The sequence below is a fragment of the Chelon labrosus genome (genome assembly GCF_963514085.1).
Source record: "Chelon labrosus genome assembly, chromosome: 12".
NCBI classification, from domain to species: Eukaryota; Metazoa; Chordata; class Actinopteri; order Mugiliformes; family Mugilidae; genus Chelon; species Chelon labrosus.
In genome coordinates, this window is record NC_140345.1 from 4,004,709 (window position 1) to 4,076,797 (window position 72,089).

The following is a 72,089-nucleotide window of genomic DNA, read 5'->3' on the forward strand; positions in this document are numbered from 1 at the left end:
ACCCGAGGCTCCGACACATGCGCCGTAGCTCATGAAGCAATTGTATCGAACCACTGTGCCGAGGCGTGGTTCGGTCACGTGACTAGTGACGTTTGAAGCACTTGAGTGACGTTCGAAGCAGTTCAAGTGCTTCGAAGTTCGAACGCTTCAGCGGCAAACGAATCACCTGAGGGGTTCGGTTTGTCATGTGAATCACCTGGTGGGATCGAGTGTGTTCAGGGATATCCCGGATATCCTATCCTTATTTAATGATGCTCATTTGAATGTTTCTTTGCATAATAGGTTGGTTTGTTGCTGTAGTTGGAGTTAGTTGCGTATTTTGTGGAGATAGATCGTAAGATTCAGATTGAAATAGATAAAATAGTTACACAGTTAGACAACACTAGATTTATAGATAGACATAGTTAGATAGTTCAAAATATCATTATAGATAAGATAGAGCGCGAGAGATACAGATAAGATATAGACATATAGTCAGAAGTGCGTGTATAGTTTTGGTTAGGACAAATCACGTGTTTTGTGACGTATGAACCATTTCACTGCTTCATTCAGAAACCCTGTCACTGGTTTGGTTGTCTCGGCTCTTCGGGAGAGATGAGATGAGTCTTCGAAGCAAATAATGACTGAGTCAAGAGAGATTTGGTTTGACACTGTTGCATTCACTACAAATATTCTCTAACACTACTAAACCATGATACCAAGAGCAAAAGAAAATAGCTGATGTAAGCGCTGAAACATAAACATTAGTGTAAGTTAGCAAAGGTCCATAGAGTGTAGCAGTGACGTAATCAAAATGGTCCACCGACAACGGCTCATCATTGGTGAGGTTCGTGGTACACTGTGAAATCACCGGTCTTTCGTTAGCGAAACAAGGGTTCGATTCCCATTTGTTCTTTATTATTTATTTTATTGTTATATGTATATAATTTTCTTCTAATAAACTTTAAACCACATATCCATGTAATGTAGTCGAATAGGAATGTGCATGGCAAATCAAGTCCCATAGAAGCATGAACCAGTATGACACGTCTCAATTGCACTACATTTTATTGTCCACTAGATGTCCTAATAGAGCACTGTGTCACTGAAGCTTCGAGTAATGAACCTTTTTTTGAATCACGTGTCGAGGCTTCAACAAAGCCTCGATTGCCCATCACTACAGTCAGCTCTATGAAATAAACTACTTTCTCTGGCTCAGACCACAACAGCAGATCTGGCCGTAGTCGAGTGCTAACTATCTCAGCTGGAATAACCAGTTGTCCATTTAAATCCGCTCTCATCTGCCAGGCTCCTCCTACTCTTAGCTGTCCCGTGTTATGCCTGATGCCTGCTGGTCTAGCCTTTTCTCCCTCCCGTACAAACTTAATACATCTATTCTCTCTGTTAACGGCTATGGAATTTAAATTCACCCGTTTTTCCTCAATTGCAGCTGCTAAACATTTCAGTACCTGGTTGTGACGCCAGGTATAACTTCCTTGGGAAAGACTAACCTTACAACCTGTCAGAATATGTCTAAGCGTGCAGACACAAGTGCACAGTGGACAGGCATTATCCTCACCTACCCACTGGTTTAGGTTCTGGGGAGTTGGCAGCACATCATAAGTAGCCCCTAACATAAATCTAATCCTGCTAGCCTCCATGCTCCAAAGCTCTCTCCACTTCAACTTCCTTTTCTCCACACTCTCCCAGTTCACCCACTGACCCTGCTTAGCCTGCGACACTGCCTTCGAGCATCTAACTGCTTCCTCTTGCTTCTGTACTTCTTCCACTACCATCTTTCTCCTTTCTACTGCTGATGCCTTGCTCCACAGAGGTTTCCCTGCACACAGCCCTAGGCCTCCACGCCCTTGCTGTACATGACCTATGATATCCCTATGTTTAAGAGCTGCCTGTGCTTGCTGCACAGCCTCTTTTGCCTTCCACTTCCTCCCTGTCTTAACAGTAGGCGCTACACTCCTAACCACTGGATCCTTTGACTGAGTAAGAGTCATTTCCAGTCTAACTTTAGCGCACTTAAACTCCTCTGTTAAGCTGGTAACTGGGAGCTCCAGAATGCCTTTCCCATACAAGGCTGTGTCACTTAAGCAGCGTGGGACACCAAGCCACTTTCTGATAAATGAATTAATCATTCTTTCTAACTTTTCTACCTTTGAAAGGGCAACCTCATACACCGTCAGCGGCCACATTAGCCGAGGCAGTAAACCAAATTGCCAACACCACAATTTTAACTTCCCTGGTAGCCCTGACCGGTCTATGCTTGAAATGCCTTGAATCATTTCCTGCCTCAACCCTTCAAACTGCGGCTTATCACTAAGACTTGCATCATACCATCTTCCCAAGCTCTTCACTGGCTTTTCCAGCACTGTGGGAACTACCTTATCATTTATAACAAACTTCTTATCTACTACCTTTCCTTTAACAATAGAGATACTCCTAGATTTAATAGGCTTCACTTTCATCCTAGCCCACTGCAGGTTACTATTTATCTTATCCAGCAATCTTCTGGTACAAGGAGCGGTTGACGTTGCTGTCGTCATGTCGTCCATGTAGGCCCTAATTGGGGGGAGGCGAAGCCCTCCTTGCAGCCTTTCTCCACCTACCACCCATTTGGAAGCCCTAATAATGACCTCCATTGCCATTGTAAAGGCTAGTGGAGAGATTGTACACCCTGCCATGATGCCTACCTCTAGCTGCTGCCATGCTGTGGAGTACTCTGCCGTGGTAAAGCAGAGTTGAATGTCTAAAAAGTAGGCTTTGACTAAGTTTTTTATACTACCTGGAACTCTAAAGTAGTCAAATGCTTCCCATAACAAACTATGTGGCACTGACCCAAAAGCATTAGCCAGGTCTAAGAATACAACATGCAGGTCTCTCTTCTCTTGCTTTGCTAACTGAATTTGGTGCCAAATCATACTGGTGTGCTCTAAGCATCCAGAGAAGCCGGGGATCCCAGCCTTTTGCACCGACGTATCAACGAGTCTGTTTTTCACCAAGTAACTGGACAACCTCTGTGCCACAACACTGAAGAAAATCTTCCCCTCAACATTAAGTAGACTAATTGGTCTAAACTGGCTTATTTCCAATGAGTCCCTCTCTTTGGGAATAAAAATCCCCCCTGCCCTGCGCCATGCCTTAGGAATAACCTGTTTCTTCCATACTACCTTCATCAATTTCCAAAGGAACCTCAACACATCTGGTGCACTCTTATACAGCCGGTAGGGGACCCCATTAGGTCCCGGGGCTGAAGAGGCTCTTGCACGTCTTACCACAGCTCTCAGCTCTCAGCTACTGTAGACGTCTGTCATCCAAGCTATTCCTGGTTTGTAAGCGTGGAGTAGCTCTTTTACTGCGCAGGTCGGCCGAAAAGTGAGGGAACACAGTTCTGTCTGAACAAGATAAAACTGAATCTTTCCAAAGTCTAAAGATCTGTGGTTAGCAACATTTAGTTTGCTAGCGTTGCTAGCTTAGTAGCCCACGCTACAACGGGCAGGAGACCGGCGACACCGCTCCACCTTACCGGACGCTGAATCACTGCAACAGGCCCAGTCTTTGGGCCTGTGTCGGTAAGTTTTTAAATCTGACAACCCTATTACCACTGGCTACGATCTAAGGCTGTTTTTACGTAGCGGGCTCCTGTAGAGGAGCCCTCTCGTGTAAGTCTCACTCCGTGCTGCTGTCCTCCTACAACTAGCACAACAATAACAACAGTAGCAACGCACTCTATTTCTCAAGACACCCTTACTGGCCACAGCTGTTTTTTCCTCCCCAGCATTCATCACCGCACAGAAATGGCTCCACTTACCTCTCCGTCCCAGCCTGGTTGTCTCAGCTGTGTCCGCCTCGCTGACAAGATATCCGAGCTGGAGAAAAGGATATCCACACTCTACCAGATCCAGGCAGCGGAAAATCTTATGGACACCATCACATACCTGTCAAGTATCCCGTTTTGGCCGGGAAAGTCCCGTATTTTACCCTTCTTTCCCGCCGTCCTCCCGTATTAGTATTTTCCCGTAAATCTCCCGTATTTTAACATGCGTTATTAAAAAATAATAATACCCCGGGCCCGGGCGGAGTAAAAAAAATAAAATAAAAATATTCCCAATCTGAGCTCTGTCACTAGCCTCGCGATAACTGCCACCTGCAGTAGCATACTACAGGTAGCCTACTGTAGATCACGTGCCATTGAATATTTTTTTTTTTTTTTTGATGTTAGTCTAAAACATGCATCCATTGCAACTCCAAAACAAACAGCAAGACAAAGCTTCATCTTTATTTTTACTTTATAGTTGCAACATGCCCTCAGTTCAGAGGCACACATCCACAGCCACGCAACAACTCCAGACTACCGTCTTTCTTAAAGAGACAGCGCTATTTTTCTAAAGGTGCAGTGCACCAATTTTTCTTGATAAAAATAAAAACAAAGATGGATAGAGCTTTTAACACTGTAACAACTATTAATATGACAATTAAAAAAAAAATGTGTATATATATATATATATACACATTTTATATGGGTAGATCACTTTGACTTGGTCATTGTAAAAGTAGCTCGCAAGCCAGAAAAATGTGGGCACCCCTGATATAAGGGATGCTGGAGCTTGGTTGGGGTGGTGGGACTGCTTGCGGCGGGCGCCGGAAAATTTCCCTTATTTTTAAATCCAAAACTTGACAGGTATGCACCATCATCTTCGGTCCTGCACAACCAGCTTCCCAGAGCCCCGAGATCATCACCCCCTGCTCCACCACCGATGAGGTCCGAACTACGTCGCTGGATGAGCCCGTGGACATCGGTCGTAATTTGGCTGCCGACGTCCCTCTGCCGGCGGCGGCTCCTGATGACACCTGGTCACGGCTTGGAGCGAAGCCTAAAGCCGCTACCAGCTCCACACCATCTCACCCGGAGCAATGGGTCCGAGTGGGCGCCAACAGTTGGAAAAACGCCCCCCCTGCAGCCCCCCACTTTAACATTCACCTCAACAATAAATATGACATTCTCAGCGTCAAGGATTTCCCGCCCTTTGATGATGGGTCTTGGGCCTCTCCACCTTCAGCACCTGGGCGCTCCTCTTACAGCGGCACTCGCAGGCAATCCCAGCCTGTGTTTACACCTGCTCCACGGAGACCCGTGGTTCATCGTCCCTCACCGCCCACCCGGCCGCCACCTCAGATGGCATTACAGGGGTCTTCACCATCGGATCCATCTCTCCAGATGCCTCCACGGAAATCAGACGTGCGCTCCCAGGTGCAGCGCCCCTCCTCTCTGCTTGTGATCGGCACATCGCTGGTCAGGCATGTATCGGTGCGCGATGGGAGGACATTCTGCCACCCGGGTGCCTCTGTTAACGTCATTTCATCGGCTGCACTGCACCTAAGTGACCAGCACAGATCGGCTTCCACCTTAGTCATCCAGGCAGGTGTTAACGACATAAAAAATCAACAGTCTGAGGTGCTCAAACAGGATTTTACTCGACTCATTGACACTCTGCTGAACACCGGGAAGCAGCTGGTGATTTCCGGCCCGCTGCCATCACCGTGTTTTGGCGATATTAAATTCAGCCGTCTCCGTCAGCTCCATACCTGGCTGAAGGGCTACTGTAGGCATAAAGGCATTCCCTTCGTGGACAACTTTGCTGCATTTCTCAATCGGCATCAGTTTTTCAAAAGAGACGGCTTACACCCAAACTCATATGGGTCACGCTTCCTAGCTTCCAACATCGAACTGACCCTCTGTTCCTGTGACTCCTGACTCGCATTGCCTCCGTATGGCTCCCCCTGTCGGCGCAGCGGTCTCACTGCACCGAAAAGCATCCCAGTAAATGTGACAAATAAACCATATAGATCACTTTATCTGTCTACTAGTTATGGGAACACTCTCTCCCTTCCCTCAGTGGTATTGCAGCAGACCACTTTTGTCACTCCCGTTCATTACATTTCCCACTTTTGGCGCCATCAGGCCACACCAACTCACCCACCCGGTCCCGCTGCCAAGCTCTGTTTTTCAAGCGCACCCCCAACGTCTACCCCAGTTAGAATAACCCAGAGGGTGGCTTGCTCTAATCATCAGCTAGACCTAAGACGGGCTGTAACAACATCAAACTTGAAAGTCATTCTACCTCAGCCCATCCCTGGAAATTACATACATTTTTCTTCCACTGCTCCCTCTATGCCAGCTCCTGATAGTCTTGAGTCATTTAAATCCAGAAAAGGTTTGGGAATAATTCATTGGAACATCCGCAGTCTCCTCAGCCGTCAGAAATTGGATCATGTATCATCCGCGAATAAGATCATCGGTGAAGTGTGTTCATGTGGGCGAGATGCTGAGGTAGTATTGCGAGACCCAAGCAGAGGTGAGATCGAACATGGCGGCGCACAGTTGCTGACAAACTTAACAGGACAAGCCTAACATTTTGAGAATTAAAACTTTTTTCCCGGACTAAAACAAATTATCACTGCATCGACTACCATATACTTTATACGATCCACAATTCAACTGCACCCTGGAGGATTTAACGGACTTGGAGACCTTTATCGACGTCTATTATCACCACCTGCATCCAACCATGGATAAAGCCGCCGACGCGCTCCAACCAGATTCCAAAAGAAGGAAGAGAGACTCCGCAACGGACACAGATGATCTGCACACCACCGAAGTCGAGGTTAGTGTGCTGGCAAGCATTAACAAAAAACTGGATATGCTGGTTACAATTCACGACGAGTTAAGCGATATGCGGAGAAGCCTCGAATTTGCTCACAATCAAATCGAAACCCTACAACAAACAAATCAGGAGCTTCAAACTTCAGTAACAACACTCAACCAGCAAATGCAAAATGTTACCGCAGAAAACAAACTGATGAAGGAAACAATTCTAGATATCCAAACACGCTCGATGCGTGATAACCTCATCTTCTCAGGCATCCCAGAAACATCACCCGATAATCCGGAGTTACAGCTTCAAAACTTCATGCACTCTCAACTCAAATTACCCGCTGACCTTGTTCAAAATATCACCTTCCACCGAGTTCATCGCCTCGGCAAACAACAGCAGGATAAAACTCGACCCATCATTGCAAAATTTGAACACTATAAACAAAAAGAACTGGTCAAAAGCAAAGGAAAACTACTCAAGGACACTCATTTTGGAATGAATGATCAATACCCACGGGAAATAAATGAACGAAGGAAAATTCTCTACCCCATATTAAAGGAAAATCGAAGAAACGACCTACGTGCAGTATTGGCAGTGGATAAACTCTATATAAATGGACAGTTATTCCGAAGCTCTGAAAAAACACCATGGCTTTTCTGAATAGATAGGCAATTATGCTATATGTATACATTTTCTTTTTCTCTCTCACACACACCTCTATTAGGCCTATCTCCACTCTCTAATTTTTTTTTCCTTTTTTTTTTCTTGGTTTATTGCTCTTTGTTATTTTCTTACTTAGCTCTCTCTCTCTCTCTCTCTCCCTCTTTCTCCTATCAATCTCAAATAAGGCATGTGCCTTTCTCTGCATAGGTCTATTGCTTATCCTTGTCTTGTTTCGTTGTCTGTTCTTGTCTATATGTGCAAAGTCCCCTTGTATTTACGTCTTGTCTCTCTGTTTGTCCTTGTCTATATGTGTAAATTCCCCTTGTCTAGTGTCTGTTTGTTAGTTTTGTATTCATGCTTAACACCACTCCTACCTCTTAGCTTTGCTCCAAGTAAAAAACGTTGGAAAACATGTTATACGAGATATGTCTCACATCCACCCAACACCGACAAGCAAAAACACTCACGCCATATTACTTTAACCGAACTGCTCTATCCCTCTCTCCCCTTCTTCACACTCGCTTTCTCCTCATCACCTCATACCTCTCCTAACTCACATATACTAGCCCACAACTCTGATATACCTGACATACACACATGCAACCACTTAACTTGATAACATGGAATGTACGCAGCTTCCGTAACCAAACCAAAAGACTTAAAGTAATTAATCATCTAATAAAATTGAAGGCTGATGTTTGCTTCCTTCAAGAAACACATTTAACAGATACAGAATTGCAACATCTTAACATTAAACAGTTTGACAAAATATACTCCTCAACATATAATAGCAAACAAAGAGGTGTTTCTATTTTGATAAATAAAGATATTCATATTTCATTAAACCAATCTATCATGGACCCAGACGGAAGATTCATAATCATTAATGCAACTCTAAACCATACAACATTCACACTGGCAAATATTTATGGCCCTAACAATGATGATCCATCTTTCTTCCACAATCTCTTCTCCATTCTATCAAATTTAAATTCAAACAACCTCATCAAAGCAGGAGACTTCAACACAGTCATCAATCCCACAATTGACCGCTCAAGCACCTCTGGTAATTTAAGAAACTGGCACTCCACTGATATAATAAAGCAATATATGGAGGACTATGGCCTTGGCGACAGCTGGAGAATGAGGAACCCTTCTTTAAGAGAATATTCATACTTTTCAACAGTTCATCAATGTTCATCTAGAATCGACCTATTTATCATCAGCAACTCGCTAATAACTAAGATATCGGATAACACAATCCACCCAATTTTGATTAGTGATCACGCTCCTGTCTCTCTGTCTATAAATACTCAAACATATACTAAAGCTTCAACTACATGGCGCTTCAACACCTCTCTTCTGGAAGACCTCAACTTTACAACCCTTATAAGGCGAGAATGGGCATCCTTTCTGGAGATGAACGACTCTCCAGAAACCTCACCTGCACTATTGTGGGAAACTGGGAAAGCCGTAATCAGAGGAAAAATCATATCATATTCTTCATATAGGAAAAAACAGCAACTACAATTGGAAAATACTTTAGAACAAAAAATTAAACACCTAACAAATGAAATTTCCCACCATCCCAGTGAACCAAAACAGAAGGAACTAAAGGAACTCAAAACACAAATTGATGATATCATACAGAAAAAAACACAATTTCAAATTCAGCAACTGAAATATAATGGTTTTCAATACAGTAATAAAGTAAACACTAAATACCTAGCAAATCTACTCCAACATAAGAAAGAGCAATCAATCATCCCAGCCATTTTGGACTCCACAGGAAACATTAATCAAAACCCACAGGATATAAATAACATATTTCGGAATTTCTACAGCAAACTCTATTCCCCAACCCAGCAACCCACCCAATCAGAAATCGACGCCTTCTTGAACGGTCTGGCATTGCCAAAATTAACTGCAGAACAAACCAACATTTTAGACGAACCCCTTAGCCTTAATGAACTTACCAAAGCACTCAATAAAATTCCTAGCAATAAATCTCCCGGACCAGATGGATTACCAGCCGAATTCTACCGACACTTTTGGGATATATTATCACCAGTATTCAACAGAGTAATTACAGACATTAAAACATCCTCCACCATACCCACACACATGAATACAGCAGCCATGACTTTACTACTAAAACCCAACAAAGACCCATCTCACCCTTCTAGCTACCGACCTCTCTCTCTGTTGAATACTGACTTGAAAATTATCACCAAAGCATTAGCAACCAGAATAGAAATAGTCACCCCCACACTCATTCATCCAGATCAGACCGGGTTCATAAAAAATAGACACGCCACAGATAATGTCCGCAGACTTTTTAACCTATTCAATATATCACAAGAAAGACAACAGAAAACCATTATCATTTCACTTGATGCAGAAAAAGCCTTCGATAAAGTAAACTGGTCATTCTTATTCAATACACTTCACAGATTTGGTTTTGGAGAGTCGTTCATCCACTGGATTAAAATACTGTACACATCACCCAGAGCCACCATCACCACTAACGGAATCACTTCACAGAGTTCACACTGCACCAGGGCACCAGGCAGGGATGCCCACTCTCGCCTTCCCTCTTTGCCATCTTCATTGAACCTCTTGCAGCAGCAATACGACAAAACACAATAATCAAAGGAATTCAGGTAGCCAACGTACAACACAAAATTAGTTTATACGCAGACGATCTTTTACTTTATTTACAAAACCCACAAGTATCACTTAAAGAAACGTTCAGCATTATCAGCAAATTCTCCCTTGTCTCACATTACACCATCAACTGGAACAAGTCAATTTTACTACCACTCTCAGTTGAGGCATGGGATTCTGGAGCTCAGGACACCTCCCTCCACTTTCACACAGGCAACATCAACTACCTAGGAATTCAGATTTCCCCCAGGCTGTCAGAGCTTTTCACCCTTAACTACACTCCCCTCCTTAGGAAAATTGAAGATGAATATAAACGCTGGTCTAAACATCCACTCACACTCATTGGAAGAATAGCTGCTGTCAAAATGAAAACCCTACCCCAAATTAACTACCTTTTCTCTATGATTCCCATCACTCCTACAGATAAATGGTTCAAAACTCTCAATTCATTAACAACACAATTTTATTGGAAAAACAAAAAACCCAGAATATCACTCTCAACGCTACAAAATAAAAAATCACATGGGGGGCTTGAGGCACCAAACTTCCATCACTACTTCCTGGCAAATCAATTACAATACCTAGTCAAATGGATCAATATACACAACCAGAATTACCCATGGCTGGAACTGGAACAAAACCAATGCACAAATATCTCAATTGCAGACCTCCCCTTCCATTTACAATCAATCAAGAAATACAACTTTGGCCAATGCATTACCATCCAGTCAACTCTGGCAGCCTGGTGGAAAACGATCCAAATCACAAAATCACCACTAGAATTAAACAAGTTCACCCCACTCTGGCACAACCCGGTATTTAGGATACAGAATAAAACTCTTTATTTCCCCACATGGGCACAAAAAGGAATCACACATCTTCACCACCTATTTGAGAACCACAATTTCATGTCATTTAACACGCTCATACAGAAATATGGGGTTGGGAGAGAACAATTCCTTCAATACCATCAAATTAAACTTCTAATTAAAGATAAGACGACACTTACCAACAACACATTACAACCTTCTCAGCTCATAGATGAACTTATGGAAATCAACAACTTTAAAAAATTAACCTCACAGCTATATACAATAATCTCCAACCTAAACACAACAATAACACTCCCAACAACAAAGTGGGAAAACGACTTGGCCATCTCTCCCAACCCTGAGTACTGGGAACAAATATGCAAGAATACATTTCTCATGACCAATAACACAAACCTGCAACTTATACAATATAAAGTCATTCATAGAACTCATATCACCCAAAGTAAAATGTTTAAAATGGGACTACACAACACCGATATCTGTTCACAATGCACTTTAGGTAGCACAGACAACTATTTGCACGCCATGTGGCACTGCCAACCGGTTCACTCCTTCTGGATCTCAGTCATGGAAACACTGTCCACAATCCTGAGCTACAGAATCCCAGCATCCCCAACACTCTGTCTCATTGGTGACCTCTCAGAAATCCATATCCAGGAAAAATACAGGAATCTGTTGCTCACTTCTCTAGCTGTCGCTAAGAAAGTAGTCCTCCAAAACTGGAAATCAAAGAAATCTTGCCATATCAATCACTGGATCAATTTAATCTCAGAACACATTTCAATAGAGAAACACAACGCACACACAAAGAAGCAAATATCAGCCTTTGAAGATGCCTGGTCTCCTTTTTCTGCAATCCTCAATTCCACAAAAACATAACTACAAGCCGCGTACATTACCAGACACATACCTCTCTCTTCCATCATGTATTAAGTTTATATCTTTTTTATTTTTTTTTTATTTTTTATTTATTTTTTTCCATCTAGACACCACTTTACACATACAGCCTACACACATACAGTACATACTCATACACACATGCACACACATACACGCATCACTCACATTCGAGTACAACTTCTTTCCATACCTCTCTCCCCTCACCCTCAAACCGTGACCAATGTGAACCTAAGATCAATAGCTAATATTCTGTCTTTGTGTTTGTCAACTGTCTTGTCCCTCTGTTGCCTGTCTGTTATCTTGTCATGTCTTATATGTTGTATATGTTGTTTTATGCGCTACATTGTATACTTGTCTTAGATGTATCTTATATGTGTTGCGTATTTTACACGTATCTCACTGTAAGTGGTGTTTTAATCTCCCCTCCCCTTATGTATCCTGGGTTCCACTAAAAGGGTTGTATGGTTACGGTAGGACAAAATAATGTACCTTTTCTTTTTCTGTTTGCTTTATTAAAAATAAAGTTGTCCTCCGAAGAGGGGGGGTGGTGGCGGAAAAAAAAAAAAAAAAAAAAAAGAAATTGGATCATGTAAACGTATTAATTGCCCAGTCCCAGCCTGATGTCTTAGTTCTCACTGAAACCTGGCTTAAAAAATCTGTCCCTGACTCTTCCATATCCATCAATGGTTTCAATGTTTTTAGAATTGATAGAGCTGGTCGTGGTGGTGGTGTCGCCATTCTCACCAGATCCTTTCTCTCTGTTTCTACTCTATGTGCCATAACCATACCCAAATCCCTTGAGTTTATTGCTTTAAAAATTCAACTTGGACCACATAATACTATCATTGTTGCTGGAGTGTATAGACCCCCTTCCGCAGATGCTGCCTCTTTTGATCATCTTGCAGAATTAATATCCCTCCACTGTACAACCGAATCCATTATTCTTGGTGATTTGAATTCAGACTGGCTAAATAGTTCATCTAATTATTTAAAGCAGATTTCTGCCAGCCTAAATTTCTCCCAGTTAATCAATGAACCGACACGTCCCAATCTAGACAACCCCCTCAAATCCACAGTCATCGATCTGATTTTCTCAAATCGTCCAGATCGAATCTCCTCAGCTAGTGTCTTTGATTTGGGAATCAGTGATCACTGCCCCATTGCCTGTGTCAGGTCATGTCATTTAAAAAGAACCTCTTGTAAAATTATTTTAAAAAGAAATTTTAGAAATTTTAACGAGCAAGCCTTCCGTGGTGATCTTTCCCACAGTGACATCCATCGCACCTCTGATATTCCTGATGTTGAATCAGCATTAGATTTTTTTACAAAATCGTTCCTCTCAATTATCAATAAACATGCTCCACTGAAAAAAGCCAGAGTAAAAGATAGATCCAGTCCCTGGTTCACTTCTGAGCTTTCAGACCTACTCATTAAGCGTAAAAAAGCCTGGTCCTTAGCCAGACGTACTAATTCACAGAGGTGTCAAAAGTATTCACATTCTGTACTTAAGTAAAAGTACGGATACTTGTGTAAAAAAATACTCTGGTAAAAGTAAAAGTACTGATTCAACTCCTTTACTCAAGTAAAAGTAAGAAAGTACAGGCTTTGAAATGTACTTAAGTAAAAAGTAAAAATGATTTTGCCATTAATGAAACAATTCATCCGTTAATTTTGCAAAATGAAAAAGTTCTAGCAGAATAATCTAGACTGAATTGACCAGATGTCCTGCATGAACATCTGAATAATTTTTAATAATAAATTGAGGGTTATTGGGTTGTTGTTTTTAAACCGCTAGCTAGTGTTAGCTATAAACTATCAAAAGGTGGGTTTCCATAGCATTGCTAATGTTGTAAACTAGCTTCCAAAAAATCCTCAAAAAGCTAATGATAGCAACAGAAACCACACCATACATGAATTTGTTTGTTTCACATTAGACCAGTAGTTCTCAAATAGTGGGGTCAGGTGGACTTTCAGTATTACTGTCTTTATTGATGCTTGAACGATAAACACGCCTCCAGTCACTAGGTGGTAGCAGAGCTCAAACTAACCAACAGGCTGCCTATTCAAAACAGTAGAAGAAGAACACAGGAAGCGCATCGTCGACTTCCCTTCTCCAGTCCGATGCAGGCGGCAACCTCCGGGTCTGAAAATTGAAGCCAATGCGGAAGTGCAAAAAACTGCAGTTCATCGAGTGACCGCTTGAGGCTGGCTCCAAAAGGGAGCAAATCCCCATAGACCCCCATGTTAAAATGCCCAACTTTACAGCAATATTAAACATGTTTACAGCCTGGTACAAAAAACGGTTTTAGTCTCAATGCCTTATTTCACTATTCGTGACAACTGTACGGGGGGTGAATTTTTTTCTAACGTGTTCGTTTATTTTTTATTAAGGTTTAAAATTCTGCATTATTAAGGGCGTTCCCGCCTTGAGTGACAGGTGACGTATGGGCCGGTCCCTTGGCGGTAGCTGCTAGCTTTGGTCTCTCCGCTAGTCCCCAGTTAGCTAATTAGTGTCACGACCATCCGGCCGTGCTTGTAGTCAGTTTTGGAAAATAGTACACACAAATACCACTGACAAATACCGAATAAACAATGGCTTGTTGTTCGGTTAATTGTTCTAACAGACCTTCAAAGAAATCTGCTCTTCAGTTTTTTCGGTGAGTGAAATTTATTCTAAATAAGTTCGCACTAATTAGCAAGCATTGGTGTTTGCGCTTAACAAAACAAGCGAGTTAGCTCAGCTTGTTAGCTAGCTCGTTAGCCAGCTAATGCGATGTTAACGGGAGCACATTGTTGGTTGTTACGGTTATTAAACCGACTTGTATAGAAATCAATACGTAATATAGAAGTGTTGGACTTTACGATGATGATACTTTTAAACCTCATGCCTCTGTATGACGTTGGTAAAAACAGTTCACCTCATAAATTAGCTAACATACATGTAATGTTAATTTTGAACTTGATTTTGGCAATATAACGAATATCTTAAAATCATTAAGAAGTGGCGACCTGTGTGCAATTACAATAAGATTTGTATAACCTAAAATGATTAATGACACCTGAACAGGCCTTTGTTGCTACAGATGTCATATACAGGTTCTCCAGTCTTGGATCTGTCATATTTATATTTCTTTATCTTTATGTCCTCGTGCTTTTTAGTGTCTTATATGTTTGTCCAATGTTCCTGGCCTGCACCAGACAGGTCATGGTATTTCTTTCTGCCACTGTTATTAACCAGTTACCTTTTTCTTCTATAGGACACTTTGGGAGAGAGAAATCTGGAACAAACAACACTAACAACAATAATAATAAAGAGGTTGAAAACGTTACTTATTTCACAGGACACAAGTATTTGTAATTACTGTTACATCTGTTCACATATTAAAGAACACTAAACAACTTGGAAATGTGTTGTCTATAATGTTGATGTTTCCCTGAATGCATTTGATCTTAACTTGTTAAACCACTGCTTGTATAACAGTAATTTTTTTGTTATTAAAATAGAAAAGACTAAATATAATTTAAATTAACAGCAAATGTTGGACTTGCTGACATTCATCAGTTTTCAATGTTAATATTGTGGTCATTTTAACACAGTTTTTGTTTGTTACCTTTCTACATAAACTACAATTCTGTATTCTATCTCATGTGTTGAACACCATTGCCTGTTATTTTTTAACTTTCAGATTAACAGTGACGTTTGTGAAAGATCTACAGGAAGCATGAAAGACAAAAGGAGTGCAAATACAAATAGGATTTTAATGTAATATGTAAAAATTTTTGCTATAGAAAAAAAAGGAGGAAGGCCTTTCCACTGTAGTCCACCAAGACAAACCAACAGATGAGGACATCCTGCAGACTGAGGTTGTTCCCATGGTGGTCACAGCTCTCTAGGCCCCACACCGTCACCAATTATCCACACTGTATGGAAGGGAAAAAAGTATAAGTTAACAAAATTATGTCACATTTGAAGGGTAAAAAAATTAATACCAGTACGTATATTAACTAGTTACTGAAAGAGAATCATCTTGTAATAAATATAAATGTGCCTGTCTTTTACAGATCATAATGTCATTTATGGTTAGAGCTTTAAACCAGACAGCAGCAGCTTTAAACAGCAGCCAGCACCAACATTGTTTATTAACGATAGTAAACATATTCAAGGAACATAATCCAATAAAGTTGTTCGAAATATTAATTATTTAATAAAAATATAACTTAAAAGTTTAACGGTGAAGTCATTTGATTCAGGTTCGTTGGTGTTTTGAGTAAATGTTTTATGACAACTTGACAAAGTTCTGCAACACTCGACAAAATCTACAGCTGTAATTTAACCAAGTTACTACCTTTATTTATTTTGTTGTGTATCACTAAAATTAAGACATAACTGATTATTTCGAGTGTTATATATCTTCTGGTGAACTTACCTCAAGCACGGTGAGCTGGGGTGCTGGGAGGACGGGTGAGGAAAAAGGGGGAGTTGGCCGCTTTGCCGTGTTAGCCGGCTGCTAGCACCGCGGATAGCGGTTAGCCTAGCTCGGTAGCCTGAGCTAACACGGTAGCGGAGAGTTGAGTGGGCGGGTTTCAGCGTCCAGGCTGCCTTAGGTCCGCCCCAACACGACACCCATGTCCATATTTGGAGTATCCGAGTGTGGGCGGAGTAAAGCAAATCCAACATGGCGACCGAAGTCTCCGCCCACTAGAGGCTTCATTTTTGAATTCAGAAACCAATGGGTGACGTCACGAAGGGTTTGTCCATAGTATATACAGTCAATGGTCCGATGCTCCAGTCATGTCCGATCATGTCACGTCTTTTACGTGGAGGTTAAAAAAGTAACGAGCTTGTTTTTCAAATGTAAGGAGTAGAAAGTACAGATATTTGTGTAGAAATGTAGGGAGTAAAAGTAAAAAGTCGTCCGAAAAAGAAATAGTCAAGTAAAGTACAGATACCTGAAAAATCTACTTAAGTACAGTAACGAATATTTGTACTTCGTTACTTGACACCTCTGCTAATTCATTGTGTGACTGGACCGCTTTCAGACAATTACGCAATAAATGTACTGCTTTAGTCCGCAATACTAAGTCTAATTACTACATTAACCTGATTTCCAGCTCTCGATCAGACCCCAAGAAATTTTGGAAAGCAGTAAAAAGCATTAATAATTCTACCACACCTGTACCTATGCAGCTTAAGCTTAATGACCTTATTCTTAAAGATCAACCTGATATCTGTGATGCATTTAACAGACATTTTTCTGCTGTTGGCAACCTCTCTGATAGTGAGACTGGGCCTTCTCCAGCTGTACCACCTCAATCTCTGGTTAATGAACCCTTTTTATCCCTACCTTCCTCCGATCGTCCTCAGTTCAATTTAAACCCTGTTGACATAAACTTTGTATTGAGGTCTCTTCTCACATTGGATACAAAGAAAGCTACTGGTGCTGATGAATTAGACCCCTTTTTTCTCTGTCTTTCAGCTAATTTGATTGCTAAGCCAATAACTTACATACTCAATCTCTCCATCTCATCAGGTTCCATTCCGAGTATCTGGAAAATAGCAAGCGTAGTCCCCCTTCACAAGGGTGGTGATTCCTGTAATCCAGATAACTACAGACCCATCTCTAAATTGTCTTGCTTGGCCAAACTACTAGAGTCCTCAATAAACCTTCAACTCAAAAAATTTCTATCTACTAATCTCATTTTGAATCCACACCAATCTGGCTTTAGGCCACAGCACAGTACTCTCACTGCCACCACTCTGGTCTTGAACGATATTATAACTGCCCTGGATAAAAAAAGTCATTGTGCTGCCATTTTCGTTGACCTCTCCAAAGCCTTCGACTCAGTCGATCACACTCTGCTCCTGGAAATATTAATTAAGACAGGCTTTGGCCCCGTGACTTGCACCTGGTTCAAAAATTATCTATCAGATCGACAACAGTTTGTTTCACTTGGCTCTACTCATTCCCACCTCTTACCCATTACTAAGGGTGTGCCGCAAGGATCAATTCTGGGCCCAGTCCTCTTCACATTATACATAAATAACATATCTTCATCATTATCAAACTGCTATACTCATTTATACGCAGATGATACAATCTTATACTGCATCGCAAACTCACCTGAAATAGCCATAAAAAATCTGCAAACTTCCTTCAATATTCTACAGACAGCATGTTTTAATCTTAAACTTACCCTGAATGCACAAAAAACTAAATGGATGTTGTTTTCAAATTCTAACAATACATGCTCTAATCTTCACATCCGCACTCAACATGGTTCCCATATAGAAAGAGTCTCTGTGTATAAATATCTTGGCATTTGGATTGATGATAAACTTACATTCAATTCTCATATCGATCATCTTGTAAAAAAACTAGGTCAAAAAATTGGTTTTCTTTATCGAAACAAATCTAATTTTCCATTGGCATGCAGAAAGAAATTAGTTGAAGCTGTTTTCATGTCCGTTTTAGACTATGGTGACATCATTTACATGCATGCCTCTGCCTCCACTCTTAAACCCCTAGATACCATTTACCATTCTGCCCTTAGATTCATTACTGGTGCCACCTACTCCACCCATCACTGTACTCTGTATGGCTTAGTAGGGTGGACCTCCCTAGCTCAAAGATGTGACTCCCACATGTTTCTATTCATTTATAAAGCCCTCATCGGCAAACTTCCCATCTACATCTCTTCATTACTTGTTGAGTCCACAATCACTTACAATACCCGCTCTAGCAACTGGTTGCAATTGTATATTCCCAAAATTCGGACTGAGCTGGGGAGGTCTGCCCTCTCAGCTTATGCCCCACACATCTGGAATCATCTACAGCTAACTCTTAAGTTAAACTCACTCGTCCCATTCAATCACTTCAAATCATTAATTACTAATTCCCCGTCCACCGTTTTCAATTGTTTCCTCTGATCCTTTTTTTTCATTCTGTTCTTTATGGTATTTTATTGTGAATATCTTTTGTGTATTTTGTCTGTTTTGCTCTGTACTCTCGTCTGCACTGTAAATGAGGCTCGCCTCAGTGTACTAACGAGTTTAAATAAAGGTAAAAGAAAAAAGAAGAAAGAAAGACTTCTTGAACCTCTTTCCACCTTAGTGGGCTGTCATCACACTGGCTAACTATTTCACCAATTGGTGGAATATCAGAGGGTAGTGCCAACTTTCTAAACCTGTCCGTATCTTTATGCACCTCCTCCAAGTACTCCTCAAGCTTCTCTTTTGGTACCGTGAGGTTACCATTCTTTTCCTTACTAAATAGTGACTTCACAAACCTAAATGGGTCCTTATAAAATGCTAATCTAGCTCGCTCTTTCCTTTTCCTATTTTTCCTAATGTTCTCCGCCCTTCTTAATGCTGCCAATCGCTTCCTAACATCTGCCTGTAAACAATCAATACCTTCCTTCTCTTCAACCGTAGCTTTCCTCCACTGCTTCTTAAGGAGTCTCCTCTCCTGTACGAGCCTATCGATCTCTTGCTGACGCCTCGATCTAACCACCTGTCCCTCTTGCTTCTTCTGTTTCTCAACCACACCAAATCTTTCCTTACCATAACCATAAATAAGATCTCCCATTTTCTCCAACTTACTCTCCGCCGTCCCTTTAAGTCTACCTAGTACACTAACCAAATCGCTATTGATGTCCTCCCACTGCCTAATATCTGATGCACCTGGCCATTTGATCCTTGCTTTCTGACCGCTAATTTTCTCCCTTTTTGGCTGGCTGGCCTCTCTGTCTGCCTCAGTGCTTGCACCTGCCTCAACATTAGGGGTGCTGATGTCCTGCGAACTGTGGGTTAACTCCTGTCGCTGGACTTCAACCGACTGACTTAATGCACTTCTTAGGAAGTAGCTATCAATGCGGGGTCCCTGTGTTCCCTCTGCCAAACACTTTTTCCTCCCTTGGTGGATTCTGAGGCCCTTTACTGTTGTTATCTTTTGCCAGCCACACACACAAACCTGCTGCTTCTTTCCATCTCCATCTGAACTAGTAGCTTCCAGTAACGTGCCTTGCCTACTCGGTGTCAAATTCATTCCTGGGTCAAAAGCCGTGTCAGTCCAAACTGAGTCATCTTCCGCCCCTGCTCTCGCTGACTCTAGGGGTATTTTTGAATTCAAATAAGGGGAAAGACAAGAAGATAGATTATTTGTCTTTAATTTAATCCACGTCATCAGTGACAGTTCTATTTCTTTCTATATGAACACACAGCATATATATATGAATAGTATATACAGTATTTCAAATACACAGACACTTGAAATACTATTGATTTGACCATCACCACTTGATTCACTTCATTCGATGTTACTTTTTAATTATTATTCTTTTGATTTTGCAACTGGTTGTTGTGGATATTATGTCATTTTACTTGTATAAAATTGTTGTAGCCCTGAGGTGCAAAACTTCCTTCACACAGTCAAATCAAGTAGAAAAAGAGGAGGAGGTGAGGAAGTGTCCGTTCACAGTAGAGACACACTGCAGAGACCACAGTAGAACACACTGACAGAGGTAAACACTAAATATTTAATACATCTGTTAAGAATGTAAGTTGAATCATGTCACTTGGTGTGGCTGATAGATAATCAGTGTGTTATATTTTATCTGTAAAAGACAGCAGCCAACTTTATCACTGAATGTGCAACATCTGTTAGTGAGCCTCGTCATGACCTGACTCAAATGGTCACAACAACCGAGAGACACACCAGTATTTAATGCAAACAATACTTTATTTATTCATTAAATCAGATTACATAATCAGCTGCCTGCAGGAGAGACAAACAGTGGTTACTCTCACAGATGACACCAGGGGTCATCATAGCCTCATGGTGTGGTTTATATCTTCCCCTTTATCAACTTGTAAGTCTGTGAAGATTAAATATGTATTACTACATCTGTGACAGTGTTCTCATGACATGCTTCCAAATTACACATCTTCATTTTCACCATAAATTTTTCATTAGCTGAACTCAAAGATCTAAAACAGGTGTTTGTGGCCTGTGGAATGTTGGTCCACTCCTCTTCAATGGCTGTGTGAAGTTGCTGGATATTGGCAGGAACTGGAACACGCTGTCGTATACGCCGATCCAGAGCATCCCAAACATGCTCAATGGGTGACATGTCCGGTGAGTATGCTGGCCATGCAAGAACTGGGATGTTTTCAGCTTCCAGGGATTGTGTACAGACCCTTGCAACATGGGGCCGTGCATTATCGTGCTGCAACATGAGGTGATGGTCGTGGATGAATGGCACAACAATGGGCCTCAGGATCTCGTCACGGTAGCTCTGTATATTCACAATGCCATCAACAAAATGCACCTGTGTTTGTCGTCCATAACATACGCCTGCCCATACCCTACCTGTGATTCCTCTTACATTTTCAAACTGTCATGTAACATCATCAGTTTGTATCATAAGATTCCACATGTACGCTTTAGTCAGATATGTGTATCTATGACAGATGTATGTTTATCTTGCTGTTCTCTTCTCGTCTCTCTTTCTTCTGTCTGTACCCGGCTGGCCTTAGGCAGATGGGTCCCTCCATATGAGCTGGGTTCTGCTCAAGGTTTCTTCCTGTTAAAAGGGAGTTTTTCCTTGCCACCGTCGCCTCCAGGCTTGCTCTGGGGGTTTCAGGCCGGGTTTTTGTAAAGCGTCTTGAGACGATTTGTATTGTTATTGACGCTATATAAATAAAATTGAATTGAATTGAACCCCACCGCCACCATGGGCCACTTGATCCACAACATTGACATCAGAAAACCGCTCACCCACACAATGCCACACACGCTGTCTGCCATCTGCCCTGAACAGTGAAAACCGGGATTCATCCGTGAAGAGAACACCTCTCCAACGTGCCAGACGCCATTGAATGTGAGCATTTGCCCACTCAAGTCGGTTACGACGACAAACTGGAGTCAGGTCGAGACCCCAATGAGGACAACGAGCATGCAGATGAGCTTCCCTGAGACGGTTTCTGACAGTTCGTGCAGAAACTCTTTGGTTATGCAAACCGATTGTTGCAGCAGCTGCCCGAGTGGCTGGTCTTAGACGATCTTGGAGGTGAACATGCTGGATGTGGTTACACGTGGTCTGCGGTTGTGAGGCCGGTTGGATGTACTGCCAAAGAAATGAACATTCAATTCACGGGCAACAGCTCTGGTGGACATTCCTGCTGTCAGCATGCCAATTGCACGCTCCCTCAAAACTTGCGACATCTGTGGCATTGTGCTGTGTGATAAAACTGAACATTTCAGAGTGGCCTTTCATTGTGGCCAGGCACACCTGTGTAATAATCATGCTGTCTAATCAGCATCTTGATATGCCACACCTGTGAGGTGGGATGGATTATCACGGCAAAGGAGAAGTGCTCACTATCACAGATTTAGACAGATTTGTGAACAATATTTGAGAGAAATGGTTATTTTGTGTATATAGAAAATGTTTTAGATCTTTGAGTTCATCTCATGAAAAACAAAAGTGTTGTTCACCATGATTGTATTTTTATTTTCAACATTTTATTGTTCACCACATTCATTATGGGTTATAAATACATCACATGTGATGTGTAGATTGATGAGACACTTCCTGTTGTCATTAGAGGAGCTGCTTTAGTCATTTATTACATAACATGGTTCTCTCAAAAATCTGTCCTTGTTTCATTCTTTTGTCAGGTCATTCACATTTACAGCTTTTGGTGCATAAGACAAATGTCACTGTTACCATCATTTCTGAATACTGTCACTGAAAGATGAATGTAATCTTTGGTAGGAATCATTTCAGAGTAACACTGGGAGTTTGTAGCTAATGCAGCATGCAGCATGATCTAAGACTTAAACAGTTAAACAGTTTACCATCACTTCTCTTAGTGTCAGGTCAGTACAGAGCCAGTGTCTTCTTCCCTGGGCTGTTGCTGGTGTATCCCTCACTGTCAATATCTTCTACACAGTGATGTTCCTTTGGTAAGTTACTGCATCTGCACTTACATCTTGAAGGTTCTGCTAATGCTTAAGACACTCACCAATCACCCTTTGTTCTCAGAAGGAAAGCAAAAAGAAAGGGGGCACCAAATCAAGAGGACTGAACCTACACCTACACTAAGCACTGAGAATGATTGTCACAGTTTGTTGTTGAGACTCTGGTAACATCATTCAGTTTGTTTGCTTGTTCACATATGAGCTTTTAAAGACAGGATTTCCATACCCTGTGAGTGCACATTCAAGTGATCAAACATGTTATATTTTATAAATAGAATATTTCTATGGTGGTTAAAACCTTTCTTTAAATGATCATTTTTGTTTTGCATTGTAAAGTACGCTACTTTTCTTTACATATAATAAACTGTAAATCTACGTGGTTTCATTTCAGACAAATCTATGCCCAGATGTAAACTGTCTATGTCAAGTGAACATGTAGCAAATCACACGTCGGTCTCTGTTCAGCTTTGAATTGTACGTCTGTGTCTTTGTCTTTGTCATTTGACAGTGTCTGATGCCTCATCTGACATCCAAACATCAGTTATCTTGACGAGGACTTTGCCATCCAGATGTGACCAGGACAACAATTCTAGCAACACAGTCAGCTGACTCAGGATGACATGCAGAATGACAGTGAACTGAGAGGGAGCGCAACAAGAAGACAGAAGTGCAGTTCAGAGTTGAATAGAAAGACTTCAGTCACATTTCCAGTCATCACTGACATGTACACATCTTTTAGCTCTGTATTCATCCAACAAACACCTTGGCATCTCAGAGTCAGTTTTTCAGTACATTTATTGCTGACTGCTGTTGGATATAGATTTCTGAATCTCCTATTCTGCCAACATGCCGTGTCCCACTCGCTTGTAATACGACAACTCTCATCACTGATGGTTTTCTACATCTGTGTCCCTGTTTATTCTTATAACAATATATTATGAACACATTGTCTACCCATTATTCACCCTCTATCCATCCTTTTTATCCACCAGTCTCCCATGTATCATATATCACCTAGTAGTATCATGTAATCTAGTTGGTATCATGTTTATATGCTGCATGTATCATTTTATGTATCTATGGATTTAAATGTTTGCTTCTAACTCTCCTCCTCTCCTCCATTCTCTTCTGAAACCACCTCCCACTTTTTTGTGTCTATCTAACTTCGGGTTAAAATGAAATAGTCACCGTAGTGTTTGTTCTGGTGGTTTCAGGCTCAGCTAAAGTGTCTTGAGACCATTTGGATGAATATAGATGCTATATAAATAAAATAAAGTTAAACTGATATGAATATAACAATGATATCTCACAAAACCCTCTTAACCTGAAACTCTGCTATGTTAACTGTTAACTCATACCAGGCTGGTCATCACAGGTACTGTGAATGTTTGGTACAAGTCACTGATCATATAATGGAGTACATAAAGTGGAGAGTTGCCTTATTCTGCATATTATCTGCGCCACACTGTGATGACAGTTTTAACCTTCAGACAGAGTTACTAATAGAAAACCATGTCTGAGTGATGTAAAAGGAAGCCACTGAAAAAGTTTTATAAAATAATAAACCTTCAAAGCAAACACATATTTAAACATATTTAAAACATCTTCATGAGAAGAAAGTGGATAATAAACTGTTTGATTTGGTTTTACAGATGTTACACATTTATGGATACATTTTATTTCTGAATTTACCACAGATATTTACTTCATTTATTGTTCATTTTTTTAATTGTTTCCTAGTGCACACAAAAGCTTGACTGGAGCTTTGCAGAGACTAGTCAATTTATTAATTAGTTGACCAACAGAAAATGAAACCATTGCTCTTAATTAGACAAATAAATAACAGTTTAAAGCATTTTAATGTAAAACATCAGACTGGTGCATGCTGGTTCTAACAAACACAGTAAATGGTTATGACCAAACTGTTTCCAGTTTCTTTGCTAAAATAGTCACAGTTTAACACCTCAGTTACAAATGGGAGGTTTTCAGAGATACTGTCAATAGCAGTGAGTTTTTAGGCGGTGTCTCAACAAGCTGGCACTATATTTACATTGCTGAGAAACTTAGCAACAGAACGTTCACAACAGAGATCAGAAAACACACAAATATGCAGAAGTGTTTTTAAAGAAACTAATGCAGCTGAAATAGGGAAATGCTGTTTCTATTTCGATCTGCTCTTCATCTGTCGAAAGGGGTCTTTTTTAATCCATGGCTATTTGCTATTTAGATTTATGGAAATATTAGCATCACAGGTCATTAGTAATGTTGAAGCAATGTTATATGAGTTGACAAATGTTGAAGAGATTAAAATAAGATACCTATCACACAGTCTCTTAAGTAACTACATGAGAAGAAGTGGTGTGCTGGTTTTGAAGAAAAAATATCACACACTGACAGTAATTCCTTTTAAGGAAATCAGTCAGTCAGTCATGAGAGTAGAAAAGCTGGTTGGTCGTTGTGGTGGAGGAATACTCCTCAGTGGTGCATCAAGAAACTTCCTGTAAAATTATTGCTGCTTAAAAAGAAAGAAACTGAAAAGAGAGGAAGATCACTTCAGAGCAGAAAGTCAGCAGAGATCACTGTGACAAGAAGAGAGAACAGGAACAAGACAAAAGAGGTAAAACAACATTTAATATGGGTTTAAAATGTCTTTTTAAAAGAGTTAACTGTGTTGAACAAAGAGGACTGAGTGGACTGAAGATAGTCTGAACTAGTCACAGTTGTTGTGTTCATTAAATGATTCAGGTGGTCGACAACTGGACAATATGGATGAGATTTGAGATATTTATTGGATTTCTGTTGTTATTGAGTTGTTGTTAATATTACATTCTAGTAAAGTTTAACTTTCAAGAACAGATAAAACAAAGAGCCTTGCCATAAAAAAATTGCATGGTCATGTGACTGACTAAAATGTGTTAGAACAACTGAATAACAAAAAGTGCAACATCCTTCATGGTATGTGTGATATCAACTGTGGACTTTCCTTTGGTTCTATTTCTCCATGTTTACTACATTTGCTGCATTAAAGTTTGTCCTGTGGAGGAAGAGACTGAACGTGTCAAGCATCAACTCAGGATGTTTGTTCTCTTCTGGGTGACTCTGCTTTTCTCTGTGAGAGGCAGCAGTGCTGACACAGGTATGTATCTTCTCCTTGGTCATCTTGTAATGCTGCTAAGATTAAACATTTGATTTGACAGAGTTTTCTTTTGAATCACAAGTATGTTTTTGTCACCATCAACCTACCAGCATTTAGCTGCAGTACTGTCATCTGTTGTCATTTTGTTTCTCATGTGTATTATGGCTTAAGAAACTGTGATGGTGTGATATGTGTTTAACACCAATAAGCAGCTTCTATCATTTCCATCACTTATCAGATAACATGGTTATTAGCAATAACTAAATATTGTCTGTCCTTGTGTTTGTCTTCTCATTTGTATTAACAGACTCGTCAACTGGATTAAAACAACACTGCCCAATAGATGACTACTGTGTTAGTCTCAGTGAGGGAACCATAACAGCAGAGGCTGGACTCTGTGTTGTGATACCATGTTCTTTCACTACTGCTAGTGGCTTTACACCATCCTCTATAGTGTGGTACAAATGTGATGCATCAAAAGTCAAATGTGGTGATTCTGACATCATATTCGACTCCAGTAAACCAAACAGTTACGATGAGTCAAAAGTTCAGTCTGGATTTAAAGGACGAGTGTCATCTTTAGAGCCTGATGTGAGTCAGAGAAACTGCAGCATCATGATTAATGATCTCAATGAGTCTGATTCTGGATCATATCAGTTCAGAGTTAATGGATACCTCAACAAGCAGACAAGTGGATTTACATACCTCACAAAATCAACTGTCTCTGTTAAAGGTATTAAAAGCTACAGCAACAACAATCATGTAGTGTATAGACGGTGTTTTCTTGTCTCCTTGAAGCATGAAGTGTGTCTAGCTGATTCAATTAGTACACTGTATTTCCACTAGGTCTCAGTCAGAAGCCCACAGTGATGATTCCTCCACTGACAGAGGGACAGCAGACCACACTGACCTGCACTGCTCCTGGTCTCTGCTCTGGATCTGTTCCTACGATCACCTGGATGTGGAGAGGAGCAGCAGAGGATGACTCTCTCCTCAGAGGAAACATCACTGCTTACCAGACTGAGAATGTGACTGCTGTCACACAGAGACACAGCTCAACTTTGACCTTTAACTCTTCAGCTGAACACCACGGCACCAGTATCACCTGTAAGGTCAGCTTCACAGGTGGAGCAACTACAGAGGAGACTTTGACTTTGACTGTGAACTGTGAGTACTTTTTATCCACTCTGCTGTATTTTACAGTATCAGCTGTCTTCTTGTATGCCACTAATACATTTTGGGAAGGTCTATGAACAAGTTATATGTTGTTTTGTTTCATAGATGTGAAGGAAATTCAAGTAACAGGAGACAGAAGTGTGAAGGAGGGAGAGACTCTGAATGTGACCTGCAGTGTTGATAGTTTCCCTCCATCATTTATCACATGGACTAAATATTCTGAACCATCCATTCAAACTGTAACAGGAACTAATCTGCAGAACAACAATGAAACGGACACTTTGTTCATCTCTAATGTGACAATAGAAGATTCTGGACAGTACATCTGCACAGCAAAACACCTGAACAACACCCTGATGGAGAAAGTCAATGTGAACGTGATATGTAAGTACTTAAAAAAGAGAAAAAGAAAAAAAGACACTGTTAAAACAGGAACATACCACTATAGACTGCTCACCATAGTGTTGTTAGTTCCTGTTTTAACTAGACATTGGTCACTGTACAGACAAGAAGAAAAGAGACAGTTTTTTGCATTTTGAGTATTTTATACTATATATTTAGATATAGTATAAAATAGATTGATGAAGTACTGATCAGTCAAATAAAAATATATACATGTACTATTTGTACAATATTAGAAATGAAATAAGAGAAATATAAATGTAGTGTTTTTAAATTTTGAATTCTTTTCTTTTTACATATCTGGTTCTCAACTGATCTGGCAGTGAGATGGAGACAGTTCTGTAGTGTTGGAGCTAAAGCAGTAGAAGCATGGGCCTACTAATTGTTCATCTGTCATTAGTCAGACTGAGTAATCTTGGTGAGTTTTCAGTTATAAGGTCAGAGAGCTAAGGTGATGCTATAAAGGGATCTGAATGTAACTGGAGGGATTTTAAACTGAATTCTGAAACACACAGTAAGCACCAATGTAATGTACTCTGTTAAGTGTTTGTAACCTGGCTGCTGAACCTACTGAGAAGTTGTAGTCTCACAGGAAAACAGTCTTGAACAAGATGGCTTGGTCTTCAGTGTTATCAGGCAACACTGAGCTGATTCATGAGTTCTTTGATTGGTTTTCTCCTCTCTGATCTTAACACACTTTTCTTCACAGATATAAGGAAACCTCATATCTCTGGAAATACAGCTGTTCACGAAGAAGAGACTCTGAATGTGACCTGCAGTGTTGATAGTTTCCCTCCATCATTTATCACATGGACTAAATATTCTGAACCATCCGTTCAAAATGTAACAGGAACTAATCTGCAGAACAACAATGAAACGGACACTTTGTTCATCTCTAATGTGACAAGAGAAGATTCTGGACAGTACATCTGCACAGCAAAACACCTGAACAACACCCTGATGGAGAAAGTCAATGTGGACGTGATATGTAAGTACTCAAAAAAGAGAAAAAGAAAAAAGGATGCTGTTAAAACAGGAACATACCACTGTAGACTGCTCACCATAGTGTTGTTAGTTCCTGTTTTAACTAGACGTTGGTCAATGTACAGACAAGAAGAAAAGAGACAAATTGTTGCATTGTGTGTATTTTATGTGCCGCTTTTATGTGTTGCACTTTTTATTTAAAATAAGTTCTATGCATAGATATCTGAAATACAACAAGTGTGGGAAGGAGTAGGAGTTTGCAATGTTAAATAAGGAGGGGTCGACAGTGTCATCTGGGAACACCCCAGCATGTAAAAAGCAGAAAACTAAAGTAGTGTGATCCAAAGAATAAAGACAGGTTTGTGACTGATGAGGCAGAGAGAGTAGATAAAGCAAATATTTTTATTGAAAGCACAAAATTAAGTTGTGCAAACAAAAAAAAAAAAAAAAAAAAAAAATGACTGAGGACAGGGTCACTACTACGAAAGAATATTTTATTTTCTCATGGTCTAAAATGTATGTGGAGTGGATGCAGAGTAGGATATTAATTCACTCACAACATAGGCTCCAGAGACATTCGTGTCTGTGATTAATGGTCTAAAATATTTTAAAATATGGTAATTTTTTCCGTCTTTAGACTGGCTATAGGCGGCAACAGATTACGAGCGTTTGTGTTTTCTCTGAGATGAGAATGATGCCTGAGTCGGTTAAGTTTAGTTTCTCTGCCGACCGAAAGAATGGCTGTTGACTCCCTGCTCTCGGTTAAGCAGGGACTCATGAGTAGCGGATCCGCAGCGGACTCATGAGTAGCAAATCAGACTCATGAATTGTGAATCTGCTACAGATTCACTACTCGTGAATCTCTGCAGGCTGAGTGCAGTTTGCGCTGCTTGCTAGTGGTCATGTCGGGTAGTAGATTTTGCTTCTCTGCCTCGTGAGATAAGATTGTGGCGGCACTAGAGGGAGGGGGGAATTTCAGAGTTAAATTAAACTCCGTCGCCAATTTTTGACCACACCGACAACGCCACCTTAGGAATTGCACCCAAGGAAATTATTTACAAGTTTTTGATCTCAATCCAAAGCACACAGGTAAGTGGTATAAAGGGAGCTGGAGACGTGTTCCAAAATAGTCAAAAAGATTTTTATTATAGTAATCAATTAAAATTGTTTTGTTTTTTTAAGAACAATATCAGACACACTAGGGGAAACTGAATCTAATCATACGGGGGCCGATCAGTGCTGTGGCTTACCAGTGGGGCGCAGGGTACGGAGAGTGAAGGAATCCCAAAATCAAATAAGGCACCCCAAAACAACACCAAGCACACACACTGTGGAAACTCAAAATGGGGGCTACATTCGCACACACAAAAAACAGGGGGACCACCACCAGGGCACCAGGACCACCACCTTGAGCTCACAGCAACTGAAAGGAAAAGAAAATAAAATTAACAGGGCTTGCACAACAAAATCAAAGTTAAACAAGATCATAAACCATACTCAAATAATCTTTTGAATAAAGAAAAAAAAGAAAAAATCCCAACAGAAAGAAACAAATTAAATTCACAACATAAAAAGTAAATTTCCACAAAATGCCACAAATGAATCAAAAATAGTAGCTCCCTAAACAGATTTACCAAAAAATGTATAACATTAAATGAGGCGTCATGGAGCTACATCAAACTAAACAGAAACAACCTAACATAAATCAAGAAAACAAAATTACTGAAAATAGCAGTCAATAAAGAACAAAAAACAACAACAACATCTGAAACTAAAGACTAACTCTAAACCATCATAGGAGAAAGAAACCAAATAATTCAAAATAAGTCTCTTTCACCCATTAAGAACGTCCCATAAAGGATTAGCCCTACAGGCAACACACGCAGCAACCAGCCGACCAGCGCAGCGCACCAGCGCGGGGAAGCGAGCGGTTAGCCCGAATGAGGGCAGAAAATCAAACTTTAAGCCAGGACAAAGCAGAAGGGTCTCTGAGGCGCTGACACAGCTCTACTTGTTGGCTCGCATCAACCCTATCGCATACATAAAGGTAAATTTAATATATCGCTAAGATGACTGAAGAGCAGACTAATGCGTGGATTATGCTTCCGTGTAGTGATCACGCAATGGTCACGCAATGGCCACGCAGTTGCTTGGACGCAGTCGTGAGACCGTGATGGTTCTGCGTGGGGTTTACGTGTCGAAATGCAATTCAATGCCACACCGGTAGAGGGCGCTATGATTTTCTGTGACCGACCGACGAGACTCTTGTGACGTATCTCGCTTCGTATAGAGCATATGGTAAACAAGAGGGAATTTCTTCCCCCCTGCATCGCCGCTGCATGCCGACATTGATTTTCGGACACGAACGAACCGGTCCCTCACATTCTTCCACTTCAGTTTACATTCCTGCACCGACAACCCGAGGTTTTGAGAGATCTGCTCCCAGGAGTTGACGGACATCTGGTGGTCCTTGTAATTTCGAGAAGACACCTCGTACAGGTTCGAGTGCTTGCGAACCTCCTCCGCCAGACGCTCTTCCATGTTGTCCATTCTCAAAGACCAACCAAACTGAAGACTTTTTAAAAATGGCGGTGTTTATGAGTGGAAACCGGAAAAGCGGTCTCCAGCGGATGTAATTAGCGGACCAATCACAGCCAATGCTGCTGCGTTGCTGTTGCGTTGCTGTTGCGTCGCCTCGACGCGCATTGAGGATTTTTGGGAGGTGCACGTCTGGCCCTTGCGTAGGACGTACGGGGGTCCGCAAGGACATAATAGGTCCGTACGCCCCCTCGCGCTGTCTCAAAGCGGAAACATAACTTGGGCTTAAGTGGGGCTGCCATCCGGCATACATACCGATCAGAAGCGACCAAACAACCCAGCGGGAGAAGCAAGGTGAGTGAAGGTAGAACCCAGCAGAGCTCGGCAGACCACGGCAGTGGCGACAGACAGCGATCACCTGGTGGCGATCAACCAACAGTGGCGGGGCGACTACATCCTGCACGGCTACAACACAAAGACACCTGTATAGTGCGCATGATGGATAAAATTGTGATATACGCAACAGTGGCTGCGCTGATGTACCGGAGTGAGGAGCTGAGCGGACAACTGGCAACGAGCCGGAAGAGGGCGGGCCGGAAGCCAAGAGACGAAAGACCAATTAGGGGGTTGCAACCTCCCCTTATACTGTAGCCGCAGGCCCTGATTGGCTAAAATAAAACACCAGGTGAGGGCCAAGCGGCAGCAGCCTGTATTCAGAAGCAGACACACACATTGTACTGCTACAATCTGATAAGATTAAATGCTGTCGTTTATTGATTATATATCAATCAAATGTGGTAGGACTCAACTGAGCCGGTTCAATAGAAGTCTAGATTCATGATTCTTGAGTCTTCTTTGGTGGCCGGTTCAGTGAGCTGGATCCCGAATCTTTTTTCCACCGCTAATCTCCACATACGGTTCTCTTACTGATTTTATTTATCCTGGTGGTAAGCAAACTATCCAGTCTGATCCCAATTTTGTGAAAGACACAGAGTTATAATGTCAAGCACTTTCAAGCACTTAAACTAAAATTCAAGCACTTTTCAGACCTTGAAAACACAACATTGAAATTCAAGCATTTTCAAGGATTTCAAGCACCCATGCGAACCCTGAAAATCAGTGGGCTGGGGCCTCAGTGGGAGCCAGACCACTGGTTTTGTGCGTCTTCCCACTGGTCTGGGGTACAACACTAAAACAATCACTACAAAACATGCACTAAAAGTGCCTCAGTGCCCAGTGCCTACTTGCATGCAACGGGAGTGAGGTCCTCACCACGGTGCCTAGCCTCCCACCTGACGACACCTAGACCACACTGAAAATCCAAAGGAGGAACAAAAACCTCCCTGAAGCACAAAGAGCAAAAAAAAGTTACACAAACAAACAAAAGCCCACAACCCAATGGATGATTAAACAATATCTCTAAACATACAACTCAAGACCAGGAATCAAACAAAAGGGTACTTTAACTAAACAAACTTAATGAACCTGGTCCAAAGGAGCAAATGAAAACCACAGGAACTAAGCAAAAAAGGCCCAAACTAAAGCCTGGTCCAAAGAGAAAAGCAAACCTAACAAAAAACAGCACATGAAAGGACAGAACAGCACAGAACAAGGCAAGAAAGAACAGCAGCAGGTGAGCCACCCTCAGAGACCACCACCACCAGGGACCAGCAAGAGGCTGAACTGAGCCACATGAAGCCTTTTATAATGCACCTGGGCAGAAGGAGGAGCTAAGGGAGACTACCCTGGGTTGCATTCATAACCCTTCACTGAAATTCACTACACAAAGAAAGTCAATTGAATATATTTGGATGGCAATTTTCAGAAAGTCATGTCCAAATTGCTTTATATTGAAAAGAGCATGATCATAGTTAAATACCACTGTGTCAAATCACACAGTCAACAGCACGGTCACTCTAACTGCACAAAAATATATGTGTACTACTTGAACAGTATTATAAAGTAAATAAAAGAGAAACACAAATGTAGTGTTTCTAAATTTTGAATTCTTTTCTTTTTACATATCTGGTTCTCAACTGATCTGACAGTGAGATGGAGACAGTTCTGTAGTGTTGGAGCTAAAGCAGTAGAAGCATGGGCCTACTAATTGTTCATCTGTCATTAGTCAGACTGCGTAACCTTGGTGAGTTTTCAGTTATAAGGTCAGAGAGCTAAGATGATGCCATAAAGGGATCTGAATGTAACTGGAGGGATTTTAAACTGAATTCTGAAACACACAGTAAGCACCAATGTAATGTACTCTGTTAAGTGTTTGTAACCTGGCTGCTGAACCTACTGAGAAGTTGTAGCCTCACAGGAAAACAGTCTTGAACAAGATGGCTTGGTCTTCAGTGTTATCAGGCAACACTGAGCTGATTCATGAGTTCTTTGATTGGTTTTCTCCTCTCTGATCTTAACACACTTTTCTTCACAGATATAAGGAAACCTCATATCTCTGGAAATACAGCTGTAAACGAGGGAGAGACTCTGAATGTGACCTGCAGTGTTGATAGTTTCCCTCCATCATTTATCACATGGACTAAATATTCTGAACCATCCATTCAAACTGTAACAGGAACTAATCTGCAGAACAATAATGAAACGGACACTTTGTTCATCTCTAATGTGACAAGAGAAGATTCTGGACAGTACATCTGCACAGCAAAACACCTGAACAACACCCTGATGGAGAAAGTCAATGTGAACGTGATATGTAAGTACTCAAAAAAGAGAAAAAGAAAAAAGATGCTGTTAAAACAGGAACATACCACTGTAGACTGCTCACCATAGTGTTGTTAGTTCCTGTTTTAACTAGACGTTGGTCACTGTACAGACAAGAAGAAAAGAGACAGATTGTTCTATTGTGTGTATCTTATATGTAGCTCTTATGCATTCTACATTTTTATAATGTATATGTACAGATATTCTAAGTGTTGCACGATAATATGAATTGTCTCTAAGTCAGTTTCATTTGTATCACATCACATGTGATACAAATGAATAAAAACCTATAGATTTACTAAACAATATTAGAAATTAAATAAATATAAATAAAATCAGTAGGTAGGGATTTTTGTTGTTGTTTTTAATCTGGTTCCAACTCAGCTGACCTGACAGTGAGATGGCAGCAGTTCTGTTGTGTTGGAGCTAAAACAGTCAAAGCTTGGTCCTCTTTTATTTCTGGTAAAAGATATAAGATGATGCCATGAAGGGTCTTAAATGTGATGAGAGGCATTTGAAACTGAATTCTGAAGCACTCACTGCTCTGTAGTGTTCTCAGGCAACACTGAGATGATTTAGAAATATTTCTGAATTGAAAAAGTTATATATTCTGTTTAATTTAGTTTTTGAAGTTCTTCTGATTTGTTAACTCCCTCTTCATCTTAACACTCTAATATATCAGCATCAAAACAGAGCAAGAAGGTGAACTCAGTATAACTTGTCACTAACAGAATGTAAATAATGTTTTATTTCTAAGAACTGCATCAGATAAAACATGACATGTGCTTAGTGCGCACTGCTTTAGAGGCCTGTTCAGACTTCTCCTTTTATTTCAGGGCATATTCAACAAAGAGCAGAATACATTACTCAGACTGGATGTAGTAGAAAATAAATATATACCCTGAGATTTTAACTGAATCTTTCTAACGGTAGCTCTGGTGACACATCATGGATGTTACAGTGGAGTCCTTCCCTGGGCTGTTGCTGGTGTTTCTATCAGCGTCAATGTCCTCTGCATAATCTGCATTCTGGGACTTTGGTATGTTAATCCATCTGTATTTCATGTTTTGAAGGCTCTTCATATAAAATGTAAAGATTTAAACAGGATGACAGCTGGTCTGTTTAGATTGTCAGTCTAAAACTAAACACTTGAGTTGGAGGTAGCTGGGCTTGTTACTGAGCCTTTAGTCATGTGAGTTTAATTTCATGTGATTAGATTGGCCCCAAATAAAAACCTGGAGCTCTGCAGTCAACAGTCAGTTAGAGCTGAGGAAGCCTCTTAGATGAGAGGGGACACATCTTCAACAACCAAAAACAAGTCCAGTTGTCTTCTACTCACGCACTTAGCATGATGGCTTTTCTGTCCATCAGTGAACAACACAGACAACAAATAATGTTTTCTCTTCTCTCCAAAGGAACGCAAGAAAGAAGGTGAATCCAAACCAAGAGGACAGGACATACATGGCATTGCAAAAAACAGATACACCCTCAGATTATGAGGTGATCGTCCTACGTCCAAACTGACTTATATAAAAACTTCATTGAAGGATTTTTTATTTCATTTTATGCTCTGAGAATGATTGTGATGGATGTTTGTGGTAGCATCATTTATTTTCTTTGAATGTCTGCATTTAAGGTTTCAACAAAGTCTTTTGAGTGTGAGTGAGAACACATTCAACTGATCTGTTCAACTAAAGCATGTAATATGTCATGGATGAAATATTTCTTTAATTATCATTTTTAGTTTGCATTGTAAAGGTTGCTACTTTTCTTTACATTTAATTAATTTTAGGAAGTTCTATTTTTTTCAGACTCATTGCAATGTGTGTCTTTCACCATGTGGTAAAAAATGTGTCTATGTCTATTCAGCTTTGATTCAGCTTCCACTTCTTCCTTCATTGACCAGGTCTTTCTGCATGTCGTCCTGATGTGTGTCTTACTGTGTTCTTATGTAGAGTAAAGAGGACTCATCCAACACTTTGTAGTCTGGTGCCAGGAAAACTGTCTCCAGCTGAATGTGGGTAAAACTAAGGAGCTGGTGGTGGATTTCCACAGTTACAAACACACACCACACAGACTGGTGAACATCCAGGGAATGGACATAAAGACAGAGGACTCGTATAAGTACCTGGGTGTTCAAGTAAAAAAAAAAAATGGACTGACCACACTAGGGTAATTTCTAAGAACGGCCAGAGCAGACTCTAACTGCTAGGAAAACGTAGATCCTTTGTTTGAGCAGGGAGCACTAAACTTTGGCTGAGCATGTTAAGAAAGGAAAAGCTGCAAAATATGATGTTTAATAAAAAGGTCAAAGTAGTACAAAAGTTATTATTTTATTTATTCAGGGAAAAATGGTTTGGGAACTTGTTTTAATGACATAGTTGTGTTGAGGAGTCCCTTCTCTTATCAGTCATATTTAACTTGTACGATTAATGTTCTTCTTGTCGGAGTAACTCGTATCATAACAGACCTCTGCTGCACGCTACAGTGTGTGGCTCCCTCTAGTGTAGCCAAGGTGCTAATGCTCCTACTTTCAATATTGCTAAACATAAAAATAACCAAGAAACAGGTTTTCTTTGTGTGACCTTTTACAATAAAGTGCTGCATATGTCAGCAACTGTATGACAAGACATCTTAGTAGTTGGTAGCATAGATTTCTTTACTATATAACCTCACTTATAATTTGACCCCTTCCCCTCAAATATGATGAAGTTATTATCCAGTGACATCTCTGTTTCAGATTCTAACATGAGAATTTTTCATTAATTTATTTATTTCAGGCATCCAGTTACATGGTGGTCATTCATATCAGGTGTATTGGCACCAAAGGCTTTTTCAATGTGTGAATGAATTGTATGACTAGTGAATGTCTCATTTTTAATAAATACTTTGTTCTTTTTCTATGTTAAAAGTGATCTGTGTTTGCTTTCTGTTTCTGTATTACGCACTCAAGTCAAAGTAAAGTGACGGGAAGTGAAAGAACTAGAGATTTAAGCGGCAGCCATCAAGTATCTGAGCTGCTGAAGAGTCACTCACACATGAATCTAGAATTGGCAGTGCTATATAAATAATGTGATTATTGTCCTTTGATGCAGATGCCACATGCATTACATTTTTAAGTTAAGGCCTAATAATGTAGCCCATCTATAATCATTATTTTATTTAGCTCCACTTGTATGTTTTGACCACTGATCTTACTAGAAGTTTAATGCTGCCTCATCCACTTTTTAACTGTATCATTGCAGCTATGATACAGTTTAAATTCAAACTCATCAGTGCTTGACCACTGTTGAGTTTTTATTTTAAATTATTTTCTTTCTTTTTTTTTTTTTTTTAAATTAGTCCATCCAAAGAGAGAGATCCCACTCCTTGGATGGATGGGTGTGTGTGAGTGAGTGAGAGAGAGAGACAGCGAGTACTTGTCTGTGAGGTTTCCAGTTTACACCAAAGAAGTGAGGATGCTTCAGTGTCACCTGTCACATCTCTATTTGTCAAAACATTAACAGTAATAACTGTGCATGCCCAAACAGTACAATGTTTTGGTGGGAAGCCTCCCACTTAAAACGTTCAGTGTGAGAAGGAAAATCAGATGTTAGCTAGCATGACCATGTTACATTTATCTTCCTTTGAAACCAATGTTAAAAAAGGCGTGCCCTGTTATTTCACAGCAGTAGGAGGTGTCTAAGAAAAATGCGAGGCAGCCGGTACCTCTTTACAACAGCACATAATCTAGGTTCTTGGGAGTCTATTGGTGTCTGAAGTTTGTTGCAGGCAGAGTTTATTGTTAAAGAGATACAAACTCAAGTCTGATTCTGGGTGCCATGCGAGTTCAGACCAATTTCACAGTGACGCACATCGTGCGTGGTGCTTCATTAACATATGGAGCTGGACACAGCCCTTTACCCAACAACATGGTACTTTTGCTCTGTAAATAACTATGTCTTCCTGTACCAGGTTCACTCTTTCTGCTGACAATAATAGTGTCTAGACATAATGGACCCTAATCCCATCAATAGAGTCCATTGTCATCCATCACTTTGCTCATGATCTCATGTACATTTTTAAAAAAGTATAACAGTTCCATATAGGCTTATGTCCATGGCGCGTTCCTGTGGCTAACTCTCTGTATGCCACCAATAAAATGGTTGTACACACTTATCTCTTATAATGAGAATGAATGAACTGCGACGTCAAACTCATGCTCTCTCTTGTTCTCTCTCTTAACTGTTTTGAAGTGTACTACATAAACACAACTGTTAATGTACAGTTCACTCTCAGTTCTTATTGCAGATCATCAGGGGTCAAATACAGCGCTCCTCTTGACCACTGCTGTTGTATCTGTCTTTGTGAATGACATCTTCATAATCTACTTTGTGTTCCTCTGGTGAGTTACAGCATGTTCATTTTTATTTTCTGAATGCTCTAGACAGTTTTATACAACAAATCATGACCCGCTCTTTAATCTTTCTGCCAAAGGAACTCAAGAAAACAGATGAAATCAAACCAAGAGGACATAACTTAGACGTCACTAAACTGACAGGTCACCTGAATATGACGTTATTGGTCAGCCTTAAATAAACCTTCTTTATTATACAGTATGCTTTTAAAGTTGTCATTTCATTAACTTTAACTGATCCAGATAATGTAAACACAACATGTATTGTCCCACAATTCCTTAACTTCATCAAACAGATTAACATTTGAGAGATTTCAGGTATAATCACAGCACATCTATGGTAGCTGGAACTGAAGTGCTTAAATGATTTGTATTCCAGTTGGTAGATCTTTTAAGATTTAAGCTGTGGTTACACCTTTATCTTTGTCAAACATGGTATGTGTATGTGTAATTGTTGGCACTGTAACAATAAATGGCATTTTGATATGCAGACTTTGTTGTTTCCTCTTTAGTTGTAGAAATGTTCCTTATCTCATGTCATACCAGGCTAGTCATCATAGTCATTATCTGTAATTTACCACAGACTCTTCAATAAATTTGCTATATGTAAACAGACTGTACGTACATTTCTGAACTGTAACCCAGTAGTGTACAAAAGTCCTGCAGTGTTGAGGCAGATACTACTGTATGGTTACGACCAAACTGTTTCCTGTTTCTTTGCTAAAATAGTTACAGTTCACCTCAGTTACAAGTGGGAGGTTTTCAGAGATACTGTCAATAGCAGTGAGTTTTAGGACAGTGTCTCAACAAGGTGTTACTATATTTACTTTGCTGAGAAACTTAGCAACAGAGCTTGCACAATACAAATCACAAAACACACAAATATGCAATATTTATGTTTGTATGTTTTCAAAGAAATGAATGCAGCTGAAATAGGGAAATGCTTAAAGTTGTTTCTATTTAGATCTACTCTTCATCTGTCTAAAGGGTGCTCTTTTCACCCATGGCTATTTGCTATTTAGATTTATGGAAATGTTAGTCAGCATGACAGGTTATTAGAGACATTGCAGCAATGTTGTATGAGTTGACAAACATTTAAGAGATTTTAGATATCTATTACACACACCTAAGTAACTACATCCTTTTAAGGAAATCAGTCAGTCAGTCATGAGAGTAGAAAAGTGGTTGTTGTGGTAGAGTAATACTGCTCAGTGGTGTATCAAGAAACTTCCTGTAAAATGGTTGCTGCTTAAAAAGGAAGAAACTGAAAAGAGAGGAAGATCACTTCAGAGCAGAAAGTCAGCAGAGATCACTGACAAGAAGAGAGAACAGGAACAAGACAAAAGAGGTAAAACAACATTTAATATGGCTTTAAAATGTCTTTTTAAAAAGAGTTAACTGTGTTGAACAAAGAGGACTGAGTGGACTGAAGATAGCAGAGCTGGAGTCCCTGACATCAGTGGCAGATGCAAGTTACCTTAAATCCAGTCCATCATGAACAATGTCCAGCATCCTCTATACAACACCATAGTCAGGCAGAGGAGCTGGTTCAGTGACAGGCTGCTGTCTCTGTCCTGCTCCATGGACAGGTTGAAGAGGTCATTTGTCCCTCATGTCATAAGACTCTACAACTCCTCCCTGTGAGGAATCAACTGGACGGTGTGTATCTGTCCATCTATTCAGGTGTCTTACAACTGGACTATGCGGCTGATATTTGAGACATTTATTGTATTTCTGCTGTCGTTAATATCATTCTAGTAAAGCTAAGCTGCTTCAAGAACAGAGATAACAAAGAGCCTTGCTATAAAAAACTTGCATAGTCATGTGACTGACTAAAATGTGTTAATATCGTAACAACGGAGTAACAAAAAGTGCAACATCCTTTGTGGTATGTGTGATATCAACTGTGGACTTTCCTTTGGTTCTATTTCTCCATGTTTCCTACATTTGCTGCATTAAAGTTTGTCCTGTGGAGGAAGAGACTGAACGTGTCAAGCATCAACTCAGGATGTTTGTTCTCTTCTGGGTGACTCTGCTTTTCTCTGTGAGAGGCAGCAGTGCTGACACAGGTATGTATCTTCTCCTTGGTCATCTTGTAATGCTGCTAAGATTAAACATTTGATTTGACAGTGTTTTCTTTTGAATCACAAGTATGTTTTTGTCACCATCAACCTACCAGCATTTAGCTGCAGTACTGTCATCTGTTGTCATTTTGTTTCTCATGTGTATTATGGCTTAAGAAACTGTGATGGTGTGATATGTGTTTAACACCAATAAGCAGCTTCTATCATTTCCATCACTTATCAGATAACATGGTTATTAGCGATAACTAAATATTGTCTGTCCTTGTTTTTGTCTTCTCATTTGTATTAACAGACTCATCAACTGGATTAAAACAACACTGTGGCTCATATCAGACTAACACACATGACTACTGTGTTAGTCTCAGTGAGGGAACCATAACAGCAGAGGCTGGACTCTGTGTTGTGATACCATGTTCTTTCACTACTGGTTATGGCTTTACACCCTCCTCTATAGTGTGGTACAAATGTGATCCATCAAAACAAAGGTGTAGTGATTCTGACATCATATTCCACTCCAACAAAAACAACAAAAAGGTTCAGTCTGGATTCAAAGGACGAGTGTCATCTTTAGAGCCTGATGTGAGTCAGAGAAACTGCAGCATCATGATTAATGATCTCAATGAATCTGATTCTGGATCATATCAGTTCAGAGTTAATGGATACCTGAAAGGGAGGATAGATGGATTTACATACCCTCCAAGATCAACTGTCTCTGTTAAAGGTATTAAAAGCTACAGCAACAACATTCATGTAGTGTATAGATGGTGTTTTCTTGTCTCCTTGAAGCATGAAGTGTGTCTAGCTGATTCAGTTAGTAAACTGTATTTCCACTAGGTCTCAGTCAGAAGCCCACAGTGATGATTCCTCCGCTGACAGAGGGACAGCAGACCACACTGACCTGCACTGCTCCTGGTCTCTGCTCTGGATCTGTTCCTACAATCACCTGGATGTGGAGAGGAGCAGCAGAGGATGACTCTCTCCTCAGAGGAAACATCACTGCTTACCGGACTGAGAATGTGACTGCTGTCACACAGAGACACAGCTCAACTTTGACCTTTAACTCTTCAGCTGAACACCACGGCACCAGTATCACCTGTAAGGTCAGCTTCACAGGTGGAGCAACTACAGAGGAGACTTTGACTTTGACTGTGAACTGTGAGTACTTTTTATCCACTCTGCTGTGTTTTACAGTATCAGCTGTCTTCTTGTATGCTACGAACACATTTTGGGAAGGTCTATAAACAAGTAATATGTTGTTTTGTTTCATAGATGTGAAGGAAATTCAAGTCACCGGAGACAGAAGTGTGAAGGAGGGAGAGACTCTGAATGTGACCTGCAGTGTTGATAGTTTCCCTCCATCATTTATCACATGGACTAAATATTCTGAAACATGCATTCAAACTGTAACAGGAACTAATCTGCAGAACAACAATGAAATGGACACTTTGTTCATCTCTAATGTGACAAGAGAAGATTCTGGACAGTACATCTGCACAGCAAAACACCTGAACAACACCCTGATGGAGAAAGTCAATGTGAACGTGATATGTAAGTACTCAAAAAAGAGAAAAAGAAAAAAGATGCTGTTGAAACAGGAATATACCACTGTAGACTGCTCACCATAGTGTTGTTAGTTCCTGTTTTAACTAGACGTTGGTCACTGTACAGACAAGAAGAAAAGAGACAGATTGTTCTATTGTGTGTATCTTATATGTAGCTCTTATGCATTCTACATTTTTATAATGTATATGTACAGATATTCTAAGTGTTGCACTATAATATGAGTTGTCTCTAAGTCAGTTTCATTTGTATCACATCACATTTGACAGCAGAATAAAAACCTATAGATTTACTAAACAATATTAGAAATGAAATTAAGATAAATAAAATCAGTAGGTAGGGATTTTTGTTGTTGTTTTTAATCTGGTTCCAACTCAGCTGACCTGACAGTGAGATGGCAGCAGTTCTGTTGTGTTGGAGCTAAAACAGTCAAAGCTTGGTCCTCTTTTATTTCTGGTAAAAGATATAAGATGATGCCATGAAGGGTCTTAAATGTGATGAGAGGCATTTGAAACTGAATTCTGAAGCACTCACTGCTCTGTAGTGTTATCAGGCAACACTGGGATGATTTAGAAATATTTCTGAATTGAAAAAGTTATATATTCTCTTTAATTTTATTTTTAAAGTTCTTCTGATTTGTTAACTCCCTCTTCATCTTAACACTCTAATATATCAGCATCAAAACAGAGCAAGAATGTGAACTCATAAAAACTTGTTACTAACAGAATGTAAATAATGTTTTATTTCTAAGAACTGCATCAGATAAAACATGACATGTGCTTAGTGCTCACTGCTTTAGAGGCCTGTTCAGACTTCTCCTTTTATTTCAGGGCATATTCAACAAAGAGCAGAATACATTACTCAGACTGGATGTAGTAGAAAATAAATATATACCCTGAGATTTTAACTGAAAATGCACTTTAGGGCCATTTTCGGCTGAAAATTGCTGCGGTTGTTGCTTGCATCATCACCACAACATCCTGTTTCGGCCGTGTTGTTTCAAAAATGCACTTTCGGGCCATTTTCGGTTTTCAGCCGAAAATTTTCGGTGCATCCCGAATTTTAACTGAATCTTTCTAACGATAGCTCTGGTGACACATCATGGACGTTACAGTGGAGTCCTTCCCTGGGCTGTTGCTGGTGTTTCCATCAGTGTCAATGTCCTCTGCATAATCTGCATACTGGGACTTTGGTATGTTAATCCATCTGTATTTCATGTTTTGAAGGCTCTTCATATAAAATCTAAAGATTTAAACAGGATGACAGCTGGTCTGTTCAGATTGTCAGTCTAAAACTAAACTCTTGAGTTGGAGGTAACTGGGCTTGTTACTGAGCCTTTAGTCATGTGAGTTTCATTTCATGTGATTAGATTGGCCCCAAATAAAAACCTGGAGCTCTGCAGTCAACAGTCAGTTAGAGCTGAGGAAGCCTCTTAGATGAGAGGGGACACATCTTCAAGAACCAAAAACAAGTCCAGTTGCCTTCTACTCAAGCACTCAGCATGATGGCTTTTCTGTCCATCAGTGAACAACAGACATCAAATAATGTTTTCTCTTCTCTCCAAAGGAACGCAAGAAAGAAGGTGAATCCTAACGAGGAGGACAGGACGTACATGTCATTGCAAAAAACAGATACACCCTCAGGGTATGACGTGATCGCCTTGCGTCGAAACTGACATAAAAACTTCACTGAAGGATTTTTTATTTCATTTTATGCTCTGAGAATGATTGTGATGGATGTTTGTGGTACCATCATTTATTTTGTTTGAATGTCTGCATTTAAGGTTTCAACAAAGTCTTTTCATACCCTGTGAGTGAGAACACATTCAACTGATCTGTTCAACTTCAGCATGTAATATGTCATGGATAAAATATTTCTTTATTTATCATTTTAGTTTGCATTGTAAAGGTTGCTACTTTTGTGTACATTTAATAAACTGTAATTTTATAAAGTTCCAGGTTTGATTCAGCTTCCACTTTGTTCTGCTCTCATTGACCAGGTCTCTCTGCATGTTGTCCTGATGTGTGTCTTACTGTGTTGTGAAGGACAACGACATTGTTTGCTTGATAAGGCTTTTACAATCAAGATCACATCAGGACAACAATTATAGAGTCAGACGAGACAGGATGACATGTAGAATATAGACAAATGAAGTTCAAAGTTAAAAAAATAGTCTGTTGTCTCATATTTAATCACCATAAACATGTAGACATACTTGACCCTCACATAATTTATCTAAGACTAGTCAATAATAAGAATAAGAATAAGAAAACCTTTATTTGTCCCACAATGGGTGTTATGTATTGACAATAAGCATAATTTTATTGTTATGCATAGAAATTATAAGGGCACTATTTTATGTTGGTTGTTAAAGCAGCTTAGCGGAGTGATATATCTGTGATGTGGATTATTGATGAATGCTGCAGTAAACTGAAGACCACGTGAAAAGAACAGTTTGTGTCTGACTCGTTTTATTGCTTATGTACTGGGAGAAACATAACAGAATTGGCGACGAGGTAGTGGACAACGAACGCACAAACTACGGAAAAAGTGGAGTTTATTGACTTTTTTTTTTTTTTTTCTCTCTTTGGATTACTGCCTTACCCCATGTATGGATGCTATGTTGATTAACAAGCTAGCACAAGGAGGGGGCCCGTAAAAACGAGGAGAAAGGTAAACCAAAGTGATATTCTGCTGTGGAAGGGACCTAAAACTGCACAAAAATGTCTGGAAGTGTGGGGCATATGGACAGTTTTGATAGCACAGTGGAGGACTGGACAATTTATGTTGAACGAGTGGAGCAGTATTGTTTGGCCAACGAAATAAGTAATGACCGTAAAGTCGCGGTATTACTCAGTGTAATGGGAGCCAAAACATACAACTTGCTCCGCAGCCTCATCGCACCCGTCAAACCGGCTGACAAAACCTTTAAAGAGATCACGGAAATCCTGAAAAGGCACCTAAATCCGACACCACTGGTGATAGCGGAGCGCTTCAGGTTTCACAAGAGAAATCAATCAAAGACTGAATCTGTATCGGAGTATATAGCGGAGCTCCGCAGGCTGTCGGAGCACTGTCAGTTCGGGGAGGGGCTATCAGACGCGCTGAGAGACCGGCTGGTCTGCGGGCTGCACAACGAGGGCATACAGAAACGCCTTCTGACAGAGGACAGATTGACTTTAATACGCGCACTGGAAATCGCCGTATCAATGGAAACTGCAGCAAAAGATGCCGGCGAATTACAAGGCAAAAGCTCTTCAGCATGTACAGTGCACAAATTTCACACAAAACGAAACAACGAAAAAACACAGTCCTGCTACAGATGTGGTAAAAAGTCACATGATCCTGCAGATTGTTGGTTTAAGGACAAGGATTGCCGGCTGTGTCATAAAAAAGGGCACATACAGAAAATGTGTCAATCAAGACAGAGTGTGAAACACGGAAAGAAAACAGGAAAAAGAGACAAAGGGGTGCATGAAGTAACAAAGACAGACTCAGATGATTCAAATGAAGGGGATTTATCCTGTCTTGATCTGTACTCCACAGAAGTTGATGACAGTGAAGTGATTTGGCTGACACCTAAAGTTAATGGAATGCCATTAAAAATGGAACTGGACACCGGATCAGCACTGTCCGTCATATCCTTCAAAGACTACAAAGCACATTTCCCAAAGCTGAAGCTGAAACGTACAGCTGTGAGAATGAAAACGTACACAGGTGAGAGGGTCATTCCTCTGGGAAAACTTAAAGTAAAAGTAAAATATGAGAACCAGAGACGCAACCTTGAGTTATTTGTACTGAAGCATGGGGGTGTGCCACTGTTCGGACGCCAGTGGTTGCGTCAAGTCCGTCTCAACTGGAAAGAGATAAAGAGCATCAAAGCAACAATTAAACAGGCCAGTCAGTGTGCAAACAGGGAACTGACAAACATACTGGATAAACACTCAGAAGTGTTCAGAGAGGGCATTGGCACCCTAAAACACATCAAGGCACGGATTGAACTTGAGGAAAACGCAAAGCCAAGGTTTCACAAGGCTCGCCCTGTCCCATATGCCTTGCGACCAAAAGTGGAAGCAGAGCTTCAACACCTCGTGGATCAAGGGATTTTATCCAAGGTAGAATGGTCTGAATGGGCAACGCCAATAGTGCCCGTTGGCAAAAAGACAACAGACAAAGTACGCATCTGTGGGGATTTCAAAGTGACTGTGAATCCTGTTCTACATGCAGACCAGTATCCTCTTCCACGCATAGATGACATTTTTGCATCCTTGGCAAATGGTGAGCGTTTCTCAAAGATTGACCTTGCTCAGGCCTATCTTCAAATGGAAGTCGAAGAACAATCTCAAAAATACCTGACCATCAACACCTACAAAGGCCTCTATCAGTACAGTAGGCTAGTATTTGGCATCACCAGTGCTCCAGCGATTTGGCAGCGTGCAATGGACCAAGTGCTGCAAGGGATACCAGGCACCCAATGCTACCTGGATGACATTATTGTAACTGGCCATGATGATGCCACTCATTTGGCAAACCTTGAGGCTGTTCTGACTCGACTGGAGGAATATGGACTGAGAGCTAACAGGAGAAAATGTGAGTTTTTCAAAGACTCCGTTGAGTACTGTGGACACAAAATTGACAGACAAGGGCTTCACAAGACGCAGGACAAGATTCTGGCTGTCCTGAATGCTCCACAGCCAGAAAACGTGAGCCAGCTGCGCTCATTCCTGGGCTTAATCAACTATTATCACAAGTTTCTGCCCAACCTGTCGACTGTGTTACACCCGTTAAATGCACTGCTGCAGCAGAACACCAAATGGATGTGGACTAAAGACTGTGCAAATGCTTTTGCAGCGGCCAAGCAGCTCATAACCTCTGATGAAGTGCTGACACACTATGACCCATGCCTTCCCCTGCGTCTAGCCTGTGACGCGTCACCGTATGGCATTGGTGCCGTACTGTCACACAGAATGACTGATGGGTCAGAGCGACCTATTGCTTTTGCTTCTCGCTCCTTAACACCTGCAGAACGCAATTATGCACAAATTGACAGAGAGGCTTTGAGCTTGGTATGGGGTGTGAAAAAGTTTAACCAATACTTGTATGGACAACATTTCACTCTGATTACTGATCACCAGCCCCTGGTATCCATCTTCAGTCCTCAAAAGGGTGTTCCACCCATGGCAGCTGCCCGCCTGCAGCGTTGGGCTTTGTTCTTAGGAGCACACACATATACCATAGAGTATAAAGGTACTAAACTGCATGGAAATGCGGATGGACTGTCTCGCCTCCCACAAACAACATCTGAATAGGCTGGCGACCCTGCTGTGGGACTACACATGTCCCAGATGGAACTTCTTCCTGTCACAAACACACAAGTGAAAAATGAGACAAGAAATGACCCTGTCCTAGCCAGGGTCTATGCTTTGACTGTGAATGGCTGGCCAGCACATGGAGATGCTCAGTTTCCAGAGTACTCTGTGCGACGAGATCAACTCTCAGTGTGTCAAGGATGCATCATGTGGGGGTCGCGAGTTATTGTGCCTCCAAAACTGCGCTCAAGAGTGCTTGCCTCCTTACACGAAGGACACCTGGGTGTAGTTAAAATGAAAAGCCTTGCGAGAAGTTATGTGTGGTGGCCTGACATGGACAGCCAAATTGAAGACCTTGCTAAATCATGCCCTGGTTGTCAACAGACTCAGCGACAACCCCAACCTGCACCTGTCCACCCGTGGGAGTGGCCTGCCACCCCCTGGCAGCGCATTCACATTGACTATGCAGGCCCATTTTTGGATCACATGTTTCTCATTGTGGTTGATGCTCATTCCAAGTGGCCTGAAATCTTTATGGTCAAGAAAGCAACAGCTACTAAGACAGTGGATCTACTGAGAATGCTTTTTGCACGCACAGGCTTGCCTCTGCAGATAGTGAGTGACAATGGCAGCCAGTTCACAGGGGAGGAGTTTCAATGCTTTCTCAGGAGCAATGGCATACGGCACATCACATCAGCGCCGCATCATCCCGCAACAAATGGATTGGCAGAACGTTTTGTTCAAACATTCAAGCAGTCTCTGAAAGCGAGTAGGAAGGAGGACATACCGTTGAAACAGAAAATAGCCAAATTCCTGCTGGCATACAGAAATGCTGCACATGCTACAACAGGACAGACACCTGCAATGCTGTTCATGGGAAGAAATCTGAGATCACGCTTGGATTTGCTTAAACCGGACATTCACAAACATGTTCAGGAGAAACAGTGTTCCCCCAGTCAGCAACAAACTACATTGAGAACTTTTGACATTGGACAGAGGGTGCTTGCCAGAGACTATCGCAGTCCGACCCAGAAATGGCAGCCTGGTGAGATACTAACACAGACAGGACCCCTGTCCTACACTGTTCGTGTGGGGCCCAACATGATCTGGCGGAGGCACGTTGATCAACTCTTGGATGCACCGGCTGGAGAAATTCCCACACCGCCAGAGCACTCAACTCAGGACGCTGACGACACACTCATGACACAAAGCTGTGTCACTGTCAACGGTGACGTTCCAGTACCAGAAACTGTGGACTCTAATCTTCAGAGTGTAACAGGTTCAGAAGCCCCAGCACGGCGTTACCCTGAACGAAGCCGGAAACCACCTCTGAGGCTTGACTTGTAGTTCATGTTATAAAGAGTTCATTAAGCTGATTGTTGCTGTGAAAAGGAAGCTTATGTTTGGTTATGTATAACATTCCATAATGGTAATGGTGCCTCAGATTTCTTTAAAGTATGAAAATGTTTTCCTTCTGAAACATTATATTTTTGTTGTTGTTGGTTGCTGTGGATTTAAAGCACATCAATGCTGGAAGGGAGGAATTGTTATGTATTGACAATAAGCATAATTTTATTGTTATGCATAGAAATTATAAGGGCACTATTTTATGTTGGTTGTTAAAGCAGCTTAGCGGAGTGATATATCTGTGATGTGGTTTATTGATGAATGCTGCAGTAAACTGAAGACCACGTGAAAAGAACAGTTTGTGTCTGACTCGTTTTATTGCTTATGTACTGGGAGAAACATAACAATGGGGAAATTGCAGTTTGCAACAACATACAGAAATGACAGAGATAGAATAGATGATAGAAATATTGCACAGACTGGTGTTATTACACCATAAGGTGTAATAATAATAATATTGCACATATTAGGAGTGCTCGTTGTGGAGCCTAACAGCAGCAGGAAGGAAAGAACTTCTGCATCTTTCCTTCACACATCGAGGGTGAAGCAGTCTGTCACTGAAGCTGCTCCTCAGCTCCACCAGGTCACCATGCAGGGGTCGCGACTTATCATCCAGCATGGAGGACAGTTCAGCCAGAACTCTCCCGTCACCCACCTCCCCCACCGAGTCCAAGGGGCAGCCCGGGACAGAGCTGGACTTCCTGATGATCTTATCCAGCTTCTTCCTCTCCCTCTCTGCTATGCCACTGCTCCAGCAGACCACTCCACACAGGATGGCCTACGCCACCACAGAGCCAAAGAAGGTCTTCAGGAGTGCCCCTTTCACTCCAAAAGACCTCAGAAGGCAGAGCCCACTCCGTCCCCTCCTGCAGAGTGCGGCCAGTTCGAACGTCTTATTTGGAAGCGATCTCACGTTGCCCATGGTAATGGAGGGGAGAACCAGGCTGAGAAGTGAAGCGTCTCTTCTTTTCTCGATGTTGTTTTCCTGCTCGACATCCACGACGGGTCTTGCGAAGTATCTCCTGGGGATCCCATGTCCATCCCGAGGGAACACCACAGCGCCACGCAGGGTGATCAGCTGTTCCCTCCTGTAAACAATGCGCACGCTGGCCGCTTCTTGCATAGTTACGCCGGCCGGTCTGGATGTTGATAAAATATTTGGCTATGACGAGACTCCCAATAAAAAACAAAATCAAAAAAGTGCAATGCTGTCTGAAAAAGTATAAACAAAAGTAATTTCCACAAAAAAAGGGAAGCAAAAAGTGAATTAAATTCGAAAAAAAGAGAGATCGAGTAAGAGCTGTTGCAAAAAAAAAAAAAAAAGTGAGCACACTTTAGCTTAGCCTTGCTCCCATTCACATAAAACACGCACCCTCACATCTCAGTGTCTTCTTTTGATCTGCTGTCATTTTAACTCATGTTGAGCCTGTTCTTGGCAGGACATAAATAATAATCACTTCTATGGTATTTAATGGTATATATGGTATTTAAGGCAATGTTGAAGTGACCTCCCAGATAGTGAGACCAGTTTTTACAGTATAGATATCTAGATCTATCCTCTCATGTATAAAAGGCATTGAAGGTGTTTTAAAAGGGGTTTTGTTGCAGTATCACTGCTTATTACAAGTGCTCTATGTGTGCACAGTGTTTGTTGTCATGGTATCGTTCTGCTTGTGTGTTTGCAGTTTTTCCAAAGCTGTTCACTACTCACCATCAGCCTCTGTTGGAGTACCACATTTAGTACTCTGTCAAGACCACTGTGTGACCCTCATGTCATTTATCTAAGATTATTCACATGCACATACAGTCTAATCTTTATCTCGACCTTGTTCCCATTCACACAACACTCTGACTGATACTCTGCCATGTTAACAGTTTCTGACACTTATTTACAAGATGCAGTCTTACACTATCTGTGACAACATCTGAGCCTGTTCTTAGCAGGATATAAATAATAACCTGACATGTTTACGTGTGAGTGTGAGAGTGTCATTTTACTTGTATAAATATATTGCAGTCTTGAGGTGCAAAACTTCCTTCTCACTGTCAAATCAAGTCAGAGGAAGTAGAAAAAGAGGAGGAGGTGGGGAAGTGTCCGTTCGGAGTAGAGACACTCTGCAGAGATCACAGTAGAAAGAACACACTGACAGAGGTAAACACTAAATATTTAATACATCTTTTAAGAATATAAGTTGAGTCATGTCACTTGGTGTGGCTGATAGATAATCAGTGTGTCATATTTTATCTGTAAAAGACAGCAGCCAACTTTATCACTGAATGTTTAACATCTGTTACTGAGCCTCATGGTGTCATCTGCAGAGTGGTGTCTGGTCAGTTTGTTTTTTGTCTGTTGTTGTTTTTATATGAATGAACAGAGTGAGTGTCTAAATCATCAGATCAGGATGTTTGTTCTCATCAGGGTGACTGCTCTTCTCTATGTGGGGTAGCAATGCTGACACAGGTACTGTTTATATCTTGTCCTTTATTAACTTGTAAATAACTTGTAGATTAAATATGTATTATTACATCTGTGACAGTGTTTTCATGACATGCTTCCAAATTACACATCTTTATTTTCACCATAATTGTATTTTTATTATCAACATTATATTGTTCACCACATTCATTATGGGCTAAGAAATACATCACATGTGATGTGTAGATTGATGAGACACTTCCTCTTGTCATTAGAGGAGCTGCTTTAGTCATTTATTAACATGGTTCTTTCCAAAATCTGTCCTTCTTTCATTCTTTTGTCAGGTCATTTACATTTACAGCTTTTGGTGCATAAGACAAATGTCACTGTTACCATCATTTCTGAATACTGTCACTGAAAGATGAATGTAATCTTTGGTAGGAATCATTTCAGAGTAACACTGGGAGTTTGTAGCTAATGCAGCATGCAGCATGATCTAAGACTTAAACAGTTAAACAGTTTACCATCACTTCTCTTAGTGTCAGGTCAGTACAGAGCCAGTGTCTTCTTCCCTGGGCTGTTGCTGGTGTATCCCTCACTGTCTCTCAACTCAACTCAACTCAACTTTATTTATAAAGCACTTTAAAAACAACCACAGCTGAAACAAAGTGCTGTACATAGGTGAGACAAACTATTAAAAACAATTAAAGAATAAAAATAATAAAAAAACAATAAAGCACTAAACAAAAGCAGAAAAAACAGAGTCTCATGCCAGGTTAAAGGCCAAGGAATAAAAATGGGTTTTAAGACAAGTTTTAAAAATGGACAGTGAGGGGGCTTGTCTGATGTGGAGTGGTAGGTCATTCCACAATTTAAGAGCAGCAACAGAGAAAGCTCTGTCCCCTCTGTCAATATCTTCTACACAGTGATGTTCCTTTGGTAAGTTACTGCATCTGCACTTAGATCTTGAAGGTTCTGCTAATGCTTAAGACACTCACCGATCATCCTTTCTTCTCCGAAGGAAAGCAAAAAGAAAGGGGGCTACAAATCAAGAGGACTGAACCTACAGGTCACTGCAAAAGGCGATTCATCAAGTATGAGGTGTCGTTGAGACTCCGGTAACATCCTTCAGTTTGTTTGCTTGTTCACATTTGAGCTTTTAAAGACAGGATTTCCAGACCCTGTGAGTGCACCTTCAAGTGATCAGAGATGTTAGATTTTATAAATAGAATATTTCTATGGTGGTTAAAACCTTTTTTTATATGATCATTTTTGTTTTGCATTGTAAAGTATGCTGCCCTGTAAAAAGGCACCAGCTCAATGTGTTATCCTGGCTTGTTTTTTTAAAAAACAAGCCATTTAAATCAACTTAACATAATGAGTTAAAACTTTTTTTTTTAACTTAATTGAATTAGTTCTTGTTAATGAGTTCACGTGTTCCAACATTTCTAAAAACTAAATAGTTAAACAACAGCTTGTTGCCGGGAGTAATATTGGTTAATTTGAGCCTAACATAGGCTTATTTCTAACAACAATTCTTACACTTTACTGTTTGTAATGTTTGTCGAGTGAATGGCTTCACGAGGCTCTGTGTCAGTAATTTGTCGTGGCCCGTGTGCGCGTTCGTCTGCCATTAAGCCTAATTTATGGTACTGCAGAGGTACTGGCCTCTCACAGTGAGTCAGCGCAGCCAAACTGTTGTTATCTTCCTGGGTGCAAGACCCTAGTCTGCAGAGGTGTTATGTTCAATGAAAAATCATCAACCATAAAATAGTTTCAATAAAATAAAGCAGTGTGAGTTATGGCAAATGGAATCCCCCTTATTATGTATCAACTCTGTTACAAGTCTGTATATATAGGTCACACTGTTACATTCTCCCACACACTTTCCATCTACACACTTTTCAGTCATACCACTAACACATGAATGTGAAATAAATTAAAAGTGGATCACTGGCAGTTGCTGCAGACAGTTTTCCCTGAAAAAAATATTGTGTCTCAAACATGACTTTGTGGAACATTATCCACATCTTATTCAAAAGTTTGGACCTCTAACTGAGTGTCTGCTGGTGAAACTAGAGGATCTCAACGACTACGTGCCTCTGGTGTCGTACTTTATTTGGGGCTGCCTCCTAGTCACTCCCAAGACCCTACTGAGATAAGCCTGTTGTAAGTAATTAAACACTCATTAAGGCTGAACAATTTTGAAAAACTCTTTACAGTTTTCACTGACACTGCTGAAGATCATTTGTATTGGAGGGAATTCCACTTTTCCACTCTACCGCCTTCTTCTCCTCTCTTTCTCTTCCTCCTCTTCTCTTCCTCCTCTCTTCTTCTTCTTCCTCCTCTTCCTCTCTGTCTCCTCCGCACTTCCTCCTCTCCTTGCCTACCTCCTCCTATGAAAACACTAAACACTCATTCTCATTAGAAAAAAAAGAGATTCTACAGTCTGGACAAGGACAATGTAAGGACAGGCGTGTGAGGAGGAGTGATTAAGATAATTTATAGTGGATATCTTAAAGGTGCCATGTGTAAGAATTGAGGTAAAAATATCCAAAAAAGGAGCTACACGCATCAAAAGAATGAGAAGAAATAAGGGCGATGATGCCATTAAAAAAATGACAAGGTATAGTGCTGCAGAGATATCAACCTGAATTAGCATGCTAAATTACTAGCTACAGCCCGACAGCTGTCGTAATACCAGTTTCGGCCATGGGAGGCGGTATGCGGGCAACATAACTGCCAGCCAAACTGCAATACACGAATACTCTAGCCAATTTAAACTGCACAAGCTACAAAATAACTTATTAAGCTGTATTTAGCTGTAGCGACATGCCTATTAGGTAACCGTATTGACTGCTATGTGTACGACTTCTACATTTGGTTACAACAAAGACAAAAGTGCTTAAAATAGTAGAAAACCACAATGTTTACTACGTGTGATGCTCGTGGTAGCCATCTTGGAAACTGAACTCGGGGTCCTCTGAGCCTCGACGAGTTGACGACCTGTACGACCTCGGGGGCGTTCTATTTGCAACTTCCGGTTCGTAACTCGGGAAAACAACTCGGAAAACGAGTTCGGTGGACAAATAGAACGCCCCATAACTCGCACGGCTTGTGGGCGTACTTGAACCTGATGTCAATCGTGTGGTGGAAAGTACAGCCCACTACTAGGCCTACATTTCAGTTCAGGGAAGAGAGCGGAAGAATGGCTGAAGCCCTTGGCAAGAGACCCTTACCACCACCACAACCACCCGCTGCAGGGAAAAAAACGCGCTCGGAAGCACAAATAAAATCGGATAAAAAAAGGAACAGAACCCGAGTGAATATTGGCACTGCTTTCCATCACTGGAGACAACTGATGGACATGAAAGAAATGAGGTTCGACTCCGAACTTGCAACATTTCTTTTGGATTGGTAAGTAAGATGCTGTTAGTATTTCGCTAGAAGTTTGTTTGATATGTTTGTGTAGTTTTTTGGGAAGTTATAACATAAAAATGTTTCGAAGGCTGTTCGGTAAACGTGCTAATGTTAGCGATGGCTAACCGTAGCTGTTAGCGTTTGATAGTTAGCTCTACCCACAGATCCGATCTGGTTTTCACCTGTTAGGCTATCTACCAAGCTGATGCTAAAATGTAACATTAGCTAAGAAGCTTGAAATGTCTTCGATGATAATGAACCCCAAGTGGACGCACGAAATAACGGAAAACATTGCAAGGTGTAATGAGACCGAATGTTTTTGGTGACTAATGATAACTTACTTAATTGCTAGAAGAGGTATTGCTAATGAAAATCAAACTTCTCGTCTCGTCTTCTCCCGCTTATCCGGGTCCGGGTCGCGGGGGCAGCAGCTTCAGCAGGGAAACCCAGACAGCCCTCTCCCCAGCCACTTCAGCCAGCTCCTCCGGAGGAACCCCCAGGCGTTCCCAGGCCAGACGAGAGATATAATCCCTCCATCGTGTCCGAGGTCGGCCCCGAGGTCTCCTTCCGGTGGGACATGCCCGAAACACCTCTCCAGGGAGGCGTCCGGGAGGCATCCTTACCAGATGCCCTAGCCATCTCAACTGGCTCCTCTCGACGTGGAGGAGCAGCGGCTCTACTCTGAGCTCCTCCCGTATGTCCGAGCTCCTTACCCTATCTCTAAGGCTGAGCCCGGCCACCCTGCGAAGGAAACTCATTTCGGCCGCTTGTATTCGCGATCTTATTCTTTCGGTCATTACCCAAAGTTCATGACCATAGGTGAGGATTGGGACGTAGATCGACCGGTAAATTGAGAGCTTCGCCTTTCGGCTTAGCTCTCTCTTCACCACGACAGACCGGTTAAGCATCCGCATCACTGCAGATGCCGCCCCGATCCGCCTGTCAATCTCCCGCTCCCTCCTACCCTCACTCGTGAACAAGACCCCGAGATACTTGAACTCCTCCACTTGAGGCAGGACCTCCTCCCCGACCCGGAGTAGGCAGTCCACCCTTTTCCGACTGAGGACCATGGCCTCAGACTTGGAGGTGCTGATCTTCATCCCAGCCGCTTCACACTCGGCTGCGAACTGCCCCAGCAAGAGCTGAAGGTCGCTGTTCGATGAAGCTAAGAGGACCACGTCATCTGCAAACAGCAGAGACGAGATTCTCCGCCCACCGAACCCGATACCCTCCCCCACCCGGCTACGCCTAGAAATTCTGTCCATAAAAACTATGAACAGAACCGGTGACAAAGGGCAGCCCTGGCGGAGTCCAACCCTCACTGGGAACAGGTCCGACTTACTACCGGCTACACGGACCAAACTCACACTCCTTTGGTACAGGGACTGAATGGCCCTTAGTAAGGAGCCATCCACCCCATACTCCCGGAGCACCCCCCACAGGATGCTCCTGGGGACACGGTCGTAAGCCTTCTCCAGATCCACAAAACACATGTGGACTGGTTGGGCAAACTCCCATCTCCCCTCCAGCACCCTAGTGAGGGTAAAGAGCTGGTCCATGGTTCCACGTCCGGGACGAAAACCGCATTGTTCCTCCTCGATCTGAGGTTCAACAATCGACCGGACCCTCTTTTCCAGCACCCTGGCGTAGACTTTGCCGGGGAGGCTGAGGAGTGTGATCCCCCTATAGTTGGAACACATCCTCTGGTCCCCCTTTTTAAAAATGGGGACCACCACCCCGGCCTGCCACTCCAGGGGTACTGCCCCCGATGTCCACGCAATGTTGCAGAGACGTGTCAGCCAAGACAGCCCTACAACATCCAGAGCCTTGAGGTACCCGGGGCGGATCTCATCCTCTCCCGGAGCTCCACCGCCGCGGAGTTGTTTCACTACCTCGGCGACTTCTGCCCCAGAGATTGGACCACCCAACCCCAGGCCCTCCGGCTCTGTTTCCTCTATGGAATACGTGTTGGTGGGATTGAGGAGCTCCTCAAAGTATTCCTTCCACCGCCGGACAATATCCCCAGTTGATGTCAGCAGCTCACCACCCACACTGAAAACAGTGTGGGCGTGTTGCCGCCTACCACCCCTGAACTCCTCCCTCGCCCGAGTTTTTGCCTCAGCGACTGCCCTTGCCGCGGATCGCCTGGCCATCCGGTACCGGTCTGCTGCTTCAGGAGACCCACAGACCAACCATGCCCTGTAGGCCTCCTTCTTCAGCCTGACGGCTCCCTTCACCTCCGGTGTCCACCAGCAGGTTCGGGGGTTACCGCCGCGACCAGCACCAGCGACCCTGCGACCGCAACTTGAAACAGCCGCCTCAACAATGGCGGAGCGGAACATGGCCCATTCGGACTCAATGTCCCCCACCACCCCCGGGACGCGGTTGAAGCTCTGCCGGAGGTGGGAGTTGAAGACCATCCTGACAGGTTCTTCCACCAGGCGTTCCCAGCAGACCCTCACTACTCGTTTGGGTCTACCAGGTCTACGTGGTGTCTTCCCCTGCCATCTGATCCAACTCACCACCAGGTGGTGATCAGTTGACAGCTCTGCTCCTCTCTTTACCCGAGTGTCCAGAACATACGGTCGCAGGTCAGATGATACGACTATAAAGTCAATCATCGACCTACGACCTAGGCCGTCATGGTGCCAAGAGCACCGATGAACAACCTTATGTTCGAACATGGTGTTAGTTATGGACAAACTGCGACTCGCGCAGAAGTCCAATAACTGAACACCGCTCGGGTTCAGATCAGGCAGGCCGTTCCTCCCAATCACGCCCCTCCAGGTCACGCTGTCGTTGCCCACATGAGCGTTGAAGTCTCCCAGCAGGGCAATGGAGTCCCCAGTCGGGGCACCATCCAGTGTCCGTCCCAGGGCCTCCAAAAAGGGTGGGTACTCTGAACTGCTGTTCGGCGCATATGCGCAGACAACAGTCAGGACCCGTTCCCCCACCCGAAGGCGTAGGGAAGCAACCCTTTCGTCCATCTGGGAGAACCCCAACGTACAGGCAGATAGTCCAGGGGCAAGCAAAATGCCCACCCCGGCCTTCCGCCTCTCACCCGGAGCAACTCCAGCAAAGAAGAGAGTCCAACCCCTCTCAAGGACTTGGGATCCAGATCCGACGCTATGTGTCGAGGTGAGGCCGACTATATCTAGTCGATAGCGCTCCACCTCTTCCACAAGCTCCGGCTCCTTCCCCGCCAGAGAGGTGACATTCCATGTCCCAAAAGCCAGCTTCCGTAACCGAGGATCAGACCGCCAAGGCCCCCGCCTTGGTCTGCTGCCCAATCCACAAAGCACCGGACCCTTCATGAACCTCCTGCGGGTGGTGGGCCTACAGGGAGGCGAGTCCATGTCACCAGTTCGGGCTGGGCCCGGCCGGACCCCATGGATAAAGGCCCGGCCACCAGGCGCTCGCCCACGAGCCCCAACCCCAGGCCTGGCTCCAGGGTGGGGCCCCGGTAGCCCTCCGGGCCGGGTACACTTTCTCTTGCTCTTCTGCTTCATCAAAGGTCTTCTGAACCGTTCTTAGTCTGGCCCTTCGCCTAAGACCAATCTGCCTTGGGAGACCCTACCAGGGGCAAATTGCCCCGGACAGCATAGCTCCTAGGGTCATTAGGACACTCAAACTCCTCCACCACGATAAGGTGACGGTTCAAGGAGGAGAAAAATCAAACTTGATATACATAAAAGATCATTATAGGTCCCGTGAGAATCAGTAGTTTGGCTGGCGGTTATGTTGCCCGCATACCGCCTCCCATGGCCGAAACTGGTATTACGACACTTGGATATTTTTACCTCAATTCTTACACATGGCACCTTTAAAGTGCATCTTTTTTCCATTTTCAGGTAAAAGTGTCTACAATGCTTCTGCATATCATTGTGTCAGAAAACAAAATCAGACGTCCCTCAAGCATCGAGGAGCTGTACCAGATCTTATGAGCCAACCTTGGTCTCAGAGGGAGATTTATTTTTACGGTTCGAGGATCCTGATTTTAATAATCAGTTGTACAACGTAACAGACATCAAAGAGCTTCCCACAGAGCGGGCAACTTTAAAAGTATTGTTTTCAGCTGATGACTCCTCAGATTCTACACTGGATACAGGAAGCCTTCCATCACTCAGTAGTGGAGATTCTGTCGAATGGCCTGAATCCCTTCCCAATTCCACAGTTGTCACATGATGTAGAGCTGCAACTGAGAGAAGCTAACTGTAGATACTCAAAGGATGAATCTGTGATGGTGATTCCAGAAAGTGTAAAGACTGATATTTTTGACACACTTGCAGATGGTATGGTGAAGATTAGTGCTTATCCTGAGAGGGCTCACTATGAGAGTGTAGCCAAAGCATTGGTGGAGAAGCCAGTGTCCAAACAGGGATGGTATTCATGGTTTCACAGCCTGAGGTTTAAGCTCGGCAACTACCGGCAAAAGTTGTGTGCAGCGGGATGCCCTGAGGTCGTCATAAACAAACGTAAAGGAGAAGGCTCAAAGGGAAAACGGTTCAAGAAGTCAAAGAAGGGTGAGGTGAATTACTGTCCTGATCCACCTGAAGGACAGTGTCCTGAAGACATGGAGGAAAAGCGTGAGATAATGAAGGCTGAAATGCAGAAGAAAGACCCTGATCACCAGCTATTGGAAGAGCTGATGGCTGCTACATTTTAACAGCGCAGAAAAGAGATCGTTGGAGATCAGCCACTCATCACAGAAGTCATTTTCCGGTGACATGTTTGATGAGAGACAGGTAATCAACTTTGTATGTAATCCCCAGAAATGTTATCATTTTTTCATCCTCTCTCCTCATTCTCCCCTTCTCCTTTTTCTCTCTCCTCTCCTTCTCTTCCTTCTTCTCTCCCTCCTCCTCTGCTTGCCCCTCTTCTTCTATCCCCTCCTCTTCTCTTCCTCCTTCTGTCCCTTCTCCTCCCCTCTTCTACACTTTCCTCTCCCTCTCTACCTCCGATGTTCCGTTGAGAACTATGTTGATCAATATTTTCGATCTGTCTCCTCAGATTAGGGCAGAATTCCAACATATTGTGACTGAAAACCTCCTGGAGAAGTTTTTTTGCAGGACTGGATGGCCTTGTGCCAAGACTATTGGCAGTTTACAGAGCAGTGACCAGGAGTGGAAGGAAGCAGTTGATCCAGAAACTTTTGGACTGCCTTGAAAAAGATGTAAGTTGAAGAGCAGATGACTAGAAAGAGACAGCTTTTGTTTGTTTTTAACATTTTCATCTTAGTGCATGTTTCTTTGTCTTGTAGGACACAAATGGGAGAAGAAGGTCGGCTGCGCTTCTTGCCCTGCCACACTTTATATCAGGTGAAGATGCTTCTCATCAGTGTCATCAGGAGGTGTAATGTAAGAATAATTGTCATTGTATGCATTTGTACATTTTTGTCTATCTCCTAATCTCTTTCTCTTCCTCTTTCTATCCCTCCTCCCTTTCTCTACATTTCCCCTTCTTGTCTACCTCCTCTATTTCTCTTCCTCCTTTACTCCCTGTCTCACTCCTTCTCTTTCCTCCTCTCATCTGCTTCCCTCTTTTCCTCCTCTCATTCTCTACCTCTTTCTCTCCCTTCTCCTCCCTCTACTACTCTTTCCTCTCCCTCCTAATCTTTTGTCACCATCAACCTACCAGCATTTAGCTGCAGTACTGTCATCTGTTGTCATTTTCTTTCTCATGTGTATTATGGCTTAAGAAACTGTGATGGTGTGATATGTGTTTAACACCAATAAGCAGCTTCTATCATTTCCATCACTTATCAGATAACATGGTTATTAGCAATAACTAAATATTGTCTGTCCTTGTTTTTGTCTTCTCATTTGTATTAACAGACTCATCAACTGGATTAAAACAACACTGTAGTTCATATCAGACTAACACACATGACTACTGTGTTAGTCTCAGTGAGGGAACCATAACAGCAGAGGCTGGACTCTGTGTTGTGATACCATGTTCTTTCACTACTGCTAGTGACTTTACACCATCCTTTATAATTTGGTACCAATGTGATCCATTAAAACAAACGTGTAGTGATTCTGACTTCATATTCCACTCCAATAAAAACAACAAAAAAGTTCAGTCTGGATTCAAAGGACGAGTGTCATCTTTAGAGCCTGATGTGAGTCAGAGAAACTGCAGCATCATGATTAATGATCTCAATGAGTCTGATTCTGGATCATATCAGTTCAGAGTAAAAGGATACCTGAATTCGAGGACAGATGGACTTAAATACACTCCAAGATCAACTGTCTCTGTTAAAGGTATTAAAAGCTCCAGCAACAACAATCATGTAGTGTATAGATGGTGTTTTCTTGTGTCCTTGAAGCATGAAGTGTGTCTAGCTGATTCAATTAGTACACTGTATTTCCACTAGGTCTCAGTCAGAAGCCCTCAGTGATGATTCCTCCACTGACAGAGGGACAGCAGACCACACTGACCTGCACTGCTCCTGGTCTCTGCTCTGGATCTGTTCCTACAATCACCTGGATGTGGAGAGGAGCAGCAGAGGATGACTCTCTCCTCAGAGGAAACATCACTGCTTACCAGACTGAGAATGTGACTGCTGTCACACAGAGACACAGCTCAACTTTGACCTTTAACTCTTCAGCTGAACACCACGGCACCAGTATCACCTGTAAGGTCAGCTTCACAGGTGGAGCAACTACAGAGGAGACTTTGACTTTGACTGTGAACTGTGAGTACTTTTATCCACTCCGCTGTATTTTACAGTATCAGCTGTCTTCTTGTATGCCACTAATACATTTTGGGAAGGTCTATGAACAAGTAATATGTTGTTTTGTTTCATAGATGTGAAGGAAATTCAAATCACCGGAGACAGAAGTGTGAAGGAGGGAGAGACTCTGAATGTGACCTGCAGTGTTGATAGTTTCCCTCCATCATTTATCACATGGACTAAATATTCTGAACCATGCATTCAAAATGTAACAGGAACTAATCTGCAGAACAACAATGAAACGGACACTTTGCTCATCTCCAATGTGACAAGAGAAGATTCTGGACAGTACATCTGCACAGCAAAACACCTGAACAACACCCTGATGGAGAAAGTCAATGTGAACGTGATATGTAAGTACTCAAAAAAGAGAAAAAGAAAAAAGATGCTGTTAAAACAGGAACATACCACTGTAGACTGCTCACCATAGTGTTGTTAGTTCCTGTTTTAACTAGACGTTGGTCAATGTACAGACAAGAAGAGACAGATTGTTACATTGAGTGTATTTTATGTGTAGCCCATGTGCATTATACATTTTTTAAATATACATGAATAGATAATATAAGTGTTGTACTATAATATGCAATTTCCCTTGTGGATGAATAAAGTTTATCTAAGTCTAAGTCTGACTAAATGTAAATTGAATTGAACTGTACATGTCAGCTGGATAAAACATATACAGCACAATTTTAGAAATTAAATAAACGATAAATAAAATTAGTAGTTTAGCTTTTATTTATTTATTTATTTTAAATCTGGTTCCAACTCAACTGACCTGACACTGAGATGGCAGCAGTGCTGTTGTGTTGGAGCTAAAACAAAAGCATTGATTACATGCTCTGTAATGTACTTAGGGAACTCTGAAATGATTTAGCAATATTTCTGAAATTCAACTCCCTCTTCATCCTAACACTCTAATACAATTGTAACTAAAATATAACATTTTCTCCACAGATAAAAGAACACCCCAAATAACTGGGGATAGAACTGTTGAGGAAGGAGAGACTCTGAATCTGACCTGCAGTGTTGATAGTTTCCCTCCGTCCCTTATTACTTGGACTAAACTTAGTTCCAACACAAACCTGCACAACAACACTGGATCAGCTTCACTTGTCATCTCTAATGTGACAACTGAAGATTCTGGACAGTACATCTGCACAGCCAAACACCTGGACACAACCGAGACTTTATATGTTAATGTGACTGTGACTCGTAAGCAGACAGTACTAATATTCTTAAAGTCACTGCATGACAGTTATTGTGCAGCTTACCCATTTTGTCCTGTGATTGTGTTCATGTGTTCACAGGGTTTCCAAAGATCCAGAATGACTCTGTATGTGTGAATCAGTCAGAGGTCCTGACCTGTGTGTGTATCAGCGAGGGGTTCCCCATACCAACCATTGAATGGCCCCTGCTGGAGAACCACACTGAGTACTCTGTCATTACCACTGTGTCAAATCACACAGTCAACAGCACGGTCACCCTAACTGTAAAACACCATGGTTACAGGCTCATGTCAGTTCTGAGGGAATACGGTCAGTTATCTGGATATAAACTGAATGTTTCTAAAACACAGGTCCTCTCCTTTAATTACACACCAAGCAGAACAATCAGATCGGAATATAAAATAAAGTGGGATTCAAAGTCGATAAAATATTTAGGGGTACTACTCACACAAGAATGTTACAGAATTTTTGAAATAAATTATGAATCCATAAATGATAAGATTCGGAGAGATATGAGGAAATGGTCAACACTAATATTAGACTTTAGTTCAAGGATTGAGACAGTGAAGTTGAACGTGTTGCCGAGGTTGTTGTATCTTTTTTTATCGTTACCAACCAGAATCCCAGAATCTCAATTCATAGCATGGGATAAACAACTATCTAGATTCATTTGGGCAGGAGCTAGGCCAAGGGTTAAATTTAAAACGCTTCAACTGGACAGAGAAAAGGGTGGTCTTGCGGTACCTAATCTCAGAGAGTACTACTATGCTGCCCAGATGAGGTATCTCGTCTATTGGTGCTCTCCAGATTACCAAGCCAGGTGGAAACACATTGAACTGAATGTGGATCATTCTCACCCTCAAGCTAGACTGGGGGGTGCTGATCACACAAACCTAAAGGGGGAAAATTCAATAATTGAAAATTCATTAAAAATTTGGTATGAAATTGTGAGAAAATATAATTTGGAAAGTGAAATTAAACTCTAGGTTTGGCCATCTCACACACCTCGGTTTGGTCCTGGAGTGCTGGACAATGCCTTTGCAAGCTGGACAGTAAGAGGGATGACAGCTGTATGTACTCTCTTGGAGGGTAAGAGTTTTAAAACATTTCAACAATTTAAAGAGGAATTCAATTTGGTAAATGGAGACTTTTTTAGATATCTACAGTTAAGACATTTCTTTGATATTGAGATTAAAAAAAGACTGTCAGCAGAAGACGCTGAAGTGGTTGAAGTGTTTACAAGTGCATATAAACTAACACCGACTAAGATCGTAACTAAACTGTACAGAGGACTACAGAAACGGAATGGTAGGGATTCTCTTTATGTGAAATTGAAATGGGATTCAGAGCTGGGCATTGAATTATCGGAGAGTGATTGGCGCTCTATCTGCAGAACTCAACAAACCTCCACTTGCTCTAAAAGATGGAGGGAATTCGGTTGGAAAAACTTAATCCGCTTTTTCGTCACACCTCATATTAAAAGTAAACAACTGGGTCTACCACAACAATGCTGGAGACAATGTGGGCAGATGAGTGCCAATCACTCGCATGTGTTCTGGTCCTGCTCAAACCTGCAACCATTTTGGGATGGAGTTACACTGACCCTGGAAGTGATTTTTAAGTATAAGGTGCCTAGAGACCCTCGAATCCTGTACCTGGGCCTGATGACAGAGGACATTATTCATAACAAGGACACTTATCTTTTTAAAATTCTAATACTGGCCAGTAAAAAGGCCATCACAAGAAACTGGTTAAAAGCTGACCCGCCAACCACAGGGCAGTGGTTGGACATTGTCAAGGAGCTATACTCTACGGAAAAACTGACTTTCTACTTAAGACTGGAAGCAAGGACTCTGCATCAACGCTGGGAAAAATGGACCAGATTCACTGAAAGCTCACAGCCTCAGTAATCATGATGGAGAACAGTATAGGGCATCATGGTTCCCCCCCTTTTTGTTAGTTTATAACTATTGTTAGTTTTTCTTCTTGTTACATACTCTACACGCGTCACTCTCTGTAATTTGAAGCTGTTTATTTCTATTGTAGAGCAATGGAGTATATGCAGTACTCTTGTTTTTACTTATGCTGTTTTTTTTTTTTTTTTTTTTTTTCTGTGAAAAAAAAGACAAATAAAGAGTTTAAAAAAAAAAACAAAAAAAAAAACACCATGGTTACACTGTTGTTGAATGTGTCAGCAGCAATAGAAATGGGAAAGTAAAAAAAAACCTCACCATCCAAACAAACTTGTCTAAACCAAACGGTACGTGTTCTTGGCTAAAACACTTCTGCTACTTTTAACCTCTGCTTTAGACATTGCATGTCTATTTTTATTTCTTTTGCTCTTCCTGATTGCAGTTCAACCCAGAGAAGACAAAAAAATATTATTAAGGCTTGAAGTCATCATTGCCTTTATGATTGGGGTACTTCTCTCTGCAGTCATTTGCTGTTTGGTTAATCAATACTACAGGTACACCATTATTTCCCTCCATCCATTTTATTTGTGGATAACATTTAAACATAAATGTAACTTTACTGGCAAACAGACCTATGTTTGTTTTTCTCCAGAAGAAAACCGAAGAACTCTGGAAAGTTGGATGAGACTTTGGAGATGGTGACCAGTCAAGACAGTCCACTGGTACCTTTGTTCATTCGGCTAGCATTTTATATAACTGTTAAAATATTAGTGGACAACAGAACTGTCTCCAATATTACATCGTTTTAGATATTCCACATATCTGTTTATGAACCACTTTGTTTCTCACAGGTTTTAATCAGTTTTCCATTGATCATATCATTGTTATATTTGTAATATTAGTGAACATTTTAGAGAACTTTGTTATAATTGGCTTTTATTTTAGTCAGACTGAAAAATCCCCTTAACCTCACACATGTAGTACATGGACATTAAATCTTGGTTAAGTGCGAGATTCAATACTGAATATGCTCTCACGTCTTCCTTAACAGGCAGACTTCCCTTTTTTGTGGTTTTGCAATGTAACTCAGATTAAACCTCATACAATTATAGCCACTGAATTGCTGGCTTGTCTATAAAGGTCCATGACAGGGCCAATCCAGACTTGCGGACAATAGCGGTTTTAGGCACGGGCGAACCGGGCAGCCGCCCGGGGCGGCATTTTTTCATGACACGAGCACTTGGAAAAAAATAAACAAATAAATCTGTTAAGTGTATACATGCAGCTTAGATGAATATCAGATATTCATTTAAAAGAAGTAATGCAGGAACACAGGATATTTTAAAGGATTCATGTGTGTTTTCTTGCTGGTGTTTCATTGTTAGTCTAAATGTTGTTGAGTGCAGTGCTTTAAGTGGGCCGGTACGCACCGGTACGGTATATCTATTATCTGTCATATCTGTGTGGGGAACTGGCAAATTGTCGCCCCCTGCAGCTGCAGGCGCCCCAGCTTGAAGGTGCCGTGCACAGAAGCTGTGCGTGAGAAAGGGAAAGGGGAGGGGGGCGCGGGGGACAGTTCCCCTCTGGGTCTCTCCCAAATTGAACGGACGGGGGGGGGGGGGGGGGTCCCCTGTATAAAAGGGCTAAAGTCAGTCACACCTTGACTTTCTTCCATATAATGCACATTTCATTCATGATATTATAAATACAGGCCTATAAGTTCTGCACGGTTTTGTATTTATGAATTGTGTGAAATGGCCAAATAAAAATAGGTAATACAAAACGATCATATGGTCACCAAGGTGAATTGGTTTAGTCTTGACTTCTGGTCGTGAGTGACAGCGCTGGGGGATGGAAATCTGTTGATTGTCGAGTGTCAAATAAACGCAGAGATGGACAGAAAAAGGTCAAAGCTCTCAGGTGTCCAATTTAGGGAAAAAAGAAAAGATAAAGGTATGCTATGTTCTCTCTGTATGATTACAGTATCATGTCATGAATGAAGGGCTAATGTTAACTGGTGGTATATGTTTGTTAGCCTTTTTGCTATGATGCTTGCAATACTTATACAACAGTAATTCATCTTAACAAACACCAGATCTAATTTCACCGTAAGATTGTGCTTTGCAGCAAAATTGTTACAAGTTCAGTTATTATTTATTTCCATCACGTTGGGTCCTGTAATTAGCCAACGGAATTTTCATATACAGTATGTAGGCAGTTTCAAAGATGAACATTTGCCATTTGCTACAACTCTATTTTATGTTGTAGCACTTGTTTGACAAGTGAAACAATAAAAAATGGCATAAAGGTAGTCAGAAATATGGATGTTGCCAATACTGTGCATGTAACATCTGTGCAGCCCATCTGTCATTAACAAGGCATACTGTAAGAAATGATGATTACAATATTTATATTTACAATGTGCAGGTAGCTTGTACCCAGCTGCCTGTGTCTTACCACCACTCAGAAATGGTGTAAAAAAAAGCAGACACACAAATCAAGTCTTGCTTCAAGCTCATTTTCAAATACACCAATTAAAGCCTGGAGGAATCAAATATGGTCAGGACTTGGAAAAATGGTTGGAAATATTGTAATAAATAGAGAGATATTGTAATATACTCAGTGTTGTGCTTGTTGCAGATGCTGCATGAGACATATCATTTTCTTTGTACCTGACAGATATATAATGGTCAAGCAGTAGGAGATGATCTGACCCACACCCGAGGAGGAACTGAGAATGGTGATGTGGCAGCAGAGAAAGCAGCACTGGAACTCAACAGTGAGCCAAAAGACGTGGAGTACGCCAGCATTGATTTCTCCCTGTTGAAAAGACGTCCCAGGGAGTCCACAAGGAAGCAAGAAAGCATAGAGACTGAATATGCTGAAATCAAGAAAGAAGTACAGGAGGAAAGGGGAGATGATGGAGGAGAGGAAAGAGAAATGTTAGAGGGCAAAGAGGAGGAGGAGGAGGAGGAGGAGATGATGATGGAAGAGGATGTGGAGGTGATGATGGTGGAGGATGAGGAGATAAAACATTATGTCCCAGAGGAACAGAAGAGAGAAGAAGACGCAGTGTACTCCAACGTGAATGATATGATATGTGAGATCTGAGGACTGTGTTGCATTGTGCCGTTGACTGAGGACGTTTGTGTTCTCATCAGATGTGATGGACTGATGATGGACTTTCTGCTTTGGTCAGAAATGAACCAACCAAATGTTTTAGAAATGGTAACATTTGCTTTAGATTCCTGTTTTCCATTTAAAAATCTCACTCAACCAGTGCTTTAAGTGGAAAAAAATAAGTGCCAGTACTCCCCTTATACAACTGTTGCCAGGTAAATTAGGCGGTGGGCGGTCGGTTCCAGCAGATCATTAAGTGATATATTCAAATACTAGAACACGATGCTGATTTTTAAAAAGAAAATCGTTTTATTGAACTTTCAACTCTCCAGACAAATTATGTTGTCTTCAGGGAGGCTGTTCTCAGAAAAGTAACGCTTGTCTGTCCTCCTGTGTCATCCTCACTGATCCGGGTTCTCTTTTGGCCCTTTTGGAGCCACGCCAACATTTGTTACGAGGTTCACTAAACCGTCTGGTCTGACTCAAACAACCGGCAAACTCGTTTCGACTGGCATGGATGTTGACATTCAGCGTCGCGCGAGATCTCTTCTTCTTCACGCGACGTCCTTTCCAGCACACTCGATTCGCGAGACCTCCTCTCGCGAGGGGCAGGAGTGCGGTGTGACCAGTGCACACTGGGTAATGTAGTAAGTAAGTATAGGAGCATGAGTATCACGAATCGCAAAGCGAGAAATAGAACAGGACAGGGTACTATGAGCTCATGAGAAGTCCCGGTAAGCCAGAGGCTAAAATTGAGAAGTGCCGGTACTCCGTACCGGTGCGTACCGGCCCACTTAAAGCACTGCACTCAACAACATTTAGACTAACAATGAAACACCAGCAAGAAAACACACATGAATCCTTTAAAATATCCTGTGTTCCTGCATTAATTCTTTTAAATGAATACCTGATATTCATCTAAGCTGCATGTATACACTTAAGCTAATGACACAATAGTGTCTTTATTGGATTCATCCACTTAAACATTCCCAGGGCTGGTGGGAAGAGGAAGTGAATCCTTGGACTGAATAACTGTTGGGACATCCTGGGACAACAGTACCCTCAAACAAACCTGTCATGTTTCAAGAAGAATTCTGGACTATGGAACTTTTTTTCAGCTCAGCCACTCTAACATCATCCTGTAGGATTGTATGAAAAACATGGGAAGCCCATCTGCAGCAAAACAGCCCAGAATCTTGACTCTTAATCCAACATGGCTCCCCTTTAGGATGGTGAATATGTATTTCATGTATTTCACGTATGTATTTCAATTCATTACATTCATTTATTCATCTTCTGTAACAGCTTGTCCTGTGAAGGGTCACGGGGCGGCTGGAGCCTATCTCAGCTGTCATGGGGTGAAAGGAAGGGTACACCCTGGACAGGTCGCCTGTCTATTGCATTGCTAACACAGAGAGACAGACACAATTCATTACAATTTTATTTATTTATTTATATATTGCTAACAGTACAAATTGTCCCAATACGCTTCACAAAACCCCGCCTGAAACCCCCAGAGCAAGCACAAAGGCAACAGTGTCGAGTAAAATCTCCCTTTTAACAGGAAGAAACCTTGAGCAGAACCCAGCTCATATGGAGGGACCCATCTGCTTGAGGCCAGCCAGGTAGAGACAGAAAAGAGAGAGAAGAGAACGGCACAGGAGATGGAATAAACATACATCTGTCATAAATACATCTGACTAAAGCATACATGTAGAATCTGATTATGATACAAATACCAGCAATAGCTTACATGAGAGTTTGATAATGAATATAAAAGCTGTTATTGCCAATGGTAGTTCCATTACAATGATTGAATATAAGAGGTATCATAGGCAGGTTGTAGAATGATGCATTCAGGTAGGAGCGGATATAACTGCTGACCATGAAGACTGGGCAGGTGGATGAGTCGAGGACCACAGATGAGAAGTATGGAGCTCCACAGGTCAGAACCACACTACTCCAGACCAGAGACACAAGAAGATGGAGGAGGAGGAGAGGAGAGGGAGATGGAGAGAGGGAGACACAGCTATTAACACGCTATACAGGAGTAGTACACAAATGCATGAGTAGTCATAAAGAAGAAATTAGATAAGAAATTAGAGGATAGGAGCATGTGCCAGAGAGAAGAGAGTAGAGGATAGGTACTCAGTGCATCATCCCCCAGCAGCCTAGGCCAATAGCAGCATATCTAAGGCAGTGTTCATTTCACCTGACCAAGCCCTATTCATAAGCTTTATCAAAAAGGAAAGACTTAAGTCTAACCTTAAAAGTAGAGAGGACGTCTGCCTCCCAAACCCAGTCTGGTAGCTGGTTCCACAGGAGAGGGGCCTGGTAGCTGAAGGCTTTACCCCATTGCTATTACTGAACCTGTATGAGAGTAACATCTATAACCTTGTGTAATCGTATTTACATACGATTACACAAGGTTATAAATTCTGTTTGGCCTTCCTTATCCAAAAAAGGTTGTAGAGTTTTTTGAGAAAAAACTGGCCTTCCTTGGTGTCAATTTTTAACAGTTCTCTATCTACTGGCTGTGTACCTGATTATTTTAAAACTGCATGTGTGAACCCATTGCTAAAAAAAAACTAATCATGGCATTCTTTTAAACAGGCTCAGGTACTGGGAATATCAGGGACAGCCCTTGACTGGTTCTTCTCACACAAAAGGTTTACTGTGGATAATCTTAAACCATCCGTGTGCAATATGAAATATGGAGATATCATTCGCAGGCATCATGTCTCTTTCCACTTTTATGTGGAAGATCCCCAGATCTACCTGCCTTTGAACTCATCAGACAGTTCGGTGCACAACTGCCTACACGACATCAAAAACTGGATGAACAACAACTGCCTGCAGTTAAACTCAGACAAAACGGAAAACATTATTATTGGACCCCAACAGCTGTCAAAACAGTTCTACCCTTGGCTGGTTCCTTCTGCAAGAACATCAGTACTGTTGTGAAAAACCTCGGTGTCTGGACTGACTGTGACCTAAGTTTTAAATCCCATATTACCAAGACAGTTCAAACTTGTTTTTACCATCTGAGGAACATTTCCAAGATCTGGCCCATTTTATCTTTTAAAGACAGAGATAAATTTATATGCTTTTATTTCATCATGTCTGTATTACTGCAACAGCCCTTTTACCTGTCTGAGCACTAAAGCAATTTCATGACTCCAGACAGTCCAAAACTCAGCTGCCAGGCTTTTAACCAAAACCAGGAAAGGGGATCACATCACTCAAGGTCAAGGTCAAGGTGTCTTTATTTGTCTCCCTTGGGAGAAATTTGTCTTGGGCAGTGGGGTCTGCTGCACAGACAACACATTCCATTCATGCATCCAGAATTAATAAAAAGAAACGCACAATTAGATAATAAATAAAAGTACACAATACATAATCGACGGGATCAGGTATTCATGCATTCCAGCATCTCAGTGCAAATTCGGTATCACCTAACCTCAGACTCTTTTCTGTCCATCCTGAGCAGTCAGCTCATTAATGAGCTTCACTAACAGTGCGATGAACGACTGTTTGTATCTGTTGTGTTTACGTAGAGGAACTCTGTACCTCCTTCCTGAGTTGAGTAAAACATATTCAGAGTGCAGTACATGATCGCAAACTGATATTGATCCAGGTGTGGCTCCACCTCTGTACGAAGCTCCTGAATACACAGTTTCTCCAATACTTTCATTACGTTAGAGCAGGGGTCTTCAACGTTTTCCAGGCCAAGGACCCCCAATCTGATGGAGAGATGGAGCGGGGACCCCCTACTTATATATATATATTGTATAAAATTGTGTTTTATATTAAACCGGTCCTATAGTGCCTTGTAGAAATGTACCTTGTTGTTCTGCATTCAATACTAAGATATTAAAATAACAAACAGGTTAATATATTCATGTTTTTATTTTGAACATGCAAGGTACAGTGGTATGGGTGGCCGTGCCACTGCCATTTATAAACATACCTCAAACTGATACCTACCAAGATTATCAATGTCAGTCAATTGCATGTAACCATGCACAAAAAATATTGAAATTGACATTTTTAAAACATGTGCATATGCATACAATACTTAACTATAGCCTAACATTGACAGATTCATGTCTTAATTTTAAAGATACATGTAGTATGGGCAGTGAATCCTGTGAAAAGTGAATCATTGAATACATACTCCCACATTAGTGAGATGTCTGACCCTGACGAGTAGCACACAACTTGTCTAACCTTGGATGGATGGAGGTTGTCAGGCAGAGAGTCATATCAGCCTCAGGCTGCAGTCTTGACCTGTATTTGTTTTTCAGGTAGGTGAGTGAGGAGAATCCACTTTCACAAAGATAAGTTGTAGCAAAGGGCAACAGGCTCATCATTGCTTTTGCTGCCAGTTGTGGAAACTCTTTCTGGCATGATATCCAGAACTGGGTGAGTGGTTTCGTGTCATATATGTTTCTGAACGTACTGTCAGTGGACAGTTCAATGAGCTGATCCTCCTCCGTCACCGTCAGGCGTGCGCCGTCTGCTGCGTTGTCTCTGAACGGAAACTGTATCCATGTCTTGTCCCTGCGCCAGGAGTCGGCCTCGGAAAAGCAGTTCTCAAATTTACTGTGGAGCGCCTCCAGATGGGCAAGAATCACGTGTGTTACGGGAGGCGAGAGCACAGCAGAATCTCCCAGCTCATCCACTGATGGAAACATAGAAAAGATTCCCTCCCCGACGCGCTCCCTCCATCTTCTGATTTTTTTGATGAAGCCTTCCATCCTGTCATACAGCTGAAAGGCATGTGTGTTGCGACCTTGCATGGAACTGTTAAGTTTGTTCAGCTCCGCAAAAATGTCAGCAAGATACGCAAG

At 41.7% G+C, this 72,089-nt stretch overlaps 3 protein-coding genes across 3 annotated transcripts; all 3 read left to right on the forward strand.

The window, feature by feature from the left end:
• Window positions 1–26,122: 26,122 nt before the first annotated feature.
• LOC311497489 (sialic acid-binding Ig-like lectin 14) lies at window positions 26,123–29,264 on the forward strand (the record flags this gene model as incomplete). The annotated part of the gene is made up of 5 exons (XM_084557810.1): window positions 26,123–26,561; window positions 26,675–27,079; window positions 27,110–27,388; window positions 28,116–28,394; window positions 29,260–29,264. Coding segments are annotated over 5 exons (1,407 nt in total), but the record flags the coding sequence as incomplete, so codon positions are not given.
• Window positions 29,265–40,378: 11,114 nt separating this feature from the next.
• Window positions 40,379–43,544, forward strand: LOC311497490 (sialic acid-binding Ig-like lectin 14; the record flags this gene model as incomplete). Its single annotated transcript, XM_084557811.1, has 4 exons — window positions 40,379–40,850; window positions 40,964–41,284; window positions 41,399–41,677; window positions 43,126–43,544. Coding segments are annotated over 4 exons (1,311 nt in total), but the record flags the coding sequence as incomplete, so codon positions are not given.
• Window positions 43,545–60,062: 16,518 nt separating this feature from the next.
• Window positions 60,063–63,038, forward strand: LOC311497491 (sialic acid-binding Ig-like lectin 14; the record flags this gene model as incomplete). The annotated part of the gene is made up of 5 exons (XM_084557812.1): window positions 60,063–60,504; window positions 60,618–61,045; window positions 61,913–62,189; window positions 62,285–62,609; window positions 63,011–63,038. Coding segments are annotated over 5 exons (1,500 nt in total), but the record flags the coding sequence as incomplete, so codon positions are not given.
• Window positions 63,039–72,089: the final 9,051 nt, after the last annotated feature.